A 61,317-nucleotide genomic window follows, 5' to 3' on the forward strand; every position below is an offset into this window, starting at 1 on the left:
GTCACTTTGTAAATTTTCACTTTTATCAACTCTAGCACAAGGTACCGTGCGACTCTCCCCTGCATCTTAATTTGTATGTGATTCGAAATCCAAATTATTCGATATTTTTCATACCAAACTACGATAAAGATTCTTAACAACTTCTGCAAGATTACCTATACTAGCATTTATGACGTTCCTGTCTCACAAGATCAATAACCAAGCCTTTTCCTCGATTCTTTTTCTCTGATGAAACGTTAAATAGTTTTCTTCCTTCTTTCTGTCCGGATGAATTTTATCTTTTTCGTAGGTCATTGATATCTGGTCGCTTTTTTAAATTACTTTTTCCGTAGTTTTCATGTCACAATAAAGAGATTAAAAAATGCTGGATCAAAATTCTTAATGCTTTTCTCACCCACTCCGTACTGTTATCTTTCTGTTCATGTTCAAAATAGCGAATAGAGGTACATATAGAGGCGAATACTTCTGTGTTTAGTCTATTGACACCCCCTCCCTCTCGCCCCTTGATGAGGTTGACTCGTGTTAGATTACAATATCAGTTTGCCTAACAATCAGAACTACATGGAATTTTGGGGATATACAGGCTGAGTCTTCAACAGCAAACCACCTGAATAATTCTTTCAATTTTTTGAGACGCAGGGAAATGTTTGAAACAAAAGTTGTTTGGTTTCGAGGAGGCTATTACGCGATGGAAAAAGTTTTTCTCAGATGGACGCGTTTACGAGTTTTAAAGAACACTTTAATAGGCTTCGTTTTTTTTTTTAAAGTGTAGCCGTGTAGTTTTGAATACCTATTTGTCCCATTGTTGCTCTTTTGAAGACGGATTTAAATATCGCGGTCATTTAAGGTCACTCAAGGTCATAAAACGTAGTAAAATAGTCCAATCGAACGTAATGTTTCAATATTCCGAAACAAAGGAAAATGGATTTACCATTTTCAAGATAAGCGGCCCGTTTATAAAACACCATTAAACTAGGAGACGCAATCAATTGGAGAAAAGATAAATTTTCTGTGACTACTTATCGTATTCGAATTCGACTCTACATCTTCGTTACTTTGTCGAAATTGCTATGTATAATAATTATTAATTATGAATAACGAAAGAAATCCTTAACCGAAAAATACTTCGTTATTCAGTATTCGTTGTTTAATATAATTATAAAACACCAATCAATAATAACACAGGTACTTCACAGTGAGATATTTGAATTATTCATCTAATATAAAGAATAAGAATTTTGGAACAAAAAATTAAACGGTTAGTACAAACATTCGATAATTGCACGAAAAAGTCCTCTACGTAGTTACACAGCCGTCGTGTCCACTTTGAGAAGGACAGATTTCCCTGAGGTATCGCGGAAATTTGGCGGTCCATTGCGATCGAGCAGTGTAACATGATCCAATATTATCAGTTATCGTTGAGACAATGTGTCCGAGTAATCATTCAAAACTGAAAATTGCCTTATTTTAGGCTTTTTAAAATTAAATTTCCACTAACGCATTTGTAGGATTTCCCCGACTAAAATAAGATCAAACATGATATAATATGAATAATATTTAATTATCAATTATTAAGTAAGCAAATATGTTCCAAATTTTATCGTGTTTGGTGTCATTTTAACCAGTAAAACGCGAGAAACATATTAGCAAAAATTTCATTGATCAAAAATCGCAAATAAGAATCTTTCAACTTATCGCCAGTCTTTAACGAGGCTCTCTTTCTCTTTCATTCGCGTTGTCAATTTTGAGGAATAGAGTCGTTCCTACGTCTCCATAATTGTAACGTTTCAGTCCCGATTTTTGTGCAATTATCGAATGTAATTATTAAAATTGTATACACGACATATTACAAACATTGAATCGAATCTTCTTCTGCAAAACGTTATCGAACACGAAAAAACGAACACGAATAATCGAATCGAAAATTACTAAACGATCGGCTGTTGGATAAGTGTTTACTAAGAATCTGACTAAGTACACTCTCTTAAATGCAAATGACTCATTGAACTTTTTTGATATTAACTTTTTAATGAACGGCAATCCTCGAATAAAATCTTACTCAAACTGATAACATTAACAAAATATTTAAAAAATGTCAAAATCGGCGGTATCTCCTTTTTTTGTAAATATTTACCGGCTATTGAATCCATTGATTCTCGATTGCCTTATCTGTTTGCTTGTGTATATCTTTTATATATACATAGATGGATACACAAATAAGTTTCGTCTATGGCGAGATCAATTTAGCCACCTGAGTAACCAGCTATCTTTCGAATCAACAGATACAATACCGATACAATGATACGACATGCGATGTACATACTCGAAACGTTACAGATTGAATCAATGAATTAATGAATTAATGAAGAGTAACTGCTAATCATTGGTAGGATACACGCTTGTTAAAGATCGAAGATGTCCGTGAATTAATTAGCTTTGAAATTAAAAGGTTAGGTACGTGGGAGATTTTGCGTTTGAGGAAAATTATTCGAAGATAGCAATATGGTTGATGATACGGAAGTGTAGGGGTAATAGGGTGAATGCAACGAGCAATGTATAATAAACAATTGATAATTGGTAATAATGTATAAATAATTCGTAACGATTAAGAATAGAAGCAGATAGTAATATTTAATTAGAACCCATGTTTTTTGTTTCAACTTCCAATTTATGTTCCTTTGATAGCAAAAACTAAAATAGAATTGATTATAATAAATTTTGAATATAGGAGATTGAAAATTGAAATGGTTTATCAATTGGGCTGATTTCAAACTAATCTCGTAAAAAAGTTGTAAAGAGGGGAAATATAGCTTTAAGAAATACGCAATTAGTCGAGTGTTTACGGTACGTGCCAATAACAAGACAAGCTATTGACTTTTGGAGAAGTCGACTGTAACAAAAATATATTATATTATATTATATTATATTATATTATATATTATATTATATATTATAGCTATAATTTTAGCAGATACTGTTTATCTATTTCGTTTTGCGTGTATTAACGTTCTCATGGTGTATCGTATAGTAATTAATGCATCAGATTATATACATATCGGTGTTTGTAGGTAACACGTTATACAGAGTGGAGAAGCAGCATCAAATTGTCACGATTGCAAAATAAAATGAGTGAACGGCTGGTGAACGAGCAAAATACTCGTACAATAACAAGTGAATGTAAAGGGAGCTCTAAATTCCAAGAAATTCCATTTTATCAGCCGAACAAAATGTATAATCTGATAACGTTTTGAGGATAGTAAGTTAGGCAGGCGCAAAAAATAGGTGTTAACGATCAAGTATAACAGATACAGTAGTAAATATTCAACAATTTTTCAACCGTAATGTATTTATACACAAATCTGAGTACTTTGTATCAAAGTTTCTGTTGAAAATGACAACGTGAGTTCGTGCTCGCCATCCATATGCAGATGCGTTAGTGATAAGAAATAGTAACTAGAGGATGATGCTAGTTACAATCGATAGATTTAATCGATAGGCTTAAGATGCTTTTTTGTTTTTATCCCTAGTTTTTGTAAGCGTGTGCAATAAAGGCTTTTTTTGGCTCAGAACGGTGTAATAGATTTATCCATTCAATAAAATAATAACTACTCTGATCTTACCTCTGAGTATAGAAATAACAACAGTTTCGATACATATATTTTTATGTACAGCATGTATAAAAAGTGTCAGGGCGTATAAGTGTCCACTAGCGTGATTTCGGAGGATCGGAGCCTCTGGATCGATTGATTCACGCAAAATTTTGTAAAAATTGACGTTTGCTGGCACCGTATGCTACTTAGCACGAGGATCAAATGGAACTTTACTGGGAAAGTATATTTGGATACCATGATGTGCAAGATATTATTCTTGTATATGTAGGATTTGTATACATTTTAATCAATTTACTTTTTTTAATCAATTTAATCCTCATTTTATCAATAAATCCAATTATTTTGCCATCTATCTCTATTACCGACTATCGAATTGTTCGTTGTTCCAAAAATGTGTTGCGCGCAATACTGGGCACTATTAAATAAATTTTCATTTAAATAATTGTTTAAATGTTAAAAGACAGAAATAAATTATTTGCAATTTCAACAAGTTTAGATATATTATTTAAAATAATGAGATTAATTGTTATTTACAAATTTTATTTTCTATTTATTCTAAAAGAAAGCTAATAAAATCAGAATCTTTGTTTGAACGTCTTTTTTCACGCAGTAGATAATTCTGTAATAATGTGAAATCACGCTGATTGCTCCATTCTGTTTATCACGGGCTATCCCACCTGCTAACGAAAACTTGTTGTTTTCTCGTTGATGTCACATTGCTTACTTTCTACCTGACTGCGAAATATAAACTTGTTGCGAATAATCTCGATGTAAGACCCAATGAAATTTCAACGTCATTTCTCCAGAAAACGGTTCAATTGCGACTCATAGCTTATTTTGAAAAGTTGGCAAGTTGGTCCTCGCGATAAGTAGACGTTTGTAAAACTGTATCATCCAGAGTTGTAGAATTAGGGTGGTCCGGTCAAATAAGTGTATTTTTTATATACTCTGTACATATACAGGCTTTTCCAGAATAATTCCATACCGCCAGACAGGATAAGACGTCAAACAAGAAAAAAAACATTTTTCTTTTCTTCAGCTTATTTTTGCGCGTAAACTTTTTGTATTTAAAGCTAAAGTTTGAAATAGTTGTCGATACTCTGTCACACTGAACGTATTTCATTGTAAGCTAGCTCAAGCAGAAACAAAGCCTTATACAAGAAAACTTCATCCTCTTCCTTTGACTTACTTTTGCATACAGAAAAATCTGCAGTCTAAGTGTGCTATCCTGAGATTCCTTGATTATACATATCTTTTCTAAATTTTTCGTTTCTGTTAACAAAACTTCCATAAATGATAAAGTGCAGGTATTCCTAAAGGAAAAAAAATGTAAAGAAACTAAAATTAACGCCCAAACACCCAAAATTTCAACATTAACCCGCCATATATATATTGTTAAATATGTAAATTCGCACGTTCGTGGGGAGACGCGATCTCGAGAAAGTGCGCCAACGGGAATCGTAAATTCCCGTTACGATTGACTAATCGACGCCACGAATCGTTCAATCCCTTATTTCTTTTGGGATAATGAGGGTAGTTAACTTGAAGAGAACGCTGCTATTAACAGATTATTATATATGTCGGAGATGAAAGGAAAACCGGAGCCTTCCCTTTGCAATTTTGAGGAAGCCTTCTAATGCTTTAGCCTAGATTTTATCATAACTGTAATTAAGCAATTGTCATTTGTAATTGTTTGACATTTGTGAAAGCGAAAGTGGGTTCGAGGTGACAACTGGTCGCCGAACGTAGCCACGGTCACGGGATAAACGTTTTGCCTGACGAAGGTGTGGATCGGTTGTATTGTTCTCCCTAGAAATCACATAGAATTGTACTTTGGAGATGCTGATATAATGGGACACACGTTGTATTAGGAATCAATCTCCAGACAGAAACAAGTCGTCCCATATAACGTAATACGTTATACCGTCATACCATATAACGTATTACGTTATAACGTTATACCATATAACGTAATACGTTATAACGTCATCCCATAAAACGTAATACGTTATAACGTCATACCATTTAACCTAATACGTTATAACGGCATACCATATGATGTATTACGATATAACATCATCCCATATAACGTAATACTTTATAACGTCATACCATATAACGTATTACGTTATAACGTTATAACATATAACGTAATGCGTTATAACGTTATAACATATAACGTAATACGTTATAACGTCATCTCATATAACGTAATACGTTATAACGTCATACCATATAACGTAATACGTTATAAAGTTATATCATGTAAAGTAATACGTTATAACGTTATACCATATATCGTTACATATGTCACGACCGGCGTACTTCAAATCCGACGGACTGACGATAGAGATAAAGCACTCGGCGACAATGTATATCGCTGAAGTGCCTAATGAACCATCAACATCCCAACGGTCCTTCCACCGAAGGTTCTAGAAGAAAGAGCACGTGGCAACGATCGCGGACGCCTAGCAAATGCATGGACGGTGGGGATGTTGAGGGATGACAAAAGAAAGTAATCGGATCCGATCGAAAGTCTGACGTCTTAGAAAGTCACGCCTAGAGTTCGGAAGTAGATTGTAAAGTGTATTGATGTTAGAAAAAAAATAAAGTTTTCTTTTTTTATTTTTTACCTCAAATTCCTTTTTTATTTTGTTATTTTACGTGACACATACATCGACACTCTGTGTTACCACAGATTTTATACGAAATAGTGAAATTGGAAATTGAATACTGTATTCAGAGTTAAAATATAATGCTATATGGAAATGAAATAGCACTTCAAAGACTTGATAGATTTCGTTAATAAAATAAAGCAAAATAAATCTTTAATTCACTCACTACGAATTTATGGTATTGATTAAAATCAATGAATGTAGAGTTACTTCCGATTAAGGGTACAACTGTTATAAATTAAGAGCATAATTACATTGAATTAATGGGAAAATGTTGTTATAAATTATTGGTATAACTGTTAAGAATTAATGATGTAATTGTTTTAGATTAATGGCTTAAATGTTATAAATTAATGGCTTAGAAGGTATAAATGAATAGCTTAAATGTTATAAATTAATAGTTTAAATGTGTAAAATAACAGTTTAAATGTTGTACATTATTGGCTTAGATGTTGAAAATTAATAGCTTAAATGTTATAAATTAATGGCTTAAATGTTATAAATTAATAGTTTAAATGTTATAAATTAATGGCTTAAATGTATAAAATAATAGTTCAAGTATTGTAAATTAATGGCTAAGATGTTGTAAATTAATAGCCTAAATGTTATAAATTAATAACTTAAATGTATAAAATAACAGTTCAAATGTTGTAAATTAATGGCTTAGATGTTGTAAATTAATAACTTAAATGTTATAAATTAATAGCACAAATGTTGTTGAGAATTGTGGATCTTTGAAGTCGAAATAATGTTATAAGAACACTAAATTTATACTGAGGATTAATTTTAAAATAGTAATATATTTATTTCATGGACGATTTCTTATATATTCATCGATACACACTTGCACGCGTCTCAGCACTTTCTTCTATACCCGACTGTTAACCGACTGAACAGTTTACATTCATCTGTTTTCGAGACGCCGCGCACACACATACATCCACACGCTGATATTCACATACAAGTATCTCTACTACACATTTAACCCAGTCCAACACAGAAAATTATACATATCTCAACAAATGTTATAAATTAATAGTTTAGACGTTATAAATTAATTGCTTATATGTTATATATTAATGGCTTAAATGTTATAAATTAATAGCTTAAATATTATAAATTAATTTCTCAAGTATTGTAAATTAATGGCTTAGACGTTATAAATTTCTAGTTACAATGTTGTTATTTGATATTTTTTTTTATTTACCTTATATTTAAATTCTTCTTGGATGTTCACTGTCCGGAATTTCAGGCACGAAAGAGCTCGCGCGCGACTTCCGCGTTCCTTATATATCTTGACAAGGTGTCGAGATGTCAATCAAACGTTAACGATCTCTTGACATAGCAAAGGACGGGTTTTCCATGATAACAAAATCAAATTGAACAATTTCTTAATTTTTATCGTAAATTGGCGCCTTCGACGATTTAATACGCTATCCATTTTTATCATTTTAATAGTTTCTACAAACTAAGACTAAATTCACACCTCCTTGATACTAGTTTTCGACTATCAATTAGTTTGAACAAAAAGGGAAAAGAGCCTAACGGCAGTCGATGACGTTACTGTGAAATATGTTATGGTATTTAAATAATCAGCCAGATAAAATTCATATTAATCATTATATTATATTATCGATATTCGTTCATTTACTCGTGCTAATTACAAAATAAAATGTTCTCTTTTCTTGAATAACACCTACATCACCGTCTGCGATATTTAAATTTCTTATTTAATGCTTATTTAAAAGTCAGGTACCTTTTTAATTTCTCTCAAGTTAAACGAGTAAATTTACTCGTTATAGTTGTAACATAAAATGGCTATTTTCTTCAATACCACTTGCATCGCTGTACGTGATACAAATATTAATTATGTATCGAATAATATGTACCAATTGGCTGTAATCGCGGTTAGGTATTTCTTCGTTTGATCTATCAAGAGATCTATTAGGCTATTAGCGAAAGACTTATTGATTCCTCCAAGATGTATCTTAACTTAAATCTTAAAGATTAACTAAATGATTATATTTGATTAGTATTCGACAGTGTCTATCATATTCAGCCATCTTCTTTTATAATTGATACTGCTCGGATCAATTATTTTATAATAAATTGCAGATTATGCCACGGTATATTATAAGATATTTGTCTATAGCTCTTTTTTTCTAATTCGTTGATTTCATTATTAGTCTCGTTGGTTTTTCCTGTGAGTATCTGCTGTACGTACATTGGAAATACATAATGGATACGTACATTATATATATATTTTAAAATATAAAAATAAAAAATTAACACTACTATTATAAATATTGCTATTATAATTAATTAATAATAATTTAATTAGTTAATTAAATTAAAATAATTTATAAATATTTAACGTAATAAAATAAAATTTTTTAATAAAATTGATAAAAATTGAATTATCTTGTATATAAGTATATATTAATATATAATTATTAATTTTAAATATATTAATTTTAAAATCTTTATACATATATTTAATTTTATAAAAAAATTAAAATATAAATATAAATATTTTAACTTTAAATTGAAAAAAATGCATTATATATAATTAAATATTTATATATAAAAATTAATATAAATTATAAATGTTTTATTATCTTGAGATATATAATTAAATTATTATTAATAATAGGTAATATTAATTTATAATTATTTATTTATTTATATATATATATATACGTCGGGTTTACATTAGAATTAGGGTTAGGGGCGTGAAACGAATCTTCGTTTGGGTTACACGTTGTCGTTATGCAATAGAGAAGACATTGACTAGTGCAAATACGATTACCATAGAACCGGACAAGTAACCGTGGTTATTAGATATTCGAGAGACTAATGACAATGATCCTAGGTTCAATAACGAATCCGCGGACAACGGGACGGTAGTCGTACGCACTCGCAAAAAATCTAAGTCGGATTCTGTGTTAATATTCGCTGACCGTAAGGAGTTAATCCTTTTTTGTCGATGAGACCGCAAGAGAGAGAGACTTTCCGACCCGGTGATACCCCAGAGGAAAAATATGACGGGGTGTGTCTAAGGACACGAGATCATCGGATTCGTCGGGGACATCCTACGTTCGGAAAGTAAGGGAAATTGACGTTGCTGCTAATTGGCCAATCTCCATATCGGTAGTTAGAAAAGGATGCTAGCCGCCCTTGAGGGAGGGTTGCTAGTGGGAGACGTCGTTCGTGGAAAAATAGGTCTCTCCTGTCTTCCCGTAACTGGGACAAAGATTGTGTATCTGTTGAAGGATTTTAGGTAACTAGATATTAGTGTTTATGACGGTCCTCGGGCTAGCCAATCACGTACTGTGGAGACGCGTCGACATCTGGTAAACATCCTGCCCGGAGAATAGGATCTGCGTGTGGCGAGCTACGGGACAGAAACCGTTGGAATGTTTACTGCCATGTGCCGCTACAAATCTTTCTTTTAAGGAGAGCTATAGGATTACTTAATGCCTTTGTTAGATGGAGAGTTCGTCCCGTTGACCGTGTGACACCAATTACCTCTCAGAGAAAAGACATCGACTCCCGACTGTCGGACGCCAACGCCGCGACGCATCTTAGTCCCCATCAGAGATAAGGCCCCAACCCCGACTTTCGGACTCCTTGGAATCCACACCAAACCCCCCAACATCCCCAAGCCAGGGTGTATATAAGCCGAGACTTCACCCAGCCCGGGGAGTTCTCGTTCTAGTTGCTGTTCTTGTACAACACCCCTTTCTCTGTTCAACGTTATTCTACTGTAAGTGCCAAAGTCATAATAAAGTTCGATAAAAGAGAATTAATAGTTGGGCTACGACTCAGCTTTCTTTTCTCTCGCAACCCAAGTATCCATTTTACGTGACATTTTGGCGATCCGTGCCAGGATCCATCAACTTCAAGAAAACGAAATTACGCATTTCGGATGCGATCGACTGCAGATCAGCTCACTTTGCGTGAAAACGACTTCTACGGAAAGCGGACTACGGTCATCACCAAAACTGTAACTGGTCACGAAAAGAAGAATATTCAGGTAAAGAACTGGATTCTTTTAAATATTATCGTACTCGTCACAATAGCTTCGCTAGTACAGACTCCAACAACAGTACAATAACCACTATGAGCAAAAAATCAGAAGACACATCTTCTGTTAGCCCTATGGCTACTGGTGTGGATCCAAGTATTCGGGCCATACTAGACGCTATGCAGAAGCAGAACGAAATCAAGTTAAGAAAACTGTTAAAGGAGACTATTAAAGCAGCGACTAGTCGGAGTTATCAGGGTAGTTTAGTTTCTAATAATTTGAACAAAAGCTTGGAGAAAACAGACGTTACTGTAGGAAATGAAGAAATGGTTTTGAAAGAATTTTCAAAAGAATTGCAGTCTAATGTAGAAAATTCTTATGAAAAGAAAGTATCAATTGACACCGCTTCACAGGATTATATTTTCATTAAAACAGACTTAATGTTTGATGTCAATAGCTCAACAGAATACCAGAAAGAGTCTGTGAAACGAAGGAAAGAAGATATTGCAGTATTGTATAATGATTTGTTACCATCTTCGTCACAAGATACTCAAAATTTACAAGAATGGTTTGACAAAAAAAGTAAAAGTTTAGGAGAAGCAGAAAAAGATCATAACAAGAAGGATAATATTTCAATGAGAAATATTTTGGACGGCGATACAAATAAAGAAAACCAAATTGAAACGAAGGAATTAGAAGCAGTTAGTAAATCAACTGCTGAAAATGATACAAAATCAATAGACAACGTTGAACAAAATATATCATTAGAATCCATACAAAAAGCAAGAGATAATGCTTACAATAATGAACATTTGCTTATAGAAGAAGACCAAATGATGACAGCGAAAAATGCGTGTGACACTACAGAATCAAAAACTTCAGCAGATCTTATGTCGAGAAATTTAGATGCTAATACACAAGAGAAGTCTTTAGAGAATAAAGATGACAAGAATCCATCTCCATCTATGTTAGATAGTAGTAAACGGAGCAGTCGTTATAATGTTGCTGCAAAGCCTGCTACTTCGCCAAAATTTGAAGAAATTGTTTATAATCAAACCAGACAATCAAACACAAATAAAATTTTGCGAAGCGCTTTAAAGACGAAATTAATCGAAGACAAGTGTGAAATAATTAATAAACAAAAGGCATCGGAAAATGTAGAAAATAAATTTGCCAAAGAAGAAAAAAGAGGTGTTAAACAAAAATCAATTTCAGATAGTGAAAACGAAACAACTGATACTCGTCAACGAAGGGAAGTTCTTTTAACGAACACAGCTAGTGATAGCGATAGGTTAACGATAGGTTAGCGATAAATCTGTAGAAGATGATAATGCAGTAACGGGTGTAATAGCAACTGATGAAGCGAAACATAGAGGCAGACCAGGAGATCGGATAAAGTCGAAGTTAAAAAAGATAAAGATACAAGGAAGATCCTACAAAATGAGAAGGGTGGATTAGAAGAACAAAGAAAACTCGAAGAAGATACAAAAGAAGAAACTGCAGAGACAGAAGTCAATTCAAAAGGTATATTAAATAATAAGTGCGATTTACTTGATACCGAAAGAGCTATTGAAATTAATGATACGGTTCAAGATATTAAATTTACTGAAGGTAGAAGCCGCACTCAAAATGATATGGAAGATGTAGTAGAAGATTCACAAGAATTATCTAATAAAACTAAGTTATCAGAAATAAGGATTGCACTTAACAAAATTGAATATACAAAAACTATTTTACGGAATAAAAAGAATTCATTAGAAGGAGAAAGAGGAGTAAGGAAAAAGAAGAAAATGTACAGACAGAAATTATTTCAAAAAATATATCAGATGATAAATGTGATTTGCTTTAGGAAAAAAAAAAATATTATCCACAAACTACATTAGGAATTTATCTATTTTAGTGAGAAGAAAGAGAAAGGATAGAGGAGTTGATCAATAGACTGTGGATTTTGAAGCGTTTATGAAAAACTTACAATTTTAATAAAATATTCAATGTAAAGTCTTTGTTATAATATTCAAATAAATAGATGAAAAAAACTGAATTTGCATAATTACTCATGGCTTATTGATCAATCATGCGACTCGTTCAGAGGTAACTCGAATTGTAAAGGCGACAATTTATTAAAAATGGTATATCTGACGTACGATGCATTTGCTCATGTTAAACTATTTAAATAAGTATAAAAATCACGCGAAAAAAAATGTTGAACTAGTTAATAATAATAAATCATATAGTGAAACACAAACCTTAAATCAAGATTTTAAGTTCAAAAAAAAAAAAGAAAAAAAAAGAAGAAAGAAGTTGATAAAATGACAGCAACATGTAGCAGCAAGCGAGAGAAAATAAGCCAAATTTCTAAAAGAAGAAACGATGCTCAAGAACTCGAAATTTCTCGAGTGGATATGCTAAACAACGAATTTAATGAACAGTTGAAAGAACGTGAAACAGCAATAGAAGACTTACATCAAATGTTAAAGCATCAATCGGAAATTCATAAAGTTACCTTAAATGAAGCAAGTTTGAAAATAGGAGAACTCTCTGATAAAATAAAATGTTTTAAAGGAAAAGATAGCCAGATACCGAAACGTAATGAATTACTCGAAGAAGAACAGAATAAATGGAGAAGTTTAGAAAAAATGATTACAGAAAAACTTGAAGAAGAAAAATCCCGTTAGGAAACAGCTGAAGACGAAGTGAGAAAGCTTTCCAAATATAACGAGCAACTTCTAAAAGATTATCAAGAAATTCATAAAAAAAAAAAAAAAAGGTAAAGAATTAAACATGTACCTCAACTGAAAGATAAAATCAATCGACAGGATTTATATGCGAAGAACATAAGAACACAATATATAGAACAGCACAAGATGATCGAAAAATTGAGAGCAAAAGGAAAACGTGTGCATAATAAAGGTAAAGAGAACACATAATGTATCTTCACCAGGGTCGCATGATCCAAAATTAAATAATAAAATAAAAGGTTTTGTTACTGAAAAGTTAGAGAAATTTCATGACAACAAAAGCATTGCCTGTGCAGAGTGCAGTGTATCAATGTGCACTAAAAATGCAAGCAACGTGACGATTACTTTTAGAACACCACAAACACCACGAAAACACAATCAAGACCAAACAAGATCAAGTTCAAAAGTGAAGTTACGTGAGCTTATTACTGCTAACGACCAAAAATTGAATTACGATCCCGAGCATCAACTCGCTGATCTTCAAGTAGAATGTTCCGACAAAGACAGGACGACACAAGAGTTCGAGAAGCACATAGAGGACATGAAGGAGGAAGTGCAAAAATTAGAATTGCAACTCGACGAGTTACAAAAAAAAAAAAAACACACACACACACGCACGTAAAAAGAGTTCAATCTTTTGGAATACAAATTGAAGAACTAACAATAAAATTAGAAGAAATAACATAAGTCACAAATATGAAGTTGACTTGCTGGAACAAAAAAAAAAGGCCAAACTTAATTCATGTGTTAGTAATTCAATGGAGGAACGTGAAGCTGGAGCTAAAGATGCAAAAGAGATAAAATGTAGTTCTTGAACCACAAGGACAAATAATCTGCCCTTCAATGTGAACTAAACGAACTAAAGGGTGAATATGAAAAAGTGGGTGATTTTGGATATAAATATGAAGAAGAAACTAATAAATTGAAACTGGATTTTGAAAAATAAGAAAAATGATCCTTGTCAATGAAAATAAATTTGAAATATTGCGTAGGGTAGAAATTGAAGGTAAAGTAAAAGATATGAACGAACAAAATAATTTTCTTAGAAAAGAACTGGAAAACGTCCAAAAACTTTCCAAAGATGTTAATAATCGCTTACTTGAGGCGAACCAAGAATTAAAAGATTCACATAGAAAACACACTCTTATTTGAAAATTGAAAAAAAAGAAAAAAAAACATCAGGAAGAATTAGGTGATATAATAAAACTTCATGATGAAGAAAAATATAAACTGATACAGCATTGGTGTTCTGTAGAATGTCAAACTGCCATAAAGGGTTACATTGATGGAAAAGTGCAGTAAATATTTAAATAACAATCCATGACTTCTTAAGTAATTGTAACAATCTTGATGTTTTACTATGGAACAACTAGATGAAGTGCACAGTGACATTAATAAAGTAGAATCATCGATAAAAGTAGATGTATCTTCTTCATTAATATCAGAATCAACGACTGATATTATAAAGAATGTGCATGATATTCCAGAAAATCAAAAAAAAAATAAGTCACAGGAATGTACAGATAATACAATTCAAGATGGTTTAGTAGTAAATAAATGTGATGTAACAGATTTAAATAAAAACAAAAAAAAATTTTTAAAGTAAGGAAAGTAGTGAGACAGAGAGCATAAAGAACGCTGCGATTAATGAAGTAGAACAAGAAATAATAAATAAGGACCCACAAATTAATGATCAATATAAAAAAAAAAAAAGATGAGAAATTTCAAGAAGAGCAAGCAGAGAATACAACTGAGATTGGAGATCATTCAAGATATGCAGGTGACACATCTTTAGATAAAGAAAGTACGAACGATGTTGAAATATTTAATACAAATGAGGGTGAACAAAACATTGAGAAACACAACGTTTGTACAGTGTTAAATATAGATACAGTTAGTGTTACTAATGCTCAGTGTCAAGCATTAATTAAAACACTTAGTGAAACTTTTGATGATAAAGCCCAAACATTGCATGTCACGGATACAGACACAGATTTGTCTAAACTAGTTGATAGTAGTTCAGAAGTAATGGTACTGACTGTAGAAACTACTATATATTAATGATATGAATGAAAGTACAGAAGAAAATATTGTTTTAACTGTACATGAAAAGGATGCTGTTGTAAATTCCAATGAAGAAAAAAAAATGTTTCTGCAGAACAAAAAGGAATGAAGAACGCTGAAATTGTAAATGAAGAATTTAATTCGATAGGTTAAGCACGAGAAAGTGATGGAACAATTATAGAAGTAATTTCAACAGAAATTGTGGCCCAAGAAGTTTCTGAAAATTGTAGCCAGAAATACAATTATGACATATTAAATCATACAAAGACAAGAAACGATTCTATAACTCCTATTACCTCAGGAGTAATTAGTGATCTAGAAACTGCAGATGACATTGATATTAAAGAAAAGAATAACAAGAAACAACAAATGGAAATGGCAAGATTGATCTTTTGATAGTTCACATAAAATTAATGTAGAAAAGAAAATTATTCATAATAAAATTGTCGTACTTATACATGTTGCTAATACAGAAGGAAGGAATAAATCTATAAGTGAAGCAGATAAAGTGCGCATAACTAACAAAAGAAGTGTCATTCAGGATATCTTTGATGATTGGGGCATTGAAAATGCAGAAGATGACAGTCAGTCGCTATCCAAAGCTCCAGATACTGTGGAAATTGAATTGAAAAGTTTACTAAATGACACAAAAACACGAACTATAGAGGAAAGCACAGTTGTACTGGTTGAAGAAGAAATTACATGCATGGAAAAAGAACCAGTTGTAGATGCTGAAAAGGCTTTAGAAGTTGCTAAACAAAACAAAGAAATGCAAGTATCAAAGGAACAACTGGATAACAATCAAACTATAAAGAAACAACAAGATAGTATAAAACCATTACTCAAAGACCACTAACTCATTCTATATCACAGGCTGTTAGAAAGTCTACAAAAGATTCAACACGTGATACTGCGGCATTTCGTCAAACTTAGCAAATTATCCCTATTAATCGTAGTCGAAATTTAACCAGCCAACAACCTTCACAGGTTGAAATAGCAAAAGCATATACCACGACGAAGAAGAACAAGTACAAGTCGAGCCAGTCAGAGTCCAATTCCATCGCTCCATACTGAGGAAACAATAAGATTTTGGAGGACCAAAATCAATCTAAAGAGGGGGGTATGTGACATCAATCACATCTCAACCTACATCAGTGATAATACATCGACGGTCGACTTTCGAACACTTTTGGACACATCACCACCTTATCATCATAGCATACACCAAGGCTGTGGCGCACCTCCGTCCACATCAGAGATAGGATATGGACCCCCGACCTTCGGACACTTTTCTACATCATAACCTACACCTAGCCCCTCAACATCCTAAAACCAAAACGTATATAAACCGAGACTTCACCCAGCTCCGGCAGTTCTTGTTCCTCTTCTAGTTGCTGTACTCATACAACCCCTATTCTCCGGTTCGGTGTTATTTTGTAAGTGTTTATAATAAAGTTTTATAAAGGAAAATAAGTAGTTGGGTTACGACTCAGCCTTCTTACTACCACCCAAGTACCAACTTTACGTGACAGGAGCCGCCTCGGACCTAAGACTGATAATATAGGACTTGGGTTAAGTAGTAGAAAGGTAGTCGCGATACACTGTGTGGTTTTTAATAGTTCTTACACACGGTGTGTACGCGAACCTTTCCCACCAAACTAGATTAAGAGTGGGGCCGCTCCACTGGGATACGTCGCAAGAGAGGGTAGGAGATCCGACCGGCCTTGGATACAGTGTCCGGCCGTGGGAGGGAGGAATCCGTCTTCAATGTCTCTGCCATGTACATAGCTTTGTTTCCCCCTCCTTCCATTGTGTCTAAGGCATGAGCCTGCTAGGTAAGCCTTACTGATGAGTCCACTAGCAGGCTCTGGACGAAACACACTTTTTTTCTTCTTTTTCTCCGTCTTCCTTCATATATCCGTGATAATTGTAGCCTGCTGGCTGTAGATGTCGCTTGCCGGGGTGTAGTACTGCTGTATTTCCTTCTTATTTAGATGTCGTGGAAGAAAAATCGGACTTTGGAAAAGTACGAGGCGCCGGGATTTGAACCCGAGATCCGAACGTTTGTACTCTATGGCGCTAACCACTGCGCTGCCGTCGTCCGACACTAGTTGGTTTCGAGTGGTGAGATTTGCGTTCTCGTGTGCCGCCACGAGAGGAAATCTCAGTGTGGGTGTGCTTTCTGAACGAAGAACGCGGATTCGTTGTTCACACTTTTCGTTAGGAAAGTGAGGGCGCCCATTGATTATAGCCAACGTTAATGAATGAAGATAGGAGGAGGAAGCCTCCTACCAACGTGGCTCGTGGGTGACATTGTTTATTGGAAAAATAACTACCCGCTTTCTCCGTTATTTGTAAGAGTGCGCAATAAACCTAAGCATTGTTCTAAGGACCATCCATAAACCGAAAACACTTACAGGGTTAGAGATTCCTTCAAGCTATTAAGATTACGTCAAAGGATTCAGTTTATAGGATATAGTATGTAGTAGATCAGTATATAGTATAAAGTTTCAGACGGCGCACGGACCATCGTACGCGCCGTAACAGAGAGAGTTATAAGAATATACATAAAATGTAATTAAACATCGCAAAAGTAACTTAATTAGAAATGACTAGAATGTATGATGTATAATATAATGAATTCAAATTGTCTAAAAAATATTACAAATTTATAGAGATTTTACTATAACATGTCTTTAACAGAAGCTGATACAGTTATATAGCATTTTCAAGCATTTACGAACATTAATGTACTAATTTGAAATTAGCAATATTGAAGCGCGGTACTCGGAAAGACGAATGTACATGGATAATTGTATGCACTAATCAACGATACGGTTATAATTGCATGCTTGATAGAAAAATATCATCGTAAAATTGATATGATTTCATGGAAACGCGTCTAACTTGGTATCTCGAAAGTATCTTAAGCAAACTAATTAGCGTGCCTGTTATGTCTTTTAAAATGTAAATTAACATGTAACAAAGAAACCTTCATCAATTTGATTCGCTTCAAACTGCGCAAATAAGTAGTATAAATAATATTTGTGATAGATTTGGCATCAATTCCATGTTTCCTTTAATATTTGCCTTTAGAAAGTCCAATTCGTTTCACGATTATACAAATTACTAAAAAAATGTCTATATTAGTAATTTATTTATTTTGCATTAATCGTGACATGTTAGTTGCATTATGTTATATGTAAACTACCACAGAGGAAAAATGATAATCTTTCAGTTATTAGTTTTCTGATTTTAATGTCATTTTATGAGTACTTTAACACGAGGTACTTGTAAATGAAAACAACCAATTAGGTCTAAAAACATAAGCCTGTTACCAAAACTCTTATTAAATTGAACAAGCTTTTCAAAAATCGAACGTGTATATTAACGCGAACTTATTATTTGACTGATTTGACTGACATCCGAAATTGGTGAGATCATATGAAATTTTGCTTTTCGCGGTTCGATGTATAAGAACGCGTCACCGATTGCTCAACTTTCGATATAAAAAGCGGATCAAGTCTACCGGATTATCCTACAGAAACGCATTAATTCGTAAGAGTTAGTCATCATCTGGATAATAATTATCTGAAGAAACTTTCAACGTGAAAATATAAAATTTTCATTGATTACATATTGCGTTCGCCATAATTGAAAAAATGGTAAACCTTCGATCTCATCTTTCTAATACACATTTTCTTTACCTCGTGATAAATAAATTCTTGGAAATTTAGGAAAATTTTCAGTGATCATTTTAAGGAATTTGACAAATTTCCAACGAGACTATGTGACACCGTTAGGTAAAAGTGATTCAACTGTAGTAGCGATATTAAACGAGAAATCTATAAAGGTGTCATTAGAAATTCTAAGAATGTCTCTGCATGTTTATCTTAGGTATTACGCCAATAGTTTTCATTACCGTGAAGTAATATTTATCATGCTTATTTTGTACGTAAAACGAATCGTTGGAATATTCCCGAAGCTAACGAAGCATTTCCCAAAAGTTAAACCGAAGAAATTAACGCGAATAGTTAAGTGAAATTTTTCCATTAACTTGCTGACCAACCGGCAAATAAAAAATCATAAAAATTGTTTCAATGTGTTGAGGTCACGCATAACTTCTTTTTTCATTGACGATTACCAAACAGGTAAAATTTCGAAATTGTACGAAGGCCACGTGACCAGATCGTATTGGAATTTGAAGTGCATGGAAAAAGACAACTCGAAGTACAAACCTTGAGCTGTACTACTCGAAGTACAAACGTGAACTAATGGATGCAGAAAAGCAATTAACGCCAAACATCCGAACAGCATCTTGGAGCCCGTCATTGTTCTGAAATAAAAGAAGTGACGAATTAAAAAGACGCAGGACTAATAATAATAAAGGAAACTTAGTTCGTATTATAAATTGAATTTACATCAGAAAAGAAGCACGATCAAGCGAAACAGATCGTAGAAATGACAAATATCATCGATATACGTTTCAGTGTAATTTCACTTTTGAAAATTATTTAGTTTAATACGATCGTATTCATCGCTCTGAAACTTTCATTGTGCTGCAATTTGTGCTGCGTCTTTTTAATTTCTCTATCTTTCTGTGTTTTCGGAAAAATTACTTGAAAGATTAAGAATTGCTTGCCTTATTTTATTTTCGATTAGTTAGGATTTGATTATTCCAGGTAAGCTTTATTATTTATAACAGGTTTTATCACTTGTTTATTATTTAGGAGTTTGTTATTTTAGGATTAGTACCTTTTAGGATTTCTTATCCTTCGAGTTTCTGTTTCAGATATCTAGGTCTATTTCAAGATGTTTTATTACATTAGGATTATTTATTCGATTAAGATAATTTAAGAGTTTCACAATGTACAAAGAAATAATCGCGTGAAATTTAGATTTATGCTTTAAACGTATTAAACACGCGGTAATTTCAATGTCTATAGCCTCGAACGTGTTCTGATTAGTTGTGTCATTGTCTGTGACATTGAAATCACAAAAATCCATTGCAAGTGTGCTGTCATGCAATGTGGATGTAATTGGGTTTTTTGGGTATTTCCTGTATCATCTGATTTGTACAGTACTATTTTAACGCAAGGACAGGAAAGTTATTATATATTTCCCGTCCATTATTTGAATCGTTGTGAAGTGTAACGAATTATATTCGATTCGAGGAGATGTTAATGAATTACCCATTTCATATGTAATTACATGGAAATAAAAATCATTGCAAAAATAATTGATCTAATGACAACGGAATTTCCAATATTTTTTTGTTTCGTCACGTCTTTTTCATAATATATCTTTTATAGGTACGTGATTTATTAATCGTTCGAATGGAAATAATTATTCGTATAATATTCAAATGATTCTAGCCATAAAATAAATTAAAACGATACCTGTAATGCAATCTGCGTATGACGTCAACCTCGATCTATGCTTATACAAGAAATTTTATCAATCAATGACTAGATATACAATAATCAAATATTATAAAATTTCCTGAAAACCTTTAGGTGTTAATATTAAGGTGTTAATATCTTTAATATTTGCAAGTTATTGTTTAGCGCTAATTAGTTAGAATGTAACAAGTGGTGTACCAGAATTGAGATAATTAAGCCACACGAACAATCTTATTTAGATCTTTTTAATTTTTTAATTCTCTTTTGCTCTAATACTTCGTAAAATTAATCTTCATTAGCTACTACACTTCATAGAATAACAAGAGATAATTTTTCTTATATAACGTTTCATTCATAAAATCTATCATTAAAGTATATCTTCATAAAAATATCATTCCATACTAACGGTATATTTGGTGTCATACGAGATAACAGTTACCAGTGATGACATATGTAACTTTATAAAGATATCTCGTTTTATTATATATTAAAAGAATGTACTCATTGCTGCTATATTTCAGATGAAAAAAAGGAGGCAATGATTTTACAGTAAAATCGTTCGTTTATAACTGATTCATTTACATTTCATGATAATACTGTGCATTCTGAATATGCTATGATTTGCTTTAAAATAATAAATAGTCCATTCTTGCATACTATTGCTCCAGCTTTACTTGTATTTTCGATATTGGTATAAATAGAAAGACAATTAATGTCGTTCGAGTCTATTTTCGGATCATTTATATTACGTTTAATCCATATAGTTATTATATGAGACATAGTATCGTAAAATTTGGAAGAATAAAACGTTCGTACAGGATGTACATTTTATAAGAACTCCAACAAATCTGCGTGTGCACCTAAAATACAAACTGATAGTGATTGTTCATAAGTTTATATACATTATCTAATGTCAATCGAAGGTATCAATTCTTTTTCTCCATAAGAGTACTTTTTCATTTATATGTGTTCAAAAATACACGTGTTCAACCGTGAAGCATATGTCACCTACAACGAAAAAGAGTTTTCCTATACTTAATATTTCCTTTATATACCTATGAAAGTCTATTCTTCGCGTAGTATGAAATTATGAATAAATCTGGAATATTGTTCAATCTGAAAAGAAAAATAACTTATTGACATCATTCATTGATACGAGATTCAGAATGTTTGTTTTGTCTTGCAGAGAAAGAAGGCAGCCCTTTCTTTTAATGTGAAATAGAAAGCGAAAATTTGAAAACAGATGTTTTGGAAATTTACTTGCAAATATCGTTTTCAATATCGTGATTTTCTTCCCAATGGTACTGTACTTTCAAATTTTCCAGTATCCCTCTAAAAACAAAAAGTCGAACCTCGTTATCATTAACATAGGCATTACAAGGAAGAGAAGTATTAGAAAGCAGCTCCTTTTTATTATGGATTTCTTTATAATCGTGTAAATAAGAAATTCCGGAAATTTTTTCCTCAAGAATTTAATTCTTGTGTTTTGATTGATAATTATTACGCTGCATACTAACTTTTCGCATACTGTTCGCGTCTAACAATTTCCTAATAATAACTACTTCAAAATTACATATGTTCTTGCACGAATTCAAAAGTACGTATGATACAATTACAATTGATTCTAAAATAATAATTATTTAAAGATATTAAGATACTAATTAAACGTTTCACTATATTTCAAAATCTGGAACAACAAATTTTTATTTATAAAAAATGAAACTGTGGTTATATATTCTTTGTCATGATGCTATTTCTTATTACCATGTCGACATTTTTTAAAATTCATTTTGTTATCTCTACGCAATATGAAAATTCATATACTGCTTAATATTTTTTACATATTATCCATCCACCGCATGATATCTCCTGAAAAATCAAAATATTAATGTTATATTATTACAATGCTTCTTAAATTTCAATTTTTGACAAATTTGAAATCCAATATATTTTGCACAATTATTATTTATCAAAAAATTCTAAGTTAGTAACTTTCTTTTCAAATGGCAAATAACATATACTTTGACTTACCTGTAAGTTTTTGTTCCTAATCATCATTTCCTCTTATAGAACATCATTATTGTTCTTATAATTACTACCGGTGTCATAGATATTGTAGTGGCTACAACTGAATTAATAGAAAATGATAAATAACTGTGTATAACACTAACACATAACTGTGTATAACAATGACACATAACTTTTACTTACATATCAGTCGATAAGGGATTACTGTGATATCCTGTTGATGTTTCTTAAGGCACTTGATTAGGTGTGATACGGTATCATTCCTTATGGTATACTGTAGATAAGTATTTTAGAAAATGACAAGAATAAATCTAAATTATTCAGAGGTTCCAGTTTCGGCTTAGACATAAATACAGGACCATTTGCAAAGAAGAAAGGGTGCGTTTCTACAGCCTCGTTATAGTAACCATGAATACCAATCTCTGAATTACTGGTTACTAAACATAAATATCCTATAAAATTTAATATATTTCTTTAATTTTTAATACATACATGAGTTAGTAGTTCTAAATTATGAATCATCCTACCTGTGATATTACACTTTTCCTTATAATATCATCACTCAAGTGAACAACATTAAGATCATGTAAACCATGTCATCCTATCTTACTGTGAAGATACTTAGTTATGTTATCTGACATTATAAAAATATCATCAAATTCAAGTCCTTTTATTCACATCACATGGCCACGACGATCTGGTTCTTCGTTATATAATGTTCTAAAATTTGTCGTACATATAGGATGTACAAACCGTGATATCAAGGTATCAGTTCTTCCTTCCCAAGGGACAGTTTCATTAAAATTCTGATAGAATTAAAAATTAATTATTAATATTCTAACAATCATATATGTTAAATACATTATAGTCAACGATATATACCTGAGCGAATGTAGGGGTGATTCCTTGATAATTATAAATGTCATCAGCCCACATCATTGTGCCACTTCTTTGTACTCCAGCCTCTAGATTAACAGCCTAAACAAACATACAAAATTTTATAGAAGCTGTACAAAATATAGTATATATGCGCAATATTGAAGCGTTCAAGGGGATATGAAGGTAATGTACATCACATACACGTGTACTCTCATGCAACAAAATACAATTAGATTTAATAGTATAAGCTCTTTTATTCATCATAATAGATTGGAAATTTAAGTGTCTTACGAGGGTGAGTAAAAAGTTACCCGCTCTGTCGGTGTAGAATTTATTTTAAGCAATTGTCAAAAAAGACATACATCATTTTTTGACATAATCACTCAATTTCTGTATACACTTTGTCCATTTGCTGAACGACCTTCGTATTTTCTCATTAAAAAATGTTTTGGGCTGAGCTGCGAACCACGAATGCATCGTCGTCTTCACCTTTTCATCAGCTTTTTCGGCATCCATCTCGCACAAACTTTTTAACACCCAAATCTGTCGTGCACTATTGCATAAGCAGAGCCGTGGCTGATTTGCAAATGATTTGCCACATTATCCAGCGTCACTCGTCTATTCCATAGAGCATAAGTTCATGAGCACGTTCAATGTTGTCATCGTGGATGTGGACGGGCGTCCAGCTGTTTTTTCATAACACTTGTGCGATCTTCTTTGAACTTTTGTGCCCATTCAAACACACTTCGTGACAAAACACTTTCTCCATAATGTGCATTAAATCTTTGATAAATATAGGCATCAAACATAACCTCCGACCACAAGAAACGAATCACAGCATCCTGCACTGTTTTCCTGCAAATCACCATTGCAAAGCGCCATTACTCGCGCAACGGTCACAAACGAATTGACGTAACACAATGTAACCTACGCAGCAGCACTGAACAGATATTGACGTCATACGAAGAGTGCAGATGGATCAATACGGTCGACAGAAGTTTTAACTATCTGGAGTGCGGATAAATTTTTACCGAGAGTCGTATAGGAATCTATAATCTGTAAGTACACCTTTGGCTGAATGGAAATTTCTCTTACATATAGTCAAAAATGCAGAAACAGTGTATTGAATTGGAAAGTGATAAAAAATAAGTGAAGTTTCGAGGTTGCATGTGATTGCATGAGTACACAGGACGTTTTTAGCGAATAAAAAATAATTTTGAAAGACACGAGACTTATCTTGTATTTTATGCACTCTCTGTGTCCGAATTTCCAGAAGCTCTCTATCTTATGAAGTGTTTTAGATTAGCCGGAAAATTTTGTATGTACATACAAGAAGTATACGATCTAAGTGGAATATTCCATTATTCTCTTGATACAACAGAAACGAAATTTACAGAACTTCTCAGAAAGTTGGTTTATTATTACCAAATTAATAGAATTAATATACGTTTATCATCTTTACATACCTAAGTTGTGGAGGTTTATCGTGCGTAAAAAATTAGTGTCGTTTCAAAGTTACATTTCGTACATTTTAAGCCTATAATTTGTAACGTACAAAACAATGTAAATTTGAGCTGTTTCTTATCTCCACAATAAGAAAATCCAACTTTACGTTTTTTACACAATGATATTTATGGAACAGTAATATCATATTATTGCATCGCTTGGAGAATGAAGTCAAGGTACGATGTGACCCTAGTGTAAACGCTGGGATACCCAGCTGTGCCGCACTTATAAGCATAAGACACAATACCTATTAAATACGAGGTTAATTCATGTTGTATCAGCAGTGGTCCGCCGCGGTCAGCCTGAAAGGATCGTTAAATTTTTAATCAAAGATACTGAAATATATCGATCGAATTGTATTGAAATTATACTTATATACAGTAATAATCTTCTATTGACTTGTGTATTGAAATGCTCCAATTTATAATGTACATGTTATATGTATTTTGAGCAAAACTAAGATTAGAAGGAAATTAGATTAAATACCATAATGAGGTGTGAGAAGTGGGCAAAACTATTGAATTGTGTTTATCTATTATTTCTAATGTTTAAGACGTCGATTTGATGTTAATTCGAATTGACGTGTCTTCAGATACCGTATAGTTTGTAGTAACTCTGTAACTTAATTACCGTACAAGAATCCTCTCCACCCTGAGCATGTTCGGCGCATATTATACCATCAGTGATATCAGGTGCATTAGGAAATTTGGAATAAGCTATTTTGCATTCGGCGTTCTTAATCACTGGCATTTGTACTTCCATTAATACATTACGTCGTGGTCGTCCTACGAAGAAAATAAGAAAGATATTTAAGACTGGAACTGTTTAATTTTATTATAAAATTGATATCAATTACTATATCTTAATGCTCCCTATCCAGCAACAAGGGGGTTATAGCCGACAAAGTTGCTCTTTCGTAGGGGCTCTTTCGTACAAATGGGATATACGTACCCTGAAAAATAAAAAAATAAATGAAAATGCAGGAAACGAATGACCAAAAGTATGAGAAAGAATTGTACACGCTTTATGACACAATATATGTGTACAGTAAGAAATTTCAGGATATGATACTTCAGTAATACTCAATAGCATATATATATATATATTTGAGGACTTACTCGAAAATGGCACCTCCTCCACCAATCTAAGAATGGCAATATTATGATTGTGTATGCTTTCTATTCCATCCATATGTGCACAATGTGCTGCGGTCAAAACATGCCTAGCCGTTATCAGGGAACCTCCGCACTTCCATAGTGGTTTGTCTGGGTTTCGGGGATTACGAAAACCTAATGCAGCGATCCATGGCCAAGCGCCTAAAATGCAATAGTCATAGTTGTGAATATACATAATTTTTTCTCACATAATGAGTAACAACGATTATTATCTATTCGATATTCGATCATACAGCAGACGATAAGTACATACGTACAAATACTCTGAAATAGAGATTTGATAAAGACAGAAATTAAATTTTTATTCCACTGGAATAGAAATTATTAAATAATTCTATATAATTTCTATTTGAACTATACTGAACTATAAAGTTCAAACGTGTAATTTCTGCCCTAACAGTTTTTGATCTCTATCCATATTATTACTCCTATATCAATTTTTTATTTCAAGCAAAAAGATACTCTTCCTAACATGGAGTAGAAGAAAGAAATAATTCAAGTTAATAAGTAAAGTTACTACCGATAAAATCATAGCATTATTATTTAGTCTAATTGAAATGTACATTGATGTGCTGTTTAATGCCTTTAAAGTTCATTCTTTGCAGTAAATGGCTTATTATTAATCGGAAAGAAAGACATAAAACGTACCAAGTTCAGCTGGTTTACCATCGACCACCCTGGTATGAGAGACGTTGCTAAAACTACAGTATGGTGGTCGCCAAGCCTTATACTTATACACAGTTTTTATTAAAATTTCTCTCTTCTCTTTGTTTGGATCGTCCGGACAGCAAACGATCGTAACATTGCCCTGGTATCTGCACACTGATCGTCTATAAAAATCGGTGGCTGTACGGTACTGTATCTGCCATATTTCTTGCAGAGGTTTACATTTTCTGTAGTCAAGGCACCTGCCTTCTTGATTGTTCGGTGTGGTACATTCTGGATCAAACAATTTTAAAACATTTATACAGTTCAAAGATGCGTAAGAAAGCGACACCGATTACTCAACTTTCGAAGTAAAAAGCCGATCAAGTCCACCGGATTGCCCTACAGACACGTATTAATCCGTAAGAGTTAGTCATCATGTTGATAATAATTATCTAAAGAAACTTTTCACGTGAAAATATAAAATTTTAATTGATTAGATATTGTGTTAGCCATACTTAAGAAAGAAAATGAAAATGAATGAAATGAAAGAAAAGGACTACCTTCAACCTCATTTTTTAAATAAACACTTTGTCAGTTTTGCGGTAAATAACTTCTTAGGAATTCAGGACAGTTTTTAGTGAATCATTTTGTTTCGACCGTTCGCGGAGAGACGCGATCGCGGGATAGCACGTCAACGAGAGTTGTAAGTTCCCGTTACGATTAAATAATCGACACCACGAACTGATCGATCCCCTTATTTCGATTATGATAATAAGGGTAGTTCAATGAAATTCCACAGAATTAACACAAATAAATTAATGTTTATTTCAACAACTTATTAACTAGAAAGATATAAATGGAACAAAAAAAATGTAACTGCGTTTTGGTTGATAAGTAATGCGCGACATACCACATGTGTTGACGGTTCGACTTCTCGAAAAGTTCTGAACGCCTTTCGATTTTTTTCGTTTTTTCTGGAAGGCGACCCCCGCTACGTTCGGATCACGCCACATTCTTTTACGCGAGGTAAAATACGGGCCACGAGTCGACGTTTCTGGAAGTCGCCCTGCTTAATGAACCATGCGCTTGCCACTATAATGTTTGTTTGCCGGGCAGACGCGACGATCCGTCTGCGACATTATAGTGCCGCGATCGATAGTTAAGAATATGACCTATGGTAAGCCGCATGGCGTAACATTCTCCCCCCGTTGAGAGGGTACCGATCAAACTAGCGAGGTGTGGTTGAAGTTCCCATCTTATTTCGTCTCGGTGGCTAGTTGTTCGGGTTTCTCGAGATCGGGTTGAATTGGCAGTGGGACAAGCCTTTTGACGCCCCGATCCAAAATGCTCTTTGCCGTCTGAACTGTAGCTGTCCGGATGACACCATCGGCGCCTGGATGAACCTTGATAACTCGGCCCAGAGGCCAATGCATGGAGGGAACGTTGTCCTCTCTGAGGATGACGATTGTGCCCTTTTGGATGCTGTGTCCACCCTTGCTCCATTTATTGCGGTTGGTTAGCTCGTTCAAATACTCCTTATGCCAGCGGTTCCAAAAATGTTGTTTAAGCTGTTGGATATGCTGCCATTTGGAGAGTCGGTTCGATGGAATGTCCCTGAAATCTCGATCACGTAAGCACATTAATGAATCGCCAATGAGGAAATGTCCGGGAGTGAGGGCTAGGAGATCATTTGGATCGGTGGAGATAGAAGTTAGCGGGCGGGAATTGAGGACTGCTTCTATTTCTATGATAAGAGTATTACGGTGTTAAGCTCATATGTTTCTGTTTCTCCACTCGCGCTGCGCCATAATATCCTTTGATATTTCCGATCCTCTGGTCGTACGAGGAATTGCCGATACATTTTCTCGATGTCGCCAGTGAGTACGTACTGATGAGCGCGGAATCTAATTAATATACAAAATAAATTGTGAATTGAGTCGAGAATATAGGATTTCCCCATTTTCATGATTATCGTGATTTTTGTATAAATATATTTTTTAAGATACTAATAATTAGGTACTTATAAATTAGTATTATCAATTATTTTGCATTTATAATTCCGCCTCTAGTATAAGTGTTAATTGAAAACTAACTTTATGTTTCAAAAAGTACTAGCAAAGTCGTTGAGTAACAAGCCACTGATGCTAACACAAATAGCATTGTCGTAATTAAGTATTTCTAAATATTCATTTTTCATTTTGAACCTGTAGAAACAATTTATTATATATACTATTAGCTAAGTAATTGCATATTTAATTAAGTCGAAATATAAAACTTAGTTATTTTGATAATTTAGAAAATAAAAAACTGACAAACATTTCAATTTAATTTATGGTTGGAACAAAAGACAGTTATTTTTCATTAATTGAAATATTGCAATGCAGAGTACTTTCCAAAATACGCCGAGAGTATTCCTGATGGTGAAACGAGCGTTGCTTCATCGAACGCAGCTAAAGAAAACAACATCTATGTAGTTGGTGGTACGATGCCTGAAATAGAGGGCGATAAATTGTACAATACCTGTACTATTTGGGGTCCCGATGGAACTTTGATAGCAAGACACCGAAAGGTAAGTAATATATTCCTTTATGGCTTTGAAGTTGAAAATATTGGGGTGAAGAAAGTGACTCTATCTAGGAATAATTTAGGAATATACATATGTACATACGTATACTATAACCAATTCTATAATTTACGGTTTATAAAATACGTTATGATACGGGAAACGCCCATTTTTGTTGTAATGTGTTTGTTGTTGTATAAATTTTTCACATACGAAAATACTTATTTTTTCTCCTTTTTAAACATTATTAAATGATAAGATTTTTTAATAAAAGAAAGTGATAAAAACGCTGTCAGTTATTAAATAAAAAATAATTAAAGTTTAGGAGTTGGTAACTTTGATATTAAATTACAAAAGTTGCAGCAATAGAATTAGCTACCACATTTTTATGTTATTAGGTACATCTATTCGACATCGACATTCCTAATAAGATTACTTTTCGAGAGAGTGATTCACTCAGTCCTGGTAACTCCCTAACGACGTTCGATGTGAAGGGCTGCAAAATAGGTATTGGCATTTGCTATGATATTAGATTCGAGGAAATGGCACGCATTTATCGGAACAAAGGTACAGTAACTTAACCGATCAATACTTAACTAGCAAAAAATTAAATATCTTTCTTAAATATATTCTATATAAAATTAATATAATCTGTAACTCTGTATAAAAAGAAGCTTAATTTAAAAAACCAGTATATTTGCTGAAAATGAAACAAATAAAAGAATTAAAAGCACAATAAGAGGACTGTCCCCGCATATTCAGAAATGATGGAATGTGAACCGTGCAACTACGAAGTTAATTGGTATTCGGTGGCTTCATATTTCCTGCTTCTCTGGGTTAGGTTGCCAAATGCTGATATATCCAGCGGCATTCAATATGACCACTGGACCATTGCACTGGTCTTTACTTCAGCGTTCCAGAGCGAATGATAATCAATTATACGTTGCCTGCATATCACCGGCTCGTGTTCCTTAAGCAAGTTACGTCGCATGGGGACATACACAGTTGACCAATCCCTGGGGAAAGATTCTTTACGATTTGGAAACTCAAGAGAATATGGCAGTCACCGATATCGGTAATTTACAGCTTAAAATTAAAAGCGAGAGATCCATGATGTAATTAATTTTTAGTCTCGTTAATTTATCGATTTAGCCATCTTCCTCTGTATTTGTTGAATTTATTAGTAAGCATTACTTATTACTTCGTATGTTTCTTTTTTCTATCAGATGTAAAAGTTGTTGAGGAAGTAAGGGCTCAGATACCTACATTTTCTCAGAGACGTACAGATTTGTACGACACTGTCTGTAAGAAGGAGTAACTCTACACTAAAAGAGAAAATGTTTTTTTATAATATTTCTACTACCATATCCTTTTTTTGTGAATTATTACTAATTTCTTATCATTTGTACTAAATGAATGACTCAATTAAGAAAACCAAAACGTTATAAATAATAATCTGTATATCTTGTGTATCAACATGTAATTGGATATTATAATAATATAGGAATGCTATAATAATATAGGATAATAATATAGGAGAATAATAATATAGAAAAAAATACATGCTTTTAAACACCTTTAATATCGATCACATAAATTGTTATAATTCACAATGATTACGCATACATAAAACACCCCTTGATAGTAAAATTTACGATCAGAAGGCAATTACGTATCGTTTAACAACATTTAATTTATAACACCTTTTAAACATTTAGACAGATTAACACATAACACTTCTTATATATAAACATCAATTCGAAGTTATCAGCTTGGAGAAATTGGTCGATTAATACCTGTAGATTGTCTGTCTCGATGAAAGACTTAAAGAGAGCAAAAACATGATAATGCCGCTAATATAATATTCCTTCTTTCTTGTATCTGTCTGCCTCTCAGGTCGTTTTACTAATTACAATAAGTAATTTCGACTTCTTTGCGCTCTCTTTTAACGTATTCGAGACCGAAAGAAATTCATATCAGTCAGTAGGCAAGGGTATAATATACATATTTTATATATAACTTATGTAGTAATGTATATATCATGTTAATTTCATATTTTTTTCAATATAGAATATTGAATATTTCAATATATTATATATATATATATATATAACTGTACATAATACATTATAGAATAACATAGTATATAATTTTATATTTTAAAAATATGAGGCATACTATTTAAGATTGTCATCGATTTAAAATCAAAGTATGAATAGGATACCCTGGAGAGAGTAAAACACAGAATCATTCTGTAACTCTGTATAAAAAGAAGCTTAATTTAAAAAACCAGTATATTTGCTGAAAATGAAACAAATAAAAGAATTAAAAGCACAATAAGAGGACTGTCCCCGCATATTCAGAAATGATGGAATGTGAACCGTGCAACTACGAAGATAATTGGTATTCGGTGGCTTCATATTTCCTGCTTCTCTGGGTTAGGTTGCCAAATGCTGATATATCCAGCGGCATTCAATATGACCACTGGACCATTGCACTGGTCTTTACTTCAGCGTTCCAGAGCGAATGATAATCAATTATACGTTGCCTGCATATCACCGGCTCGTGTTCCTTAAGCAAGTTACGTCGCATGGGGACATACACAGTTGACCAATCCCTGGGGAAAGATTCTTTACGATTTGGAAACTCAAGAGAATATGGCAGTCACCGATATCGGTAATTTACAGCTTAAAATTAAAAGCGAGAGATCCATGATGTAATTAATTTTTAGTCTCGTTAATTTATCGATTTAGCCATCTTCCTCTGTATTTGTTGAATTTATTAGTAAGCATTACTTATTACTTCGTATGTTTCTTTTTTCTATCAGATGTAAAAGTTGTTGAGGAAGTAAGGGCTCAGATACCTACATTTTCTCAGAGACGTACAGATTTGTACGACACTGTCTGTAAGAAGGAGTAACTCTACACTAAAAGAGAAAATGTTTTTTTATAATATTTCTACTACCATATCCTTTTTTTGTGAATTATTACTAATTTCTTATCATTTGTACTAAATGAATGACTCAATTAAGAAAACCAAAACGTTATAAATAATAATCTGTATATCTTGTGTATCAACATGTAATTGGATATTATAATAATATAGGAATGCTATAATAATATAGGATAATAATATAGGAGAATAATAATATAGAAAAAAATACATGCTTTTAAACACCTTTAATATCGATCACATAAATTGTTATAATTCACAATGATTACGCATACATAAAACACCCCTTGATAGTAAAATTTACGATCAGAAGGCAATTACGTATCGTTTAACAACATTTAATTTATAACACCTTTTAAACATTTAGACAGATTAACACATAACACTTCTTATATATAAACATCAATTCGAAGTTATCAGCTTGGAGAAATTGGTCGATTAATACCTGTAGATTGTCTGTCTCGATGAAAGACTTAAAGAGAGCAAAAACATGATAATGCCGCTAATATAATATTCCTTCTTTCTTGTATCTGTCTGCCTCTCAGGTCGTTTTACTAATTACAATAAGTAATTTCGACTTCTTTGCGCTCTCTTTTAACGTATTCGAGACCGAAAGAAATTCATATCAGTCAGTAGGCAAGGGTATAATATACATATTTTATATATAACTTATGTAGTAATGTATATATCATGTTAATTTCATATTTTTTTCAATATAGAATATTGAATATTTCAATATATTATATATATATATATATATATATATATATATATATATATAACTGTACATAATACATTATAGAATAACATAGTATATAATTTTATATTTTAAAAATATGAGGCATACTATTTAAGATTGTCATCGATTTAAAATCAAAGTATGAAAAGGATACCCTGGAGAGAGTAAAACACAGAATCATTCCAACTAAACATTCAGATCGTACCGACACCTAGGTATCGTCTTACAATTAAATCTCGGTCTCGAATGGATTAAAATGAAATACATACTTGCAGCTTCAACATCTTCAATATCGAGGAGATTCAAACTTTACAAATAAATGTAAATTGCGATGTAAAACAAAGCGATGTAAAAATGGAAAAAGGAGGAAAGAAGGAACAGGGAAGCAAAGAGAAGAAACGAATTTTTCATTTTCTCTTGCCAGGAATATAAGATGCTAAGTAATCTTCCTAAGTAATCTCCTCCAGCTTTTTCTAGTTTGATCAATAATTATTAGTACATGTTAGGAAAACAAATACAATTTTTGTTCTCAAGCGAGGTATAATTTAAATTTTGTATGTACACAAAAATGTTAAATATCTGTAATAAACATGGTATAATCAATTTTTTTACATAAAATTATATTGTATAGGCTATTGTTATTTAAACATTTTAAATTGGATGAAGAAAAAAAATGACGCAAATAAAACGTAGGACATTTTAATTAAAGAGACTAATATAGAGATTTATCTACTTAACTGTGATTAAATCATCTCCACTTAACGCTCTACCTCTTCTATTAATTATGCTTCGTTAAACTATGATTACAGAGTTTCTTCGACCAATCGCGGGGAGACGCAATCGCAAGGAGAGACGTCAACGGGGGTCGTAAATCCCCGTTACGATTATAACAATCGACACCACGAGTTGATCGATCCCCTGATTTCCGTTGAGATAATAAGGGTGATTGAGGTTGTATAACCCTGTGATTCACAGAATTATAAATTATATGTTTCCAGCACTTAGATTACACTGACGGAGAGAAATAAGTAATTAACAACTTGTCGCACGAAGCTAAGATAGATATGTGCGTTAGAGCAGGGCTCTTATAAGTGGATTCAGTGTATTAGTGGACGTAGCACTATGAGATATTTAGGAGAGGAAATGTATGCTCGACAATACCGAGACCGACTCTCGCGTTATGCTTAGACTGCCCCGCTGGGCATTAGCGTATACTTAGTAGTTGACTTTTGAACGATGTAGAAGAAGTGAAGTTGAGTGACGATGCTGTGTCGGAGGAAAGCTAAGGATGGGTGTGTCTAGCGCACGGGACCATCGGATTTGTTGGTGCCGATGTTAGTTAAGAGAGTGAGGGAAACAGGTTTCGCTGTTAATTGGTTAACCGAAGGGTCTTAACCGCCCTCGAGAGAAAGTGGTTAGTGGGAGAAAAGTTGCAGCGCACGTGAGAAAACTAACTTTCCCTTGTCCCGCCGTAGTAGACAATAGTCTTTAGAAATTCTTCGGACACAGATGTTTGTTTGTTTTGAAGGACCTTAGCAGGCAAGTGACTCGGGTTTATGACGGGTGCTTAAGGATATTGAGGGTACGCCGTACGGAAAGGCGGACATCTGGTGTCCGTCTGGCCCGCGGTGTGTGACCTGGGCCAGGCAGAGAGGCCCGGCGTAACACAGAGGATGGGTTTTTTGATAAAATGACATTCTGACAAATATATATAGATCGATATATATAGATATAGATAGACAAATATATAGATTTTTACAACAGTAGTTATGAATGAACAGTAGTTATTGTATCAATTCCGTTCTTCAGAAGCTTCATTTGTGAAAAGACAATTGACCAGAATATGGATTCACTGTAGTTATAGCTATAGGATTTCAATCTAGTTGACAGACTTGCTTTACGTAGAGAATATCTGTCTCTTGTTCTACCTTATCGCGATTCTCTCCTCATCTTATACGCTTTGTCGAGCAAAGTAATATTGGCATATATCTCGGTTCTGGTTACAATCATTAGTTTCCGCCTAAACGGTTAGAATCACATAGCTCGCGCTCTACTCTCGTTTATTCAACATTCAGGCCATATGGTCGCATGCGACGAGTTTTATGTTAATTCCGACCGATTACAATACCTTTCTTTCGTTTACAAGGAACGACGAGACTGGCAGTTGCGTGATTTCCAATGCAAAAGCCGCGATATCTGCACGATAACCTAACCTCAACCGATTTTGTTGTACTATTCTTATGTGGACTTCGTTTGTACCACTTTCGTAACAAAAATAGAATACGTAGAACACAGCATTCCGTTATGCGATATTGTCGATTCCTAACATCCGAAAAATCAGAGATAATTATTTCCCTACAGTTGTACATTTGTGTGAAAAATTACGAACGTAAAGTTGTTTGGTGCATGCACAGTCCTCCCCTCCCCTGCATTTGCGTGGACATGCTAGAAAGATTCACTTTTCCACGGTGAAACTGTATGTATTATAATTTCATTTTTACAAAGGTCGAACATCCTACTATGCATAAATTTAATATTAATATAAGCAGGTTTCGTGTTAAGTATTACATCTGACGTATAAGCACACGTGTGTACGAGCCTTGGTTTTAAATGTCTTATAGTAGACACCGAAAAGATTATTCAATTGGATATCTGACTCAACATCAATATTTTACTAGGAGATAACATGTTAAGAACACGTTGGTGGATGACATGGGAGATGATGAATGAAGACATACTTCTGTGAGATGCATAAAATAGTAGTCAGAACGTATTTTGGCGCTTGGGGACAGCAACAGCTTTTTTTTTTTATTCATTTGTTGGAATACAATCAATTCTCGCGTTGAGAATTTTCAGTAATTTTTCTGGCGTGGCGCAGTGACATGGCTGTTTATTTACAATAAGTTAATACTTATTATAGATAGGTATAATTTATAAGTATTATAAGTAAGTGGATATACTTAATTTGGATAATTAAATGAATCTAACGTTTAGGTCTAGCGGGTAGTGCCTCTTCAGCCTGCGAATCTGGTCCGTCGTATCGAGTAGTCCAGTGATTAGGGGGTTTCGGTGTTTCTTGACTCTTTTGCTATATCTGCCGCTATATTTTGCTATTTCCTCTTTGACTGTAGGTATCTTGAGGTCGCGATGGATGGTTTCGTTGGTAACATACCAAGGTGCGTCTATTAAGGCTCTTAGCGTTTTCGATTGGAATCGTTGTAGTATTTCGATGTTGGAGTTACTTGCTGTTCCCCATCGCTTCCTATATCCCTATATTCCGTACTTGCTTCGCTTGGTACTTTTATAATTTTCGCAATTACAATAAAAAATTTAATTCTTAACAGATTAAAGATTTAACCTCTTGCTTTATAGTGTACAATAATTTTTTTTTTTCTTTCTTTTGTATAGGTTATGTGATCCATAGTTTGAGTAAGTAGTACATATATATATATATATATATATATATATATATATATATATATATATATATATATACGTGACAAGCTTTCATTTCAATCTATATTTAAGATTAATATTTTATCAGTTTCTGTTCGTAACAACATCGAAGTAGTCAATAAGTTTGAAGAGTATAATTAAGGAAGTTATGAAGCAAGAGGTTAAGAACAAATTCTTAAAGAGGTTATGTACAACTCAGTAGTACTGCTTTACATTACTTTGCGAATTACTTTTCAAGCATAAAAATAGTTTAACAGCCACTTATAGTTACTTCCTTACCATTACATTCATTAAATTCGTTTGATTTTGTAAACAAAATAACCACGCTGACCAGTCTCTTATTTAAAATAGAATTATTTTGTCATATATCCAACAGTTTACTTTCTCTTCGTAAATATTATTAATAATTTTATCAATTTCGTATACTTCCATCCTTCGTATAAGTGACAATGAATCAGAAGAGTTTCATAGCAATATTGAACAACATACAGTCAACTACAACACCATTAGATACATCCACCATACAGTCAACTACAACACCATTAGATAACAGCAATACAATAGATTATAATTTTCTACGTGTCATTGATTCATCGTCATCATTTTCCATTTTTTTAGCATATGTAAAAACGTATCTGACGTAATCTTACCTCGCTCTTTGAGTACAAAAATCCATTCAAATGAAACAAAGGGAAAATAAATAAGAAAACAAACACTCACATACGAATCTTCATTACATAACTGTATGTACTCCTCGAGGTATAATTACTCAGACACGTTACAGCGTACCTTCTTCGTTCCCTGATGGCTGATGTTGATCGTTGACGTTTATAATGAAAGAATTTCGTCAACGGCGCCATCTGGATCCCTGTTGAAAAATTAAAATAGCCGCAACAGCACCATTAAGCTCATCGCCCAGAGTAGCGTTTGTTCATGAGTCGTGGAGGAATTATTATCATCAACGACATAAATTTTACCAGTTCCGGTAATGTTCTTTATATGGTCCAGGCATTCGAAATCGCAACATCGCTTTCCAAGACGGAATTTCTTGCATGTCTGTAGTAAAAAGAAATCGAATCTGGTCCGTCGTATCGAGTAGTCCAGTGATTAGCGGGTTTCGGTGTTTCTTGACTCTTTTGCTATATCTGTCGCTATATTTTGCTATTTCCTCTTTGACTGTAGATATCTTGAGGTCGCGATGGATGGTTTCGTTGGTAACATACCAAGGTGCGTCTATTAAGGCTCTTAGCGTTTTCGATTGGAATCGTTGTAGTATTTCGATGTTGGAGTTACTTGGACAGCAACAGCTGGTGATACTGTCATACACCTCCATTTATAAACTTTCGAAAATCGATGTGACCTTCAAACTTTAGTGTATTCTGTTTCACAGCACAAAATGTTTCCGAAACGTACGTTTATTGTTACAATGAACTTGACTAATGGCTCTGAAATACTATCCTTGAAAAAACAATGGGGGAATTGGAGCAAAAAAAAGAAGGAAATAAACAAAGACCTTGTTGGTTCGTAAAAATAAAATATGCTACAGGAAAAACTTTTTCCAACGGATTGAGATGCGACAAGCTTTAAAAGCTATGACGCGAATCGAGCGTTTGTCTACAAGAGCGCATTTTCGGTGGATATATATGTCGGAATGACATTGGGGATAGGGTTGTCGGTGTTTGAGGAGTCTTCATTGAAGGTAGCCATCGTTGCGGTGTAACGAAGATACGATTTATTGACACAGGTATGAATAACACAGGTTTGACAATCTACCACGGCGGTGAGACGTCCGCGACACTAGTGACAGTGGTCTCCGGTTCAATAACGAATCCGCGGCCAACGGGATGACAGATGGGCGTTCTCGCTGAATCTAAGTCTGACTCGTAAAAATAATTGCTGAGCGTAAAGACGTTACTCTTTGGTCGACGGGAGCGCGTAAAAGAATGCCCGTCCCGTCCCGATGATGCCACAGAGGAAAACTATAATGGGGTGTGTCTAAGGACACGAGATCATCGGATTCGTCGAGGAAAGCCTTCGTTTAGGAAGTAAGAGAAATTGACGTTGCTGCTAATTGGTCAATCTCCATATCGGTGGTTAGAAAAAGATGCTAGCCGCCCTCGAGGGAAAGTTGCTAGTGGGAGACGCCGCTCGTTGAAAAATATGTCTCCCCTATCTTCCCGTAGTTGGGACAAAGACTGTTTGTCTGTTTGAAGGACTTTAGTTAACTAAACCTTAAGATTTATAACGGGCCCTCGGGCTAGCCGAACATGTACTGCGGAGACGCATCGACATCTGGCAATCATCTTACTCGAAGAATAGGGTCTGCGTGTGGCGAGCCACGGGACAGAAACCGTTGGAATGTTTACTGTCGCGTGTCGCCACGAATACTTCTTTTAAGGAGAGCTATAGAATTACTCCATACCTTTGTTAGGCAAAGCGTTCATCCCTTGACCGCGGCTACGTTGGGCGACAGACTGTCACCTCGAGCCAAAGCTCACCGTCACTAATCTCGAACAATTACAATCGGATTGAATAACTACAATAGTTTAGTTACAGTTATAGTAGACTTTAGATTGCAATGTTGCGGGGCTATCCAAAGGTTTCGGTGTCCTTTCATCTCCGACATATAGATATACATGTATATGTGACGAAATATACTAAAGCAATATTGACCCTTTGTCGCTGAAAGTATCAAACTACAAAACTTCCTTTCAAATTTTCAGAATAAGGAAATCAGGATCATGATAAATAATTGGAACATAATTAAAAATAATATATTCTCATTATCTTCTCTATAAGATAATGAATACATTGGTTCATTTAATTTTTATGGATATTCAAACGCTTCTGTGAAATAAAACGTCAAGATTATAGAGTATAAAATTCATAGCTATGAAATAACTAAAACTCTGATGTATTATTAAAAATATACGTTAGGTTGTATGTAGTGATACATACAAAGATTACATGTACAAACCCATAATTAACACAATGCTACCGCAACCATTCTGCAATCTACCTTGCCCAAAACACTCTTCCAGTCACCTCCAAACTCTTCAATTCTCTCCACCTAACCACCCACAAACCATTCACAAACATGCAATTCTCGACAAAAGAAGAACTTATCGTCAGTTGTCCTTAACATCTCGTTCATTCATTTGGTCCCTATCCCCCTATTTCCTCCCACTGCGATGATCGCACTACATTTTTCCACGTCTCTATTCTATTCTCTGGATGATCTGAATTCTCGAGCAGTCGAGTGACGATTGATCTGTACAATTGATCGATTTCTTTTTACTACAGACATGCAAGAAATTCCGTGTTGGAGAGCGATGTTGCGAGTTCGAGTGCCTGGACCATATAAAGAACATTACCGGAACTGGTAAAATTTATGTCGTTGATGATAATAATTCCTCCACGACTCACGAACAAACGCTACTCTGAGTGATGAGCTTAATGGTGCTGTTGCGGCTATTTTAATTTTTCAACAAGGATCCAGATGGCGCCGTTGACGAAATTCTTTCATTATAAACGTCAACGATCAACATCAGCCATCAGGGAACGAAGAAGGTACGCTGTAACGTGTCTGAGTAATTATACCTCGAGGAGTACATACAGTTATGTAATGAAGATTCGTATGTGAGTGTTTGTTTTCTTATTTATTTTCCCTTTGTTTCATTTGAATGGATTTTTGTACTCAAAGAGCGAGGTAAGATTACGTCAGATACGTTTTTACATATGCTAAAAAAATGGAAAATGATGACGATGAATCAATGACACGTAGAAAATTATAATCTATTGTATTGCTGTTATCTAATGGTGTTGTAGTTGACTGTATGGTGGATGTATCTAATGGTGTTGTAGTTGACTGTATGTTGTTCAATATTGCTATGAAACTCTTCTGATTCATTGTCACTTATACGAAGGATGGAAGTATACGAATTGGGAGAAGTCAGGTTGAGAGATGCAAGATTTATACGCTCGTTCTGTCAGTTATCCCAGTGTCTGTTACGCGATAGAAAATGAACGAACTGAATAATAAATGCATTATCGGCATGAAGATTGCTTGATGTAGGCCACCGCTTTTTTCCTATCCTTCCGATACCATTTTTCTTTTTTTTTTTTTCGCGAAACACTTTGCTAGTCGTGAGAAGCAGCAATTCCCTTCTGCGAATCAATTACGGTTCACGAGAAATTGTATTATAGCCTGGAACGTATTCAAATTATCTTCAATTATTCTCGGCTGTTTCCATTTCCATTCGTCTCTTACGTAAGTACTCGTTTGATGTACGTACATAGCGAGACAGTAATCGTTAACACCTTTAATGTCTTCAGTATTATAGAATAAGACGCGAAAATACGTTGAAACCTGACTTTTAGATTCGCGAGACTCTATAAGGCTTCGAAAGTCTCTTGTTTCAGGCCGAATAAAAAATTGTAGATGAAGAATTGCATTGCGAGGTCTGTTAAGGAAAATTTTAAATCGTATCGTTGTAATAGGATTATTTCAGCGAGGGAAATTACGTGTTGCGTGCGAAGCCACGAGCTTTCTTTCAGGCTAATATACATAATTGTCCTATCGAACTTTCCATCTAAACCGTTGCGCTCACACGTGGATTTTGCATTTCAATTTTCTTACTTACAGTCCAGTGAGACCAAGTTAAATTTTTCAGCCCTCCGAGGTAGAATATGTTTTATAGAGAGACGTACAACGCCATGAAGGGGAGACAGATCAATAAATTGGGTTATCTTTAAATTACTGACAATCATTTCATCGACGCGGTTTCACCGACACCGAGTCCCCCGGCAACGTCTGTCAAAGCTTATTTACCGATACACTAAAATCAACCACAATCATTTTACCGACCTCTTCCTTTGCTGACAGTTATTATACTCGCTGTCATATGTTATCGTTGATTATACATCTTTATTTACAAATTCGTTCCTGTGTATAACGAAACAAAGGAAGAAACGAAAATGATACGTTTCATGACGCATTGTTAAATTATTAATTAACGAGAATTACATATCTACATGAATGCTTTGAAATGTCAGTTATAATTCATGAAAATGGACACAAGCCATTTTACTATACATAAATAGAATTATAAAGACATGTTACGTACTAATGCTTTTACGAAATATATTTCTGTATACGTTTGACGTTTCTGTATTATTCCTTATGTGCTTTCTGCGCTTGTGTTTAGCTCGTCGGAAGTAAAAATACGTTAAGCGAATCAGCTAATCTATTCGAGCGTTTCAATGGCTCAGTCTTCTCTTATGCAACTACCAAAAGAGAAGATAAGTCTTTGGTTATACAACATTTCATAACGTCCAAAGTAACGGGGCACTAATTAGTTGAAACTTTAACACAGATCAGATATCAGTCATCGTCCGTAAATACATTTATTACGATCGTTTAAAGTTTAAAGAAACACCGTTATAAAGTCGTAATACGAGACAAAGCGAAGAGAAAGTAAACTGTTGGATATATGACAAAATAATTCTATTTTAAATAAGAGACTGGTCAGCGTGGTTATTTTGTTTACAAAATCAAACGAATTTAATGAATGTAATGGTAAGGAAGTAACTATAAGTGGCTGTTAAACTATTTTTATGCTTGAAAAGTAATTCGCAAAGTAATGTAAAGCAGTACTACTGAGTTGTACATAACCTCTTTAAGAATTTGTTCTTAACCTCTTGCTTCATAACTTCCTTAATTATACTCTTCAAACTTATTGACTACTTCGATGTTGTTACGAACAGAAACTGATAAAATATTAATCTTAAATATAGATTGAAATGAAAGCTTGTCACGTATATATATATATATATATATATATATATATATATATATATATATATATATGTACTACTTACTCAAACTATGGATCACATAACCTATACAAAAAAAAAGAAAAAAAAAAATTATGGTACACTATAAAGCAAGAAGTTAAATCTTTAATCTGTTAAGAATTAAATTTTTTATTGTAAGTGCGAAAATTATAAAAGTACCAAGCGAAGCAAGTACGGAATATATGCGGAATATGAATCGCTCAACGAACCAAAGAGCGGCTCAGTGACAAAATTAGTAAAGTAAAGACCACAAATATTACAACATTATATTCTACCACAAAATAATTCTCTATACAAAAAAGGTACACAACGAATCGATTTTTCACAACGATAAGAGTCAACAGAACCAATCAAGACCAGGCGAGACTCTCATAAGACAACGATATCAGAGGGATCAAATCAGCGACTTCAATCTATGTTACAGAGTATAGTTATCAAGAAAAATTGCTCTTTTCATGAAAAGTATGGTAATGATACTCTTATAATACATTGTATATCTGGCAGTCGGATGTGCCCGTGGCCATCGGAAATGTAAAGACGACGCTTTTAGAAAGTGATAGCGCCATCGCGTTTTAAAAACGCGTTAGAAGAAGGACGGTTTCGCTATCCAAGGCGAATCGAAAAGTGTGCGTGTTGCGAGAATCAGAGTTGATCGAGACGTCGAAGCATAGAGTCGTTAGAATTGAGTTGCGAGTGTTGTCGAGTGTTAGAGTTGCTAGTGAGAGAGAGAGAGAGAGAGAGAGAGAGAGAGTTACCAAATAGTTGTCAAGTTATTTGTTGTAAATACGAGCGTTGCATTTAGTTTTCCTGTTAATCAAACATCGTTTCTCTGTCTAACTAATATCTGTATTTTCAATCCATTATTAATATATTCCGATATTACAAGTGGGGGCTCGTCCGGGATTGAATAAGACAGAGAAACGATACGATTGAACGGAGCTATTTGTGCGGGAGTAGAAAAGAATAGAATAAAATGGCAAACGTTGAAGACGAACGATTGTCGGGTGAAGAGAATTTGACGCTGGAGGAGCTGAGGAGTAAGCTCGCACAGATGAATCTGCCTATATCCGGTGCGAGATCAGTGCTGGTTGCCAGGTTGAACAGAGCGTGCAAACCTGGTCGATCTACTCCTAAGGATTCGAAGCGTGGCGAAGAACCAACAAACCAGCGAGATCTAAGAAGCAAGCAGAGAGCCGAACGCAGTCAAGAGGGAGAGGAAGACCTTGAGAAGCTGAGGACGAAAGAGCTGAGAGCGCGTCTCGTTAGCTTGGGGTTGAAGGTAACGGGAAGAAAATCCGAACTACGCGCGCGGCTACAGGCGGCCCTAGAAGGAGACGATGTATCGTCGGAAGAAGAGAGCTCCGACGAAAGTGAAGGGGAGGACGATAAACAAGGCGCGCGAGAATACAGGAGAGGCACGCGAGCGGTGTATCAGGACCGCGATGAGTATCACCAGAAGGTATGCGTCGGTTCGATGTTGAGTCTTAAAGACGTGGAAGACTCATTAGAGAAATTCAGCGGGGATGATCTGCTGAGTGTAAATCAGTGGGTGGAAGACTTCGAGGAAATGGTAGAAGTGTGGGGTTGGTCAGACGCCCACATGGTGGCCTATGCTAAGAAATTACTCGCAGGCTCCGCTCAGGCCTTCGTACGACAAGAGCGATGCGCGAAGTTCTGGGCAAAGCTAAAAGAGGCGTTGAGGAATGAGTTTGAAAATGTAGTAAGCGACCAACAGATACATGGCGAGTTATCCCATAGAAAGAAGAAAGCAGATGAGAGTCTGCAACAATATATGTATCACATGTGCGGGATTGCAAAACAAGGAAGGGTTGATACGCAATCCTTGATAGACTACATTATTCAAGGCATTCCCGACGAGGTCGCGAACAAGACTGTGCTATACGGAGCCAGGAATATCGAGCAATTAAAAGAGCGTTTCAGGCGCTACGAAGCGATAAAAAGAGATATGGAGATGAGGACGAAATTTGAGGAGCCGAAGAGTAGCAGGGTAAAGCCGGTGGCGAAGCTGTCCGAAACCGAGAGGAACAAGGAACCCGGTCGATCTGGAGATGCGAGGAAGGCGCGATGCTACAATTGCGGTGATGCGGAGCACGTGTGTGCGGAGTGTCCGAGCAAGTCGAGAGGACCTAAATGCTTCAAATGTAGGGAGTACGGACACATCGCATCAAGTTGCGACAATTTGGGTGAGCCCTCAAAAAAAGTTTACAGCGTGTTTCGGTCGTTACAAACAAGGCGTGGTAAGGATGTTAAGATGGAAAATTTCGAATTGAGCGCGTTGATAGACACCGGTAGTGAGCTGACTCTAATGCGAGCAGATCAGCATGTGAAAATCGGAGCGTCCAGATTAAGTCGGGAAATCGTTGGATTTGGCGGTGTCGGTTCCGGAAGGAATTTTACGCTCGGGAAATTTTCGACGAACATTATTATAGACAATGAGTCGTACTGTATAACCATACACGTAGTTCGAGACACAGTGATGCAACATTCGCTTATTATTGGCGCAGACTTTTTGGACACTGTTGAAATAAGTATAAAAGGGGGAGAATCTTTTATTAGTAGAATAAAGGACGAAAATCCCGATGAGTGTCCGGAAGTCCTCAAGATAGATGTAGAGACACAGGCGAGTGAGATAGATTTGTCACACGTTAAGGACATGCAACATAGGCTAAAAAGAGATTTGAAGAGAACCAAAGCATTGCTAAGAGACGCTCAAACGATGCTGGAGAGATCGAAAGGTGACTCGACGGGTAAAGCAGCTTTACGACAGCTGAAGAACCAGTTAGAAGATGCAGAATGCGCTAGAGCAGTTGCAGTTAAAGCGAAACAGGCACTGGAGCAAGAACCGAATGAGACGCAGGCTTCGTTGCAGGAAGTACTGCGGCAACGTTCCGAAGCAGAAGATCGTGTTAATGTAGCTAGTCGCGAACGAACTGAGCTACTGTCGCAATTGGAAGAAAATAAAGAAGAGTTAGCAGAAGTTTTGAAGAAGTATCGGGCAGCTGTGCAGCAAGTGTCGGAGGAACGGAGAATAGTGGCAAGACACGTGGTGATTGGTAAAGTGGACCACGAGATGGTGTCCTCGTCGGATTCTTGCGGCCAGCAGGAGGACTTAGCGAACATCACGAGGAGGAAGAATCTGGCTAAACAACAGCAGCAGGATGTTGTTGATGATATTTGCGAATTTACTGAGAAGGATAGCGTTGCGGGTGTGAGGGTTGTTTCAAGTTTTCGGATAGACTCGAAGAGAGTGAATGCAAGGCGAACGAAAAGACAAGGGAAGTCGCACGTGCGGAATCCCTCCAATAATATCGATACGAAGATTCGATATACAGAGGATGTGGATGACGAGGACGACGATGGGATTGTCGAGGACACGATGAACGTGAAGACCTTCGAAAAAGAAGAGATCATAGTCTCGGTAGATGGTAAGTTGTTAACGTCTTCCATGTACGAACCGAGCCTACGAAAATGTCACGATGCTGCCACGACGATCAAAGCCCCTGACAAGAGTGAAATGGGTAAACAAAGAACGGAGAGGAAGATAGAGGAAGAGCGAAAGAGGAGCAGTAGCATCGAGGACGAATAGGCCGCGGTGTTTCAAGAGGAACGAGATCAGCTGCGTGCGGACGCAAAGATACGGATTGAGGAGATCCAAATCCGAAACAAGCGGGCGTATAACAGGAGACGCAAGAAGGCGACAGCATACAGGACGGGAGATCTAGTGGCAATCGAGAGGATGCAGAGGGGTCCCGGGCTAAAGCTGCATCCGAAGTTTCTTGGACCGTATCGGGTGATAAAAGTCCTGCGAAATGACCGATACATAGTGCAGCGAGAGGGGGAGCACGAAGGGCCACGTACAACTTCCACGGCATTCGATCACATGAAATGGTGGAATGCTGACGATAGTGATGTAAGTGCGAGCGGCGATGATGAGCACATCTGAGGGCAGATGTGATTGTCAGGAAAGGCCGATTGTAATATCGTAGAATAGCTTTGATTGGAGATCGGCTGAAAATAGAAAAACCGTGTACGTCGTGTTTCTGTGGTTCGTTTACATTTAAAAGTGCCTACGTGACTAAAGGCACGTAGTTGGTAGTTCTTACATAGGTATGAGGGAAACAATAGACAACGTTAGAAGAAGGACGGTTTCGCTATTCAAGGCGAATCGAAAAGTGTGCGTGTTGCGAGAATCAGAGTTGATCGAGACGTCGAAGCATAGAGTCGTTAGAATTGAGTTGCGAGCGTTGTCGAGTGTTAGAGTTGCTAGTGTGAGAGAGAGAGAGAGAGAGAGAGAGAGAGTTACCAAATAGTTGTCAAGTTATTTGTTGTAAATACGAGCGTTGCATTTAGTTTTCCTGTTAATCAAACATCGTTTCTCTGTCTAACTAATATCTGTATTTTCAATCCATTATTAATAAATTATAATTAATCGGACAAAATTACACCTTTAATATATTCCGATATTACATTACCGTTATGTAATACTTATCATGCTTATTTTGTACGTAAAACGAATCGTTGGAATATTCCCGAAGCTAACGAAGCATTTCCCAAAAGTTAAACCGAAGAAATTAACGCGAATAGTTAAGTGAAATTTTTCCATTAACTTGCTGACCAACCGGCAAATAAAAAATCATAAAAATTGTTTCAATGTGTTGAGGTCACGCATAACTTCTTTTTTCATTGACGATTACCAAACAGGTAAAATTTCGAAATTGTACGAAGGCCACGTGACCAGATCGTATTGGAATTTGAAGTGCATGGAAAAAGACAACTCGAAGTACAAACCTTGAGCTGTACTACTCGAAGTACAAACGTGAACTAATGGATGCAGAAAAGCAATTAACGCCAAACATCCGAACAGCATCTTGGAGCCCGTCATTGTTCTGAAATAAAAGAAGTGACGAATTAAAAAGACGCAGGACTAATAATAATAAAGGAAACTTAGTTCGTATTATAAATTGAATTTACATCAGAAAAGAAGCACGATCAAGCGAAACAGATCGTAGAAATGACAAATATCATCGATATACGTTTCAGTGTAATTTCACTTTTGAAAATTATTTAGTTTAATACGATCGTATTCATCGCTCTGAAACTTTCATTGTGCTGCAATTTGTGCTGCGTCTTTTTAATTTCTCTATCTTTCTGTGTTTTCGGAAAAATTACTTGAAAGATTAAGAATTGCTTGCCTTATTTTATTTTCGATTAGTTAGGATTTGATTATTCCAGGTAAGCTTTATTATTTATAACAGGTTTTATCACTTGTTTATTATTTAGGAGTTTGTTATTTTAGGATTAGTACCTTTTAGGATTTCTTATCCTTCGAGTTTCTGTTTCAGATATCTAGGTCTATTTCAAGATGTTTTATTACATTAGGATTATTTATTCGATTAAGATAATTTAAGAGTTTCACAATGTACAAAGAAATAATCGCGTGAAATTTAGATTTATGCTTTAAACGTATTAAACACGCGGTAATTTCAATGTCTATAGCCTCGAACGTGTTCTGATTAGTTGTGTCATTGTCTGTGACATTGAAATCACAAAAATCCATTGCAAGTGTGCTGTCATGCAATGTGGATGTAATTGGGTTTTTTGGGTATTTCCTGTATCATCTGATTTGTACAGTACTATTTTAACGCAAGGACAGGAAAGTTATTATATATTTCCCGTCCATTATTTGAATCGTTGTGAAGTGTAACGAATTATATTCGATTCGAGGAGATGTTAATGAATTACCCATTTCATATGTAATTACATGGAAATAAAAATCATTGCAAAAATAATTGATCTAATGACAACGGAATTTCCAATATTTTTTTGTTTCGTCACGTCTTTTTCATAATATATCTTTTATAGGTACGTGATTTATTAATCGTTCGAATGGAAATAATTATTCGTATAATATTCAAATGATTCTAGCCATAAAATAAATTAAAACGATACCTGTAATGCAATCTGCGTATGACGTCAACCTCGATCTATGCTTATACAAGAAATTTTATCAATCAATGACTAGATATACAATAATCAAATATTATAAAATTTCCTGAAAACCTTTAGGTGTTAATATTAAGGTGTTAATATCTTTAATATTTGCAAGTTATTGTTTAGCGCTAATTAGTTAGAATGTAACAAGTGGTGTACCAGAATTGAGATAATTAAGCCACACGAACAATCTTATTTAGATCTTTTTAATTTTTTAATTCTCTTTTGCTCTAATACTTCGTAAAATTAATCTTCATTAGCTACTACACTTCATAGAATAACAAGAGATAATTTTTCTTATATAACGTTTCATTCATAAAATCTATCATTAAAGTATATCTTCATAAAAATATCATTCCATACTAACGGTATATTTGGTGTCATACGAGATAACAGTTACCAGTGATGACATATGTAACTTTATAAAGATATCTCGTTTTATTATATATTAAAAGAATGTACTCATTGCTGCTATATTTCAGATGAAAAAAAGGAGGCAATGATTTTACAGTAAAATCGTTCGTTTATAACTGATTCATTTACATTTCATGATAATACTGTGCATTCTGAATATGCTATGATTTGCTTTAAAATAATAAATAGTCCATTCTTGCATACTATTGCTCCAGCTTTACTTGTATTTTCGATATTGGTATAAATAGAAAGACAATTAATGTCGTTCGAGTCTATTTTCGGATCATTTATATTACGTTTAATCCATATAGTTATTATATGAGACATAGTATCGTAAAATTTGGAAGAATAAAACGTTCGTACAGGATGTACATTTTATAAGAACTCCAACAAATCTGCGTGTGCACCTAAAATACAAACTGATAGTGATTGTTCATAAGTTTATATACATTATCTAATGTCAATCGAAGGTATCAATTCTTTTTCTCCATAAGAGTACTTTTTCATTTATATGTGTTCAAAAATACACGTGTTTAACCGTGAAGCATATGTCACCTACAACGAAAAAGAGTTTTCCTATACTTAATATTTCCTTTATATACCTATGAAAGTCTATTCTTCGCGTAGTATGAAATTATGAATAAATCTGGAATATTGTTCAATCTGAAAAGAAAAATAACTTATTGACATCATTCATTGATACGAGATTCAGAATGTTTGTTTTGTCTTGCAGAGAAAGAAGGCAGCCCTTTCTTTTAATGTGAAATAGAAAGCGAAAATTTGAAAACAGATGTTTTGGAAATTTACTTGCAAATATCGTTTTCAATATCGTGATTTTCTTCCCAATGGTACTGTACTTTCAAATTTTCCAGTATCCCTCTAAAAACAAAAAGTCGAACCTCGTTATCATTAACATAGGCATTACAAGGAAGAGAAGTATTAGAAAGCAGCTCCTTTTTATTATGGATTTCTTTATAATCGTGTAAATAAGAAATTCCGGAAATTTTTTCCTCAAGAATTTAATTCTTGTGTTTTGATTGATAATTATTACGCTGCATACTAACTTTTCGCATACTGTTCGCGTCTAACAATTTCCTAATAATAACTACTTCAAAATTACATATGTTCTTGCACGAATTCAAAAGTACGTATGATACAATTACAATTGATTCTAAAATAATAATTATTTAAAGATATTAAGATACTAATTAAACGTTTCACTATATTTCAAAATCTGGAACAACAAATTTTTATTTATAAAAAATGAAACTGTGGTTATATATTCTTTGTCATGATGCTATTTCTTATTACCATGTCGACATTTTTTAAAATTCATTTTGTTATCTCTACGCAATATGAAAATTCATATACTGCTTAATATTTTTTACATGTTATCCATCCACCGCATGATATCTCCTGAAAAATCAAAATATTAATGTTATATTATTACAATGCTTCTTAAATTTCAATTTTTGACAAATTTGAAATCCAATATATTTTGCACAATTATTATTTATCAAAAAATTCTAAGTTAGTAACTTTCTTTTCAAATGGCAAATAACATATACTTTGACTTACCTGTAAGTTTTTGTTCCTAATCATCATTTCCTCTTATAGAACATCATTATTGTTCTTATAATTACTACCGGTGTCATAGATATTGTAGTGGCTACAACTGAATTAATAGAAAATGATAAATAACTGTGTATAACACTAACACATAACTGTGTATAACAATGACACATAACTTTTACTTACATATCAGTCGATAAGGGATTACTGTGATATCCTGTTGATGTTTCTTAAGGCACTTGATTAGGTGTGATACGGTATCATTCCTTATGGTATACTGTAGATAAGTATTTTAGAAAATGACAAGAATAAATCTAAATTATTCAGAGGTTCCAGTTTCGGCTTAGACATAAATACAGGACCATTTGCAAAGAAGAAAGGGTGCGTTTCTACAGCCTCGTTATAGTAACCATGAATACCAATCTCTGAATTACTGGTTACTAAACATAAATATCCTATAAAATTTAATATATTTCTTTAATTTTTAATACATACATGAGTTAGTAGTTCTAAATTATGAATCATCCTACCTGTGATATTACACTTTTCCTTATAATATCATCACTCAAGTGAACAACATTAAGATCATGTAAACCATGTCATCCTATCTTACTGTGAAGATACTTAGTTATGTTATCTGACATTATAAAAATATCATCAAATTCAAGTCCTTTTATTCACATCACATGGCCACGACGATCTGGTTCTTCGTTATATAATGTTCTAAAATTTGTCGTACATATAGGATGTACAAACCGTGATATCAAGGTATCAGTTCTTCCTTCCCAAGGGACAGTTTCATTAAAATTCTGATAGAATTAAAAATTAATTATTAATATTCTAACAATCATATATGTTAAATACATTATAGTCAACGATATATACCTGAGCGAATGTAGGGGTGATTCCTTGATAATTATAAATGTCATCAGCCCACATCATTGTGCCACTTCTTTGTACTCCAGCCTCTAGATTAACAGCCTAAACAAACATACAAAATTTTATAGAAGCTGTACAAAATATAGTATATATGCGCAATATTGAAGCGTTCAAGGGGATATGAAGGTAATGTACATCACATACACGTGTACTCTCATGCAACAAAATACAATTAGATTTAATAGTATAAGCTCTTTTATTCATCATAATAGATTGGAAATTTAAGTGTCTTACGAGGGTGAGTAAAAAGTTACCCGCTCTGTCGGTGTAGAATTTATTTTAAGCAATTGTCAAAAAAGACATACATCATTTTTTGACATAATCACTCAATTTCTGTATACACTTTGTCCATTTGCTGAACGACCTTCGTATTTTCTCATTAAAAAATGTTTTGGGCTGAGCTGCGAACCACGAATGCATCGTCGTCTTCACCTTTTCATCAGCTTTTTCGGCATCCATCTCGCACAAACTTTTTAACACCCAAATCTGTCGTGCACTATTGCATAAGCAGAGCCGTGGCTGATTTGCAAATGATTTGCCACATTATCCAGCGTCACTCGTCTATTCCATAGAGCATAAGTTCATGAGCACGTTCAATGTTGTCATCGTGGATGTGGACGGGCGTCCAGCTGTTTTTTCATAACACTTGTGCGATCTTCTTTGAACTTTTGTGCCCATTCAAACACACTTCGTGACAAAACACTTTCTCCATAATGTGCATTAAATCTTTGATAAATATAGGCATCAAACATAACCTCCGACCACAAGAAACGAATCACAGCATCCTGCACTGTTTTCCTGCAAATCACCATTGCAAAGCGCCATTACTCGCGCAACGGTCACAAACGAATTGACGTAACACAATGTAACCTACGCAGCAGCACTGAACAGATATTGACGTCATACGAAGAGTGCAGATGGATCAATACGGTCGACAGAAGTTTTAACTATCTGGAGTGCGGATAAATTTTTACCGAGAGTCGTATAGGAATCTATAATCTGTAAGTACACCTTTGGCTGAATGGAAATTTCTCTTACATATAGTCAAAAATGCAGAAACAGTGTATTGAATTGGAAAGTGATAAAAAATAAGTGAAGTTTCGAGGTTGCATGTGATTGCATGAGTACACAGGACGTTTTTAGCGAATAAAAAATAATTTTGAAAGACACGAGACTTATCTTGTATTTTATGCACTCTCTGTGTCCGAATTTCCAGAAGCTCTCTATCTTATGAAGTGTTTTAGATTAGCCGGAAAATTTTGTATGTACATACAAGAAGTATACGATCTAAGTGGAATATTCCATTATTCTCTTGATACAACAGAAACGAAATTTACAGAACTTCTCAGAAAGTTGGTTTATTATTACCAAATTAATAGAATTAATATACGTTTATCATCTTTACATACCTAAGTTGTGGAGGTTTATCGTGCGTAAAAAATTAGTGTCGTTTCAAAGTTACATTTCGTACATTTTAAGCCTATAATTTGTAACGTACAAAACAATGTAAATTTGAGCTGTTTCTTATCTCCACAATAAGAAAATCCAACTTTACGTTTTTTACACAATGATATTTATGGAACAGTAATATCATATTATTGCATCGCTTGGAGAATGAAGTCAAGGTACGATGTGACCCTAGTGTAAACGCTGGGATACCCAGCTGTGCCGCACTTATAAGCATAAGACACAATACCTATTAAATACGAGGTTAATTCATGTTGTATCAGCAGTGGTCCGCCGCGGTCAGCCTGAAAGGATCGTTAAATTTTTAATCAAAGATACTGAAATATATCGATCGAATTGTATTGAAATTATACTTATATACAGTAATAATCTTCTATTGACTTGTGTATTGAAATGCTCCAATTTATAATGTACATGTTATATGTATTTTGAGCAAAACTAAGATTAGAAGGAAATTAGATTAAATACCATAATGAGGTGTGAGAAGTGGGCAAAACTATTGAATTGTGTTTATCTATTATTTCTAATGTTTAAGACGTCGATTTGATGTTAATTCGAATTGACGTGTCTTCAGATACCGTATAGTTTGTAGTAACTCTGTAACTTAATTACCGTACAAGAATCCTCTCCACCCTGAGCATGTTCGGCGCATATTATACCATCAGTGATATCAGGTGCATTAGGAAATTTGGAATAAGCTATTTTGCATTCGGCGTTCTTAATCACTGGCATTTGTACTTCCATTAATACATTACGTCGTGGTCGTCCTACGAAGAAAATAAGAAAGATATTTAAGACTGGAACTGTTTAATTTTATTATAAAATTGATATCAATTACTATATCTTAATGCTCCCTATCCAGCAACAAGGGGGTTATAGCCGACAAAGTTGCTCTTTCGTAGGGGCTCTTTCGTACAAATGGGATATACGTACCCTGAAAAATAAAAAAATAAATGAAAATGCAGGAAACGAATGACCAAAAGTATGAGAAAGAATTGTACACGCTTTATGACACAATATATGTGTACAGTAAGAAATTTCAGGATATGATACTTCAGTAATACTCAATAGCATATATATATATATATTTGAGGACTTACTCGAAAATGGCACCTCCTCCACCAATCTAAGAATGGCAATATTATGATTGTGTATGCTTTCTATTCCATCCATATGTGCACAATGTGCTGCGGTCAAAACATGCCTAGCCGTTATCAGGGAACCTCCGCACTTCCATAGTGGTTTGTCTGGGTTTCGGGGATTACGAAAACCTAATGCAGCGATCCATGGCCAAGCGCCTAAAATGCAATAGTCATAGTTGTGAATATACATAATTTTTTCTCACATAATGAGTAACAACGATTATTATCTATTCGATATTCGATCATACAGCAGACGATAAGTACATACGTACAAATACTCTGAAATAGAGATTTGATAAAGACAGAAATTAAATTTTTATTCCACTGGAATAGAAATTATTAAATAATTCTATATAATTTCTATTTGAACTATACTGAACTATAAAGTTCAAACGTGTAATTTCTGCCCTAACAGTTTTTGATCTCTATCCATATTATTACTCCTATATCAATTTTTTATTTCAAGCAAAAAGATACTCTTCCTAACATGGAGTAGAAGAAAGAAATAATTCAAGTTAATAAGTAAAGTTACTACCGATAAAATCATAGCATTATTATTTAGTCTAATTGAAATGTACATTGATGTGCTGTTTAATGCCTTTAAAGTTCATTCTTTGCAGTAAATGGCTTATTATTAATCGGAAAGAAAGACATAAAACGTACCAAGTTCAGCTGGTTTACCATCGACCACCCTGGTATGAGAGACGTTGCTAAAACTACAGTATGGTGGTCGCCAAGCCTTATACTTATACACAGTTTTTATTAAAATTTCTCTCTTCTCTTTGTTTGGATCGTCCGGACAGCAAACGATCGTAACATTGCCCTGGTATCTGCACACTGATCGTCTATAAAAATCGGTGGCTGTACGGTACTGTATCTGCCATATTTCTTGCAGAGGTTTACATTTTCTGTAGTCAAGGCACCTGCCTTCTTGATTGTTCGGTGTGGTACATTCTGGATCAAACAATTTTAAAACATTTATACAGTTCAAAGATGCGTAAGAAAGCGACACCGATTACTCAACTTTCGAAGTAAAAAGCCGATCAAGTCCACCGGATTGCCCTACAGACACGTATTAATCCGTAAGAGTTAGTCATCATGTTGATAATAATTATCTAAAGAAACTTTTCACGTGAAAATATAAAATTTTAATTGATTAGATATTGTGTTAGCCATACTTAAGAAAGAAAATGAAAATGAATGAAATGAAAGAAAAGGACTACCTTCAACCTCATTTTTTAAATAAACACTTTGTCAGTTTTGCGGTAAATAACTTCTTAGGAATTCAGGACAGTTTTTAGTGAATCATTTTGTTTCGACCGTTCGCGGAGAGACGCGATCGCGGGATAGCACGTCAACGAGAGTTGTAAGTTCCCGTTACGATTAAATAATCGACACCACGAACTGATCGATCCCCTTATTTCGATTATGATAATAAGGGTAGTTCAATGAAATTCCACAGAATTAACACAAATAAATTAATGTTTATTTCAACAACTTATTAACTAGAAAGATATAAATGGAACAAAAAAAATGTAACTGCGTTTTGGTTGATAAGTAATGCGCGACATACCACATGTGTTGACGGTTCGACTTCTCGAAAAGTTCTGAACGCCTTTCGATTTTTTTCGTTTTTTCTGGAAGGCGACCCCCGCTACGTTCGGATCACGCCACATTCTTTTACGCGAGGTAAAATACGGGCCACGAGTCGACGTTTCTGGAAGTCGCCCTGCTTAATGAACCATGCGCTTGCCACTATAATGTTTGTTTGCCGGGCAGACGCGACGATCCGTCTGCGACATTATAGTGCCGCGATCGATAGTTAAGAATATGACCTATGGTAAGCCGCATGGCGTAACATTCTCCCCCCGTTGAGAGGGTACCGATCAAACTAGCGAGGTGTGGTTGAAGTTCCCATCTTATTTCGTCTCGGTGGCTAGTTGTTCGGGTTTCTCGAGATCGGGTTGAATTGGCAGTGGGACAAGCCTTTTGACGCCCCGATCCAAAATGCTCTTTGCCGTCTGAACTGTAGCTGTCCGGATGACACCATCGGCGCCTGGATGAACCTTGATAACTCGGCCCAGAGGCCAATGCATGGAGGGAACGTTGTCCTCTCTGAGGATGACGATTGTGCCCTTTTGGATGCTGTGTCCACCCTTGCTCCATTTATTGCGGTTGGTTAGCTCGTTCAAATACTCCTTATGCCAGCGGTTCCAAAAATGTTGTTTAAGCTGTTGGATATGCTGCCATTTGGAGAGTCGGTTCGATGGAATGTCCCTGAAATCTCGATCACGTAAGCACATTAATGAATCGCCAATGAGGAAATGTCCGGGAGTGAGGGCTAGGAGATCATTTGGATCGGTGGAGATAGAAGTTAGCGGGCGGGAATTGAGGACTGCTTCTATTTCTATGATAAGAGTATTACGGTGTTAAGCTCATATGTTTCTGTTTCTCCACTCGCGCTGCGCCATAATATCCTTTGATATTTCCGATCCTCTGGTCGTACGAGGAATTGCCGATACATTTTCTCGATGTCGCCAGTGAGTACGTACTGATGAGCGCGGAATCTAATTAATATACAAAATAAATTGTGAATTGAGTCGAGAATATAGGATTTCCCCATTTTCATGATTATCGTGATTTTTGTATAAATATATTTTTTAAGATACTAATAATTAGGTACTTATAAATTAGTATTATCAATTATTTTGCATTTATAATTCCGCCTCTAGTATAAGTGTTAATTGAAAACTAACTTTATGTTTCAAAAAGTACTAGCAAAGTCGTTGAGTAACAAGCCACTGATGCTAACACAAATAGCATTGTCGTAATTAAGTATTTCTAAATATTCATTTTTCATTTTGAACCTGTAGAAACAATTTATTATATATACTATTAGCTAAGTAATTGCATATTTAATTAAGTCGAAATATAAAACTTAGTTATTTTGATAATTTAGAAAATAAAAAACTGACAAACATTTCAATTTAATTTATGGTTGGAACAAAAGACAGTTATTTTTCATTAATTGAAATATTGCAATGCAGAGTACTTTCCAAAATACGCCGAGAGTATTCCTGATGGTGAAACGAGCGTTGCTTCATCGAACGCAGCTAAAGAAAACAACATCTATGTAGTTGGTGGTACGATGCCTGAAATAGAGGGCGATAAATTGTACAATACCTGTACTATTTGGGGTCCCGATGGAACTTTGATAGCAAGACACCGAAAGGTAAGTAATATATTCCTTTATGGCTTTGAAGTTGAAAATATTGGGGTGAAGAAAGTGACTCTATCTAGGAATAATTTAGGAATATACATATGTACATACGTATACTATAACCAATTCTATAATTTACGGTTTATAAAATACGTTATGATACGGGAAACGCCCATTTTTGTTGTAATGTGTTTGTTGTTGTATAAATTTTTCACATACGAAAATACTTATTTTTTCTCCTTTTTAAACATTATTAAATGATAAGATTTTTTAATAAAAGAAAGTGATAAAAACGCTGTCAGTTATTAAATAAAAAATAATTAAAGTTTAGGAGTTGGTAACTTTGATATTAAATTACAAAAGTTGCAGCAATAGAATTAGCTACCACATTTTTATGTTATTAGGTACATCTATTCGACATCGACATTCCTAATAAGATTACTTTTCGAGAGAGTGATTCACTCAGTCCTGGTAACTCCCTAACGACGTTCGATGTGAAGGGCTGCAAAATAGGTATTGGCATTTGCTATGATATTAGATTCGAGGAAATGGCACGCATTTATCGGAACAAAGGTACAGTAACTTAACCGATCAATACTTAACTAGCAAAAAATTAAATATCTTTCTTAAATATATTCTATATAAAATTAATATAATCTGTAACTCTGTATAAAAAGAAGCTTAATTTAAAAAACCAGTATATTTGCTGAAAATGAAACAAATAAAAGAATTAAAAGCACAATAAGAGGACTGTCCCCGCATATTCAGAAATGATGGAATGTGAACCGTGCAACTACGAAGATAATTGGTATTCGGTGGCTTCATATTTCCTGCTTCTCTGGGTTAGGTTGCCAAATGCTGATATATCCAGCGGCATTCAATATGACCACTGGACCATTGCACTGGTCTTTACTTCAGCGTTCCAGAGCGAATGATAATCAATTATACGTTGCCTGCATATCACCGGCTCGTGTTCCTTAAGCAAGTTACGTCGCATGGGGACATACACAGTTGACCAATCCCTGGGGAAAGATTCTTTACGATTTGGAAACTCAAGAGAATATGGCAGTCACCGATATCGGTAATTTACAGCTTAAAATTAAAAGCGAGAGATCCATGATGTAATTAATTTTTAGTCTCGTTAATTTATCGATTTAGCCATCTTCCTCTGTATTTGTTGAATTTATTAGTAAGCATTACTTATTACTTCGTATGTTTCTTTTTTCTATCAGATGTAAAAGTTGTTGAGGAAGTAAGGGCTCAGATACCTACATTTTCTCAGAGACGTACAGATTTGTACGACACTGTCTGTAAGAAGGAGTAACTCTACACTAAAAGAGAAAATGTTTTTTTATAATATTTCTACTACCATATCCTTTTTTTGTGAATTATTACTAATTTCTTATCATTTGTACTAAATGAATGACTCAATTAAGAAAACCAAAACGTTATAAATAATAATCTGTATATCTTGTGTATCAACATGTAATTGGATATTATAATAATATAGGAATGCTATAATAATATAGGATAATAATATAGGAGAATAATAATATAGAAAAAAATACATGCTTTTAAACACCTTTAATATCGATCACATAAATTGTTATAATTCACAATGATTACGCATACATAAAACACCCCTTGATAGTAAAATTTACGATCAGAAGGCAATTACGTATCGTTTAACAACATTTAATTTATAACACCTTTTAAACATTTAGACAGATTAACACATAACACTTCTTATATATAAACATCAATTCGAAGTTATCAGCTTGGAGAAATTGGTCGATTAATACCTGTAGATTGTCTGTCTCGATGAAAGACTTAAAGAGAGCAAAAACATGATAATGCCGCTAATATAATATTCCTTCTTTCTTGTATCTGTCTGCCTCTCAGGTCGTTTTACTAATTACAATAAGTAATTTCGACTTCTTTGCGCTCTCTTTTAACGTATTCGAGACCGAAAGAAATTCATATCAGTCAGTAGGCAAGGGTATAATATACATATTTTATATATAACTTATGTAGTAATGTATATATCATGTTAATTTCATATTTTTTTCAATATAGAATATTGAATATTTCAATATATTATATATATATATATATATATATATATATATATATATATAACTGTACATAATACATTATAGAATAACATAGTATATAATTTTATATTTTAAAAATATGAGGCATACTATTTAAGATTGTCATCGATTTAAAATCAAAGTATGAAAAGGATACCCTGGAGAGAGTAAAACACAGAATCATTCCAACTAAACATTCAGATCGTACCGACACCTAGGTATCGTCTTACAATTAAATCTCGGTCTCGAATGGATTAAAATGAAATACATACTTGCAGCTTCAACATCTTCAATATCGAGGAGATTCAAACTTTACAAATAAATGTAAATTGCGATGTAAAACAAAGCGATGTAAAAATGGAAAAAGGAGGAAAGAAGGAACAGGGAAGCAAAGAGAAGAAACGAATTTTTCATTTTCTCTTGCCAGGAATATAAGATGCTAAGTAATCTTCCTAAGTAATCTCCTCCAGCTTTTTCTAGTTTGATCAATAATTATTAGTACATGTTAGGAAAACAAATACAATTTTTGTTCTCAAGCGAGGTATAATTTAAATTTTGTATGTACACAAAAATGTTAAATATCTGTAATAAACATGGTATAATCAATTTTTTTACATAAAATTATATTGTATAGGCTATTGTTATTTAAACATTTTAAATTGGATGAAGAAAAAAAATGACGCAAATAAAACGTAGGACATTTTAATTAAAGAGACTAATATAGAGATTTATCTACTTAACTGTGATTAAATCATCTCCACTTAACGCTCTACCTCTTCTATTAATTATGCTTCGTTAAACTATGATTACAGAGTGTTTCTTCGACCAATCGCGGGGAGACGCAATCGCAAGGAGAGACGTCAACGGGGGTCGTAAATCCCCGTTACGATTATAACAATCGACACCACGAGTTGATCGATCCCCTGATTTCCGTTGAGATAATAAGGGTGATTGAGGTTGTATAACCCTGTGATTCACAGAATTATAAATTATATGTTTCCAGCACTTAGATTACACTGACGGAGAGAAATAAGTAATTAACAACTTGTCGCACGAAGCTAAGATAGATATGTGCGTTAGAGCAGGGCTCTTATAAGTGGATTCAGTGTATTAGTGGACGTAGCACTATGAGATATTTAGGAGAGGAAATGTATGCTCGACAATACCGAGACCGACTCTCGCGTTATGCTTAGACTGCCCCGCTGGGCATTAGCGTATACTTAGTAGTTGACTTTTGAACGATGTAGAAGAAGTGAAGTTGAGTGACGATGCTGTGTCGGAGGAAAGCTAAGGATGGGTGTGTCTAGCGCACGGGACCATCGGATTTGTTGGTGCCGATGTTAGTTAAGAGAGTGAGGGAAACAGGTTTCGCTGTTAATTGGTTAACCGAAGGGTCTTAACCGCCCTCGAGAGAAAGTGGTTAGTGGGAGAAAAGTTGCAGCGCACGTGAGAAAACTAACTTTCCCTTGTCCCGCCGTAGTAGACAATAGTCTTTAGAAATTCTTCGGACACAGATGTTTGTTTGTTTTGAAGGACCTTAGCAGGCAAGTGACTCGGGTTTATGACGGGTGCTTAAGGATATTGAGGGTACGCCGTACGGAAAGGCGGACATCTGGTGTCCGTCTGGCCCGCGGTGTGTGACCTGGGCCAGGCAGAGAGGCCCGGCGTAACACAGAGGATGGGTTTTTTGATAAAATGACATTCTGACAAATATATATAGATCGATATATATAGATATAGATAGACAAATATATAGATTTTTACAACAGTAGTTATGAATGAACAGTAGTTATTGTATCAATTCCGTTCTTCAGAAGCTTCATTTGTGAAAAGACAATTGACCAGAATATGGATTCACTGTAGTTATAGCTATAGGATTTCAATCTAGTTGACAGACTTGCTTTACGTAGAGAATATCTGTCTCTTGTTCTACCTTATCGCGATTCTCTCCTCATCTTATACGCTTTGTCGAGCAAAGTAATATTGGCATATATCTCGGTTCTGGTTACAATCATTAGTTTCCGCCTAAACGGTTAGAATCACATAGCTCGCGCTCTACTCTCGTTTATTCAACATTCAGGCCATATGGTCGCATGCGACGAGTTTTATGTTAATTCCGACCGATTACAATACCTTTCT

At 34.5% G+C, this 61,317-nt stretch overlaps 4 protein-coding genes and 1 long non-coding RNA gene across 18 annotated transcripts; 2 read left to right on the forward strand and 3 right to left on the reverse strand.

The window, feature by feature from the left end:
• Positions 1-21,909: 21,909 nt before the first annotated feature.
• LOC143304183 (venom serine protease Bi-VSP-like) lies at positions 21,910-28,143 on the reverse strand. 5 transcript variants are annotated; one of them, XR_013060884.1, is made up of 8 exons: positions 26,754-27,472; positions 25,561-26,246; positions 23,736-25,232; positions 23,428-23,523; positions 23,073-23,351; positions 22,729-22,997; positions 22,549-22,645; positions 21,910-22,386 (listed from the first exon to the last, which is right to left on the reverse strand). XR_013060884.1 is itself a non-coding variant. In XM_076626551.1 (7 exons), the coding sequence occupies exons 2-3, from the start codon at positions 25,690-25,692 to the stop codon at positions 25,077-25,079; spliced, it is 288 nt and encodes a 95-aa protein (XP_076482666.1). In that variant the 5' UTR covers positions 25,693-26,246; positions 26,754-28,143; the 3' UTR covers positions 21,910-22,386; positions 22,549-22,997; positions 23,073-23,351; positions 23,428-23,523; positions 23,736-25,076. The 5 variants fall into 5 exon arrangements, 3 of the variants coding, with proteins under 3 accessions (XP_076482666.1, XP_076482665.1, XP_076482667.1); XR_013060883.1 differs by having other exon boundaries at positions 22,549-22,997; positions 23,736-24,768; positions 24,891-25,232; positions 26,754-27,471; XM_076626551.1 differs by having other exon boundaries at positions 22,549-22,997; positions 26,754-28,143.
• On the forward strand, positions 24,345-33,628 carry LOC143304182 (omega-amidase NIT2-A-like). 3 transcript variants are annotated; one of them, XM_076626549.1, is made up of 4 exons: positions 24,345-24,482; positions 29,138-29,322; positions 29,715-29,883; positions 29,988-33,628. In XM_076626549.1, the coding sequence occupies exons 2-4, from the start codon at positions 29,239-29,241 to the stop codon at positions 29,993-29,995; spliced, it is 261 nt and encodes an 86-aa protein (XP_076482664.1). In that variant the 5' UTR covers positions 24,345-24,482; positions 29,138-29,238; the 3' UTR covers positions 29,996-33,628. The 3 variants fall into 3 exon arrangements, with proteins under 3 accessions (XP_076482664.1, XP_076482662.1, XP_076482663.1); XM_076626547.1 differs by having other exon boundaries at positions 30,079-33,628; XM_076626548.1 differs by having other exon boundaries at positions 30,158-33,628.
• Positions 33,629-49,684: 16,056 nt separating this feature from the next.
• On the reverse strand, positions 49,685-50,133 carry LOC143304209 (uncharacterized). Its single transcript, XR_013060918.1, has 2 exons — positions 50,057-50,133; positions 49,685-49,979 (listed from the first exon to the last, which is right to left on the reverse strand). It is a non-coding gene; the product is annotated as an uncharacterized LOC143304209 (long non-coding RNA).
• A 174-nt stretch (positions 50,134-50,307) lies between these two features.
• Positions 50,308-56,030, reverse strand: LOC143304208 (venom serine protease Bi-VSP-like). 6 transcript variants are annotated; one of them, XR_013060917.1, is made up of 7 exons: positions 54,529-55,245; positions 53,336-54,021; positions 51,511-53,007; positions 51,203-51,298; positions 50,848-51,126; positions 50,504-50,772; positions 50,309-50,420 (listed from the first exon to the last, which is right to left on the reverse strand). XR_013060917.1 is itself a non-coding variant. In XM_076626595.1 (3 exons), exons 2-3 carry the CDS (start codon positions 53,465-53,467, stop codon positions 52,852-52,854), a joined length of 288 nt encoding a protein of 95 aa, XP_076482710.1. In that variant the 5' UTR covers positions 53,468-54,021; positions 54,529-56,030; the 3' UTR covers positions 51,515-52,851. The 6 variants fall into 6 exon arrangements, 1 of the variants encoding a protein (XP_076482710.1); XR_013060916.1 differs by having other exon boundaries at positions 50,309-50,772; positions 51,511-52,543; positions 52,666-53,007; positions 54,529-55,235; XR_013060915.1 differs by lacking the exons at positions 53,336-54,021; positions 54,529-55,245 and having other exon boundaries at positions 50,308-50,772; positions 51,491-51,627.
• On the forward strand, positions 52,120-60,040 carry LOC143304205 (omega-amidase NIT2-A-like). 3 transcript variants are annotated; one of them, XM_076626589.1, is made up of 5 exons: positions 52,120-52,257; positions 56,913-57,097; positions 57,490-57,658; positions 57,854-58,166; positions 59,991-60,040. In XM_076626589.1, exons 2-4 carry the CDS (start codon positions 57,014-57,016, stop codon positions 58,018-58,020), a joined length of 420 nt encoding a protein of 139 aa, XP_076482704.1. In that variant the 5' UTR covers positions 52,120-52,257; positions 56,913-57,013; the 3' UTR covers positions 58,021-58,166; positions 59,991-60,040. The 3 variants fall into 3 exon arrangements, with proteins under 3 accessions (XP_076482704.1, XP_076482705.1, XP_076482706.1); XM_076626590.1 differs by having other exon boundaries at positions 57,933-58,166; XM_076626591.1 differs by lacking the exons at positions 57,854-58,166; positions 59,991-60,040 and adding an exon at positions 57,763-57,830.
• The last annotated feature ends 1,277 nt before the right edge of the window (positions 60,041-61,317 follow it).

Source organism: Bombus vancouverensis, unplaced genomic scaffold (genome assembly GCF_051014615.1).
Source record: "Bombus vancouverensis nearcticus unplaced genomic scaffold, iyBomVanc1_principal scaffold0026, whole genome shotgun sequence".
In the NCBI taxonomy this organism is placed as follows: domain Eukaryota; kingdom Metazoa; phylum Arthropoda; class Insecta; order Hymenoptera; family Apidae; genus Bombus; species Bombus vancouverensis.

What these genes read in the sequence shown, in the direction of transcription:
- LOC143304183 (XM_076626550.1), bottom strand. Translation starts at nt 26,280, where the DNA reads ATGTATATTCACAACTATGACTATTGCATTTTAGGCGCTTGGCCATGG. An exon ending in GGAGGAGGTGCCATTTTCGA is followed by an intron (nt 25,883 to 26,048) that starts GTAAGTCCTCAA and finishes TTTATTTTTCAG; the next exon opens with GGTACGTATATCCCATTTGT.
- LOC143304182 (XM_076626547.1), top strand. Translation starts at nt 29,239, where the DNA reads ATGCCTGAAATAGAGGGCGATAAATTGTACAATACCTGTACTATTTGG. An exon ending in TGATAGCAAGACACCGAAAG is followed by an intron (nt 29,323 to 29,714) that starts GTAAGTAATATA and finishes TTATGTTATTAG; the next exon opens with GTACATCTATTCGACATCGA. An exon ending in ACGCATTTATCGGAACAAAG is followed by an intron (nt 29,884 to 30,078) that starts GTACAGTAACTT and finishes CCGCATATTCAG; the next exon opens with AAATGATGGAATGTGAACCG.
- LOC143304208 (XM_076626595.1), bottom strand. Translation starts at nt 53,467, where the DNA reads ATGGAAGTACAAATGCCAGTGATTAAGAACGCCGAATGCAAAATAGCT. An exon ending in GTGGAGAGGATTCTTGTACG is followed by an intron (nt 53,008 to 53,335) that starts GTAATTAAGTTA and finishes CGATCCTTTCAG; the next exon opens with GCTGACCGCGGCGGACCACT.
- LOC143304205 (XM_076626589.1), top strand. Translation starts at nt 57,014, where the DNA reads ATGCCTGAAATAGAGGGCGATAAATTGTACAATACCTGTACTATTTGG. An exon ending in TGATAGCAAGACACCGAAAG is followed by an intron (nt 57,098 to 57,489) that starts GTAAGTAATATA and finishes TTATGTTATTAG; the next exon opens with GTACATCTATTCGACATCGA. An exon ending in ACGCATTTATCGGAACAAAG is followed by an intron (nt 57,659 to 57,853) that starts GTACAGTAACTT and finishes CCGCATATTCAG; the next exon opens with AAATGATGGAATGTGAACCG.